The following is a 72,089-nucleotide window of genomic DNA, read 5'->3' as shown; positions in this document are numbered from 1 at the left end:
ACTAGACTGGCATCAGCAAACTTGCTCTGTCAAGTGCTGGGTAGTAAATATTTTAGGCTTTGCAGGCTGTATGGTCTCTGTTGCAGCTGCTCAACTCTGCCATTTTAACACAAAAGCAGCCATAGATAATACATAAACGAATAAGCAAGGCTGTGTTCCAATAAAACTTTATTTACAAAAACAGGCTGTGGGCTGGATTTGGCCAGCAGGCCATAGTTTACTGACCCCTACGCAAAAATTGCAGTTCTTTTTCATGCTCAACTCATCACCACTCATGCCAGTGGGAATCCCTTCAAGCTGGCTATGTGTTTTTGAAAAGATCTACTAGTTTGTTAATGAATCATTGCTTTCCGGTCCAAGCTTTCACGTGCTCACCTTGTAATTCCCCTGCACCTTTCCTGTAAGCAGTCATTTCTTTAAGGTCTTAGTTCATTTTGTGTGGAATGGTATTAAAGGCCAAAACCTGGACACTATGGAGACTCCTTGAGCTTTTGGTGATGTTGCTTCTAAACCAATTCAGTTCACAATGCTAAAATAGATTTTGTTTTTTTTAGATTTTTATTTATTTATTTTTTTCCCCCAAAGCCCCAGTAGATAGTTGTATGTCATAGTTGCACATCCTTCTAGTTGTGTGTATGTGGGACGCGGCCTCAGCGTGGCCGAAGCGGTGTGTTGATGCCCGCCGGGATCCGAACCTGGGCGAACAGCAGCAGAGCCTGCGCACTTAACTGGTAAGCCGCGGGCCGGCCCTAAAATAGATTTTAACTGAATTTATTTATTTTACATATATATAGTGTCCATTTAAAAGTGATGATTATGCTTGTTTTTGGCCTTGTAATTTTTTCGTTTCTCTTGGGCTCATAATCTTGATTCTCAGTTAACAAAGTTACTTGTCTACTTGTTGCTAAATATAAATAAAATCCTTTCAAAACAACAACAACAAGAAATCAGAATGTTTTCTGGGCTGATGAAATTTTCTGTAACGATCTAGGTGATGGTTACATTTGTCAAAATTCATTGGGCTGTGCACATAAGATTTGTACATTTTACTCTGAATTATACTTCAATAATATACTATATAGTAGCATAAAAATTGGGTGGGGGAGGCGGAGGATGGCATTGAGTTTATGTTTTATTATATTTATTAGATTTTATATTATTTAGATTTTAGTGTAAAATACCATGTTGAATGCAAACTCGTAAAAAGCTCGTTGTCACAGCGTCTAAAAACGCCCCACTGACATTTAAAATATCTCAACCAAAAAAAATGGTTACCACCACACGGTTACATTAGTGGAAGCTACAGGCACCGCACTTGACCTTTTGGGATAGTTCTGCGCGTGCTCAGATATGGGGCACGTCGGAGCTTTCTAAAGACCAGCCCTCATATTTGTGTCCGCTGAGTTTTCCTCCCCTCCTTCTGACCCCAAGGTGCTGAGAGCCAAGGTAAGCCCGGCTCTCAGGCCTCAGATAAGGGGTGCAACCGGTGAGGGGATTAAAAGAGATACTAAAACATACACCAAATCTTGTCGAGAAAGATGCCAGAAGCTGCCATGACTCGAACCGAGGTTACTGCGGCCACAACAGAGAGTACTAACCGCTATACAATCCCGGTGTGCCATACATCAGCCAGCAACTGGCGCGCGTCCTTTAATATTTTTGATGTGAAAACATCCACAATATTTTCCTGCTTTGTTCTTGAACAACTACAGGTTCTTGCGCTTTTCTCTGTTTCAGATCCTCTTCCATTTCTCCCTTCCCGTTCTGATACGTAATAAAACCAATTCTCACCACTCAGGATCCGGCTTGTGCCTCTGCACAAGCTTCCTGGGAGGTCTTGCTGTCCTCGACCCGACCACTCCTCGAGGCCCTGCTTCTTTCTCTCCGCTTGCAAGTTTCCTTTTGGCCCTGACCCTGTCCCTGCTTCCGCTCACTGACCCTGTGGACCCCACTGAAGAGGCAGCGCATTTGAGCTGAGCGCGTGGTGCTCAAGTGGCACAGATGGTGCACTGTAGGCCCCTCCGTTGCCCAGCCCATGTGATTTTGCAGGCTTTGAAATCAATTGACCAAAACAAAGCTTTCTTAAAAAGAACTTTCCCCTTTGAAAAACTTTCCTTCTATTTCCGCTTTTCAGAGTTCTTCAAAGGCCTAAAAGCTTAAAGGTGACAATGTATGGAAAAAACGAAGACCAACCAAGTGAGAAAAGCAAAGCCTCTTTATTCAGAGCTTGCCATAGCGAGGGAGTCAGCCATCGTCCCTTGCGTTTTAGCAGAGACAGAGGCAGGCGGAGGAGTGGGAAAGCCTCAGAGAGGAAAAAGGGAAGGGTTCAGGGTGTGCCCTGATTGGAGGCTGTTGGCATGGGGAAGCTGGAGGCGGGCTAACTAGAAGCCCGGCATCCTGTATGACTGGTCGGGGGTGCATGTTTGGCTTTCTCTGGTTGGTCCTAAGTTGCAATGGGGACAAAAATTAGGGAAGCTGTCAGTTATTAATCGAGTCCTGGCCATTTTGAACCAATTGTTCCAGAAGTTATTGTTTAGCTTCCTGGATTGTTACTGGAGATAACAGCGTGACTTCCTACAAAATGACATATAGCAGGATGGTTTCCTGGGTGGTTAATTGTAGCTAAAGAGTTGATCTCCTGAGCAGGTGGCTGCAGGTTGTGAATCAGAGTTCTATTTTTCTATACGATCTAGCCTTTTGTCCTTTTGTATGTTCAGACTCTCAAATGCATTAATTCAACAAGTCCTAACTGAGTGCTCTGGGCATTCAGCTTCCCTTGGGCCCCTTCGGCTCATGCCGGAGGAGGGGCGTGGGGGGGCGTCGCCGATCCGGGGGTCTCCGGCGGCGCTGGCTTCCGAAGCTGGTTAGAGGCAAGGCGAGGCTAGGCCTTTCCGACGCCCTAGTTTCGGAATTACCCAGCGCACTGGTTTCAAATGTGACGAACAACTTGTTTTGTCTCTTTATTTGTTTTGTTTTCTGAGGCTTTGGAGCCTGCCTAGTCATTTAACAGAAGGAGGCTGGTATCTACTCGGGTTTAGTGACACATCACTCAATATTACAATGAAAATGGGAGACCCGCGAGGTGTCTCTGTGGCGCAATCGGTTAGCGCGTTCGGCTGTTAACCGAAAGGTTGGTGGTTCGAGCCCACCCAGGGACGGGGTGGACGTTTTACGTGTAATAGCTAGTTTTTGTGCTCTCACATGCTTGCAGAAGAAATATTGGGGGACACGGAAGTTCCTAGGAACAAGGAACAAGAGAGAACTAACATAATCTGGGCTCAAGTGCATGGGTTCCGGAATGAAACCTTGTTTCTCTTCTTTGGGCTAATAGTAAATTGTACGTACTTCAATTTTTTTCCAACTGTATAACAGTACCCACCAGCAGGATATGCCTGGATTTAGTAATTGCTCAATCAATAATGTTATCAATAGAGTCATAATCATCATTATCATTATCCTCTGCATTATTTTTGATAAAGGCATTTCTTCCTTTTTGTACCATTGTTTAACCCTTTACATGTTTGTTTGTTTTTTAAAGTAACTTGGTTCTATGATTTTATGGTTACAAATAATGCTGAAGTCATCATCCTTGTACGTATATCTTTTGCTGCTTGTGCAAGTATTTCTATAGGATAGAGTCCTGGAAGTGCAATTGCTCCATCATAGTGGTTACAGTATATGTTTTTTAATTTGAATAATAAACCCTGTGAATTTGACTTCCATGGGAGGGATACCAATTTATAGTTCAATTTATTTTTCTAACTCAGACAATCCTTTTCCTCATACCCTTGCTAGCACAGCAAACTTTCTATACATCTATGATATTCTAATAAAGAGTGTTGTCCCCCCCCCCCCCCCGACTTAACTAAGGGGGCGGGGTACAATGGATGACATGGTGGGCATTAAGCAGTAGTAGATCTCTGTATCTGCTCCTCAGCTAAACTTCCAAAATGTTTTGTATAACTGTAACTGATTTCTGTGGCGACCTAGTCAACCAGGTCCCAAGAAGACTGGCCAGAGTAGCCTCTTTAATAGCTTTGTGCCAGCAGCTTACTCAGAGGGAGAAAAAACTCAGTGGTCCCAGACATTTGTTCCTCTTCCCCTTTCTCTATAAATGCCAAGGGTGAATTTGTATGTTGTCTATATTAGTCAGGGTTCTCCAGAGAAACAGAACCAATATAGAACTAATATAGACAACATACAAATTCACCCTTGGCATTTATAGATAGATAGATAGAGTGAGAAAGAGAGATATTTATTTTAAGGAATTGGCTCACAAGGTTGTGGAGACTTTACCTTTGCAGGGTAGGATGGCAAGCTGGAGACCCACGAAAGAGGTACAGTATGAGGCCAAAGGTGGTCTGCTGACAAATTTTCCTCTTCTTTCAGAAGGTCAATTGGCCTTCAACGGATTGGATGAAGCCCATATACCTTATGGAGGGCAATCTGCTTTACTCAAAGTCCATTGATTTAAATGTTAATCTCATCTAAACATATCTTCATGGAAACATCTAGAATAATATTTGACCAAATGTCTGGGTACTGTGGCCTAGCCAAGTCGACACATAAAATTAACCATCACACCGACTCTATATTATTCCTTGACAGTGTTTTTGGGCTATTTCCACAAAAATTCACATACCTGAGACACATCATTGTAGCCAGTAGAATCCTGCACCTGACAGGCACCTTGTACAGACCTGGACTGTTAGAGATATTGGCTCACATCCCCTCAGTTCTTCTACTGAATCTCAGGAGCAGAAATTGAGCTCTTTGGCTTTTACACACTAAGTGTAATTCGTGGACAAGTCTTTTTTCTCTCGCCTTTGTGCATTGTCAATTATTTTCTCCCATCAGTGGTATCAATGTAGAATTCTGGTTTTGATTTTATGAAATGAACATCTGGATATGGTCTCTGTTGGGTCGTGGTTCACAGGAATCCATTCTCTGTTAGATGGTAGATGACAGCTAATCTAGTCTGTGAGTCTTTTTTGATTGGCTATTTTTTTGTCCCAAGGTTTTTGGTATTTCCTGGTATTTGAGTCTGCAGTGTTGAGAAGTTGTTCACATCTTATCTAATACTAGAGAAAATCCTATGGGCCCAATAAGTGTCAATATCTGCAAAAGTGGACTATCTGTAACAAGAATAATCTCAATACACGATGATTCTCCCTTAAAAACACTTGACTTGAATAAATTGCTCTACATAAAGGGGATATCAGAACAGAAAGAAAACTGAATTTCTGGTATTCAATAATCTGCTTTCTTAGTATACTGAAGTTCCTAAATGATAGAATAACTTCACAACTGTTTGATTCAGGGTAAAGAAAGGAGGGAAAAGATATTTATCTCATCACAATAAGGCAATTAAGTCAGTAAAAGAAGGGCTTCTGACAATTATATAAACCAAGATTTAATCATTTCCAGAACTGTAAGCTAATTCATCCTTTTATTTAAAAAAGACAAAAATCCTTTTAAAAGGAATTTAAAAAAAATGAATAAAATTCAGTGACCATAGTGCAAAGGAAATTCCTGAGAAAGTCCTGCTGAGCTGAAAAGGGTATCACAGAATTACTCAGATTTTCAGCAACGAGTCTTCTCCAAACACCTAATGGTGCTTAATTATTTCCTTTTATTTTCCTCGCTGATAAGCATTTTAATAAATGCCATTGCCTCTTTTCCATTTTAAATGATGTTACTTTCCACAATTAGGGGAAATTTTTAATTAATTTAATTAATTTTAGGAAATTTTTCCATTGTATAAATATAAATTGTCTTCTGGAGGATATAGACAAGTTAGGTCTCTAAAAATTCAAAGGAGGTACTGCCCAGATTGGTGTATGCATACTAATAATCACTTATATGAATTGAAAATAAGAGAAATTAAGTATTTCTAGAATGAAAAGAGAAATTTTACTATTTTTGCTTAAAATGTTCAGAGAGTATTTGGCTCCTTTCTGTTTTCATAGATAATTATTCTGTGCCTTTCCTATGTGTATCCCTGAAATAATTCTTTTTGAGTAGTCAAATGACTTTCCCGTGATCACCAAATCAAAATGCTACCTGGACCCTGTTCATCTGGCCATTCTAACTACCAAAAAAAAAAAAAAAAAAAAAAGGCAGTGACTCATATATTATTAAGAACCTAACATGTTAAGGATCTGATCCAAGATTATGAATTTCACCAGTTTGAAATGTATGAGAATATCTACTCTGGTTCATTGTTCTTAAACTAGAACATGTGATCCATAACTTATCACTGACTTTGGTTCAAATAAATAAAAGAGCTCAAGCTTTACAGATCCACAGATTAGCATTCATGTGTTACCTAGAATAGTCCAGGAAAGTGAAATTGCCCTTTACTATTTACCGACCATCTATACAAAAGCTATTTTACCTTTTTGAAGTAAAGACTTAAAAAATTGATCAATCAGTCAATCAAAAATTTCACCTTGTTAGCTAACGTTGATCAAACTGATTTTGAGCCCTATTCTCCTCTTTAGACCTAGGCTGACTGGAAAATTGGGTATAAAGTGGATTCCAAATTTCTTATTAAATAGGAAAAACATCAGCTTTCCACCTGTGTAGGGAAAACCCAGTTCTTCCCTACTGTGTATTTCTTCTCTGTGAGTCTCCTTTCTACTCACACAGAACACTTCACTTGTGACACTTCTAGTCACCAAATGTGTGGAAGTTTTTCCTTGCACCAAGCAATTCCCTGTGACACCAGTTGGGTGTCCAAGAATTCAACTCAATTCTGACCCTATTTACCTGGAGATGGCACAGATTCTGTAGGTTAAGGATTCAGTCCTATGAGACTCCGCCCTCGCCCCCAAACCTTGCTTAAAAAACAAGTGCTGATCCTATTTCCAGACATTTGAAGTGAGTAGAAAACTGAATGTAATTAATTAAACAAAACCAATCTGGCTCAAGACATTTGATTAACTCAGCCCTCCACACTAGAGGCCTGATAGAAAAATGGGTATGTCCATACCTGGGAGTAAATATATTCTGACTTTACTGTTCTGTCATACACACTGTATATATTACAGTTATATATATATTATATAAATATATATATAAAGTTATATACATATTATATAAATATATATAAAGTTATATACATATATAAATATACATATAAAGTTATATACATATTATATAAATATATATATAAAGTTATATATATATTATATAAGTCTGGTATATATTAAAAAGTTACAAAAGGCACAACGAAGCAAAAAAAGTGACATAATCGAGAGAAAAATTAATCAATAGAGACAATCGCCAGGTGGCCTAGATGCTGGACGATTAGACAAGGACTTGAAAATAAATATAAGAAATATGTTAAATGATCTAGCAAACAAAACGTAGACAATACATGTGATCAGGTAGAAGATTTCAACAGAGAAATGAAAAACCATAAAAAGTAACAAAATGGAAATATAAATAAAACAAATAATATCAGAAATCAGGAATATATTTAATGGCATTAACAAAAGACTACGCACAACAAAATATAGAAAGGTGAACTTAAAGATGAGCTGATAGCAATTGTCCAACAGAAACAGAACAATAAAGGGGAATAAAAAGAAAGCATAACAGAATATCTGAAATATATGAAACAATAGAAAATGATCTGATAAATGTGTAATTGGAATTCCAGAATGAGAGAGAAAATAGAATAAGGCAGAAGAAATATTTGAACAGATAACAGCCAAAAATTTTTCAAAGTAGATGAAAAATATCAATCAATAGATCCAAAAAACTCAGAGAACCCCAAGCAGGATAAAAATAAAGAAAACTATACTTACATATATCATAATGAAACTGCTAAAAATCAGTGATAAAGAGAAAAATCTTAAAAGCAGCCAAAGAAAGGATCTATTACCTACAGAGGACAAAGATAAGAATGATGGCTGAAGTCTTACTGGAAATGAATGAACCTAAATGAATGTCATTCATACATAGCTGAAAGAGAGAAAACTACTAATTTAGAATTCTATATCTGGCATTAATAATTTCCAAAAATAGGCACAAGCGGTTAGGTGTGCAAGCTCCACTGCAGTGGCCCGGGGTTCGCTGGATCAGATCCCAGGCGCACCGACGCACTGCTTGGCAAGCCATGCTGTGGAGGCGTCCCATATAAAGTGGAGGAAGATGGACATGGATGTTAGCCCAGGGCCAGCCTTCCTCAGCAAAAAAAACAGGAGAATTGGCAGAGAAGGGCTGATCTTCCTCACACACACAAAAAAAAGTATTAATAATTTCCAAAAATAAAGATGAAATAAAGATATTTTCAGGCAGAAAAAGCTGAGAGAATTTATTTCCAGCAGGTCTGTACTACTTGAAATGCTAAAAGTTCTTTAGGTTGAAAGAAAACGACACGATATGTAAGCCTGGATCTAGAGAATGAAATGAAGAGAACTGGTTAAGTATAAATATGTGGGTAAATACAAATAACTTTTCTATTATGCATGCCTGTAAGGAAAGAACTGTTTAAAGTAAAAAAAAAAAAAGTATATATAACTTAATAATATTATGCTGTATCATATAATAACAATGTATTTGGTGTATAACATATAAAAAATTAAAATATATGACAATAAGAGCACCAAGTGAGGAAAGGGCTAAAAAAATTTATACTGTTTTAAGCTTCTTACATTGTAATTAAATACTAAAACATTTTTGAAACCAGACTGTGACAAATTAAGATGCATATTTTAATCTTTAGAAAAACTACTAAAAAGCCAATAGAAGAGATAAAGTAGGATACTACAAACTACTTGATTCACCCCAAAAAAGGCAGGAAATGAGGATCAGAAAAACAAGGAACAGAGGGCAAAATATAAATCAAATATAAATGTGCTATGCTTAGACCCAAACATCTCAACAATTACATTAAATGTACATGGAGGGCCTGCCCTGTGGCTTAGCCGTTAAGTGCGCGAGCTCCCCTGCTGGCGGCCTGGGTTCAGATCCCGGGCGCGCACCGATGCACTGCTTCTCCGGCCATGCTGAGGCCACGTCTCACATACAGCAACTAGAAGGATGTGCAGCTATGACATACAACTATCTACTGGGACTTTGGGGCGAAAAAATAAAATGAAATAATAAAAAAAAAATAGAACATCTATTAAAAAAATGTACATGGACTAAACAGCACATGTAGAAGGCAGAGATGTTCAAACTAGGTTAAAAAAAAAAAAGCAACTCAACTGCATGCTTTTCATAAGAAACACATTATAAAGCAGAGATTCCCATACTTTCTTGCTTCATGGCACTGTTAGTATATCAGAAATTTTTCACAGTGCCCCTAGGCCAAAACAAATACCTGGCAGTTCCGGTTATTAAGTAGTTACTTTTAAACAACTTAATAAGTATTTATGTTCCAACAACTTAAGTAGCCATTTGAAAAAATAACACACATAAATTGAAAGAAAAGCAATATTTTATTTCATAAATGGCCCCAATTACTTACTAATGGGATGAATGTACCTGTTGGACACTGTACAATTTCTCAAACTGCCATCCTTAATTCCTGTTCCACATTGGTTTTCATGGGATACTTGCTTTTTACCCAGCAACCACCAAAACTCAGCTTTGCAGAGATAGGATGTCATTGAAGGAAACGTAGCATGATCTAATGTTGGTGAATTTTACTCTATGTAAATCATATTTCAATAACCTGACCAAAAAAACAAAACAAAAAACCAAATGACGCTTCCAAAGGTTGGCAGAATGTGGAACATTGGGAACTCCTGTTGACTTCTGGTGGGAGTGTAGTTTGGTTCAACAACTTTGGAAAATTATTTGGCAGTCTCTACTAAAGGTGACTATAGATATAAATATAGAGACATAATCATATATGTTTATATATATATATATGTGCTGTCACCCAACAAGTCCAATTTTAGCTAAATACCCTAGAACCATGCTGTCTAACATGATAGTCACTAGCCACATATGGCTATTGAGCACTTGAAATGTGGCTAGTGTCACGTGTTGAAATGGTAATATTTTGGATATATCAAGCTAAATAAAATATATTATTAAAATTATTTTACTTGTTTCTTTCCACTTTTTTGATGTGGCTACTAGAAAATGTAAAATTACATTTGTGGCCAGCATTATATTTCTATTGAAGAACACTGCCCTAGAGAAATGTGTGCATATGTTTACCAAAAGTCATGTGAAAATATTCATAATAGTTTTATTCAAAATGACTCTAATCTGGAAAGAACTCAAATGTCCAACACAGCAGAATAAATATATTGTGATATATTCATATGATGGAATACACACAACAATAAAGAACTATATGAAAAAACATGGATGAATCTCATAGTATAGTTTTGACCAAAAAAAGTCAGATTATTCCCCCCTCCCCAAAAAGCCCCAGAGTATATACTTTCTGATTCCATTTATGTGAAAGCAAAGAACAAGCAAAACTAATATATGGTGATAGAAGTTTATAAAAGGCTAACTCTGTGGAGTGTTGCCTGACAAGAAGCATGCAGAAATTTTCTGTAGTCCAGAAATGTACTACACTTTAGTCTGCGTGGTGATTTACATTACTAAAGTCTTTTAACTGGACACAGTGTACTGTATATTTGTTATAAGTGAAGAAAAGTAATTAAAAGGATACTTGATTAGCTAAGGTTTGCCAAACTGATAAAGAAATTTATCGTCCTGGTTAAGCCTATGCTAGGATGCAAAGTAGGTTCACCTTAGGAAACTACAAAAAGAAGAGCAAATTAAATCCTAGGTAAGTAGAATAAAAGAAATAATAAAAATCAGAGCAGAAATCAATGAAATTGAAAACAGGAAAACAGTAGAGAAGAGCAACAAAGCCAAAAGCTGGCTCTTTGAGAAGATAAAATTGATAAACCTCTAAACAGGCTAACTAATAAAAAAAAGAGAGAGAGAAGGCACAAATTACTAATATAAGAAATGAAAGAGCCCATCACTTCTGATTCCACGGACATTAAAAGGGGAATAAAGGAATATTATGAAAAACTCTATGCCCACAAAGTTGATAACTTAGGTGAAATGGACCACTTCCTTAAAAGACACAATCTACGAAAACTCACACAAGGAGAAATAGATAATCCTAATAGATATATAACTAATAAAGAATTGAATCAATAATTAATAACCTCCCAAAACACAAAGTAGGTTCAAATATTTATTGTGATATTTTTGATGTCCTCATACTTTTGTCTTTCTACTTATTTGACAACATTCTAACAACTGTCTCTCTTTTTTATGGGTAAACTTGTGTGAGATAACTCATTCAAAGACCCTTATTTACTACTAATATTTAAATATAATTTTCATATTAACCTCTGTATATACATCATAGCCAGATTGAAAATATATTCTGGGTTTGACATACTTCCATGGAAAATTTAGTCCTTCAACCATTGGAAGACAGGTATGTCTTAGGCTTTAAATAAAGCCAGTTCCCAGTGAGTGTATGATTAACAAACCCGTTGTAATTCTCTCTGTGTTTAAACCTCTTTGCTTCTGCATTCTGCTCCTTGTGGCCTCACCCCCTGCTTCTGAGGGGTCTTGGAGACCCGCGTGCTTTTGCTTTGTCCCAGAACACTCTTTTGCTCTCAGGAGGCACTTGGGGAATGAAAGGGAAGTGGCAGGTAGAATTGAAGCCCCTGAGGTGCCAGAGCTTCCCTGGGCTTAGCCATTTGGCTCCTGTTGAAGGTTGAGGCCTCTCCACCACCATTCATGTCCTACCGGTAAACTTTTTCCTTCTGTGTCCTCTAAGGACATCGTTTCTGTGACTTCCTTATACTGCAGCCTTGTCTGTGCAATAGAGAAATTAGCTTTCCAAAATTCAGTAAAACACCCTTTTTGGGAATCAAATCCAAGGTCCTGGATATGGGACAAAAATTGTACCACTGGCTGGCGATTGCTGCCATGACCATCTTACTCCTAGATCACCTAATCCACACAAAGATTGCATAGCTCTTTGTGGTCTGCCAACAACCAGAGCCTGGAATCACTGACTTGCTCTGGTGCCTTCAAAAACATAGCAGCTCCTCAGTGCACAACATTTGGGCCAACACCGTGCTACAGCGATATCAGTCAAACTTGGGAGGGAAGACGTGAAGCCACCACTTGAGTAGAGCTCTGTGACCAGCCACAATAGCCGAGACCCCATCTGTGAGAGAGCAGGACTGGCTGAGGTTCCCAATCCCTTGGTGGAGGTGTGGGGATCCAATGAGGAGGCAAAGGCAGCAGGAGAGACGGCCCCCGGGGCTGAACTGCCATTCACCTGTATGTAAGCAGGTGGAGAAAGCCATTTGGAATTGTTATTAAGTGTGAGATCTTACGAAATGTGTTTATTGCTACAAGGAAATAAAGCAGATGATTTTATGGTATAATGGTTATTCTTTAACCTGTGCTGTCCCGTACTGTAGCCACTAGCCACATGTGGCTATTTAAATTAGTTAAAATTAAATAAGATTAAAAATTCAGTATCTCAATCGCACTAGCCACATTCTAAATGCTCAGTTACCACATGTTTCTAGTGACCACCATACTGGAAAATGCAGATCTAGCTCATTCCTCTAGTTTAGTTAGTTGCACGTAAGATTTTTGATTTCAAAGTTCTGACTTCTCACTCACCATGAAATTCATTTTAGTCTATTTAGTTCATCTTTAGTGCCAGCAGCTCCTGGGTCTATACTGATCTATAGGGGTCCCTGGGTCGTGGCTAAGAGGAGGACATTAGTATTTTCCTTTGGCCAGTAAAGAAGAACCCTTCCATGCGCTGGCTACTGCAGGGCAGCGGTAAACTGGGCATAACCAGAGTTCTCTTACGTTGATCACTACAACCCCAGAGTTGCTCTAGCTTACTCTAAAGGCTGCCACTGCCCAGGCCTCAAGGAAACGCTTGTGCAGGCTCATGAGCTCTGCTTCATTGCTACCCACTCTGCCTCCTCAGCAAAGACCCCTGACCAGAGACTGATGGAAAATGTTTTCTCATCTTCCTCTCCAACTGTGAAAGCTCATTACAATATTGTCAGAACACTGTAATTCAACATCTATTTTAAATCTTACAGGACATTAATTATGGGGCTTTGGCATCTGATAGACTTTGGTTAGACCTTGGTTCTTCCACATATAAGCTCTGGCATATCAGTCAAGTTTTGAATTTCTTGCATTTCAGCTTTCTCCTCTGTAACAATGGAGATAATATATACTTTGAATTGCTGTTATGAGAATTAAATTGCCTATTATACTTTATGTCAACTCATTATATTATAACTTGTATTTTAAAATATTTTAATATTATTTTACTATAATAACGCTTCTGTTTCCTTTGTCTTTATTTTTTTTTCAGTTACATCCTGCTTATGATAATTTATTTACTCTGGTATTTCAGTCATGGTAGTAATATTTTTTTCTAAGTAAAAAGTGAATTAATATAAAGAAAACATTCAGTATCAATGGTAAAGGTACATAGATATGGCCAAATATGAAAGTGCTATGCTATTTCATGAAGTTTGGAAAACATGATTTTGTCTCATTTTTACGGGATATCCTCCCTCCCCCTTGTCACTCCAGGAGTGATCGATCCCTCTTGCTCTAAGTCAAGAAAGTGGGAGTGTTCAGCTGTCTCCTCTACACTTTGAACACAAAAGGCACTGTCACCTTTTTCTGTGAACCCCTCTAGGGAGCTCCCTTGTTCAGAACTTTAAAAAGAATCAAGGCCCGTATACACTTCTTGTTGGGAGATGCGATTGCATCATCCCTGGAGCCTGGAGTCTGTTTCTGGGGAAGACTAAATGGTTTTGTTTGCTCTTTCTCCTCTCCTTCTCTATTTCACTAATTAGTCCTGAGTGTTTTGTAGGCTTTACTTTTAATCTTTTTCTCTTCAAAATCTTGGAGGTTGAGCCAGAAGAAGGGGATGCCAATCTCAGTGAAGTCTTCCCAGTTACCACTGTGCATGATGGCCAAGAACAAGGGCTCTGGAGGCACACTGCCCAGGTCTGAGTGCTGGCTCTCACGCTCACAGGGCTGGGACCCTTGGGAAATTAGCTCAGCCTGTCAGTGCCTCAGTGTTCTCCTTTGCAACAAGGGATCTTAATAAACTACACTATCTCAGGGTTGTTATGTGAACTAAATAAATTATTACACAGTAAAGCACTGAGGAACCATGCTGGTCACACAGTAGAGCTCTGAGGAAGCTGTTATTATTAAGACTTTTGTTTCCAGTGCTAAGTGCACCACTGCTGATTTTCAACATTCACTATAATAAATCAAGAATTTTAAATGATTTGGTTGGCCTCTTCTCCCCCATATTAATGACCAGCATCTGGAAAACTGGTTACTTGAAAGGTATGATAGTGATCTAAATGAAGCACAGACAGTGCAGCAGGGGACTGGATCCAACTCCATCAAACCTTTGGACCTTGGACAGGCATGATTGTTTAGCTTATGGTAGACAATCTTTTGCACAAGATTCTAGTAAGAGCTTTTAATATCCAATCAGACTTATCCAAGTAATATAAGAAAAGTCCAAGTATGTACCAGTGACCCCTTCTTTTTTGTTGTTCTTAAGAAATCATAGTAGAAAAATTTAATTTACCTGGAATTTGTAGATTTCCCCTTTCAGTTATTATGGAGTATCTGTAGCAAGCTAGCAAATACCCTGAAGATAAGTAGATAAAATCTGGTTTAAAGGAATTCTGTTTGAAGTCTTTGGAAAGCTACCAATGCAGCTAGGACACACAGAACCAGTTCCAGAGAGAAGCTCATTGGAATGAAACTAAGTCTCTGCCTTTTCCCTTCAGGGCGTTTGCCAATTCTTGGTAAGGGACAAGAGGCTGAGAAGCTGGGGAGAGAGCAGCTGTTAAGAGTCAGAGAAGACAACACGTACCTAACAGTACGTTAAGTAATCTCATGGGGGGCTGGCTAGGGGTGGAAGAGTAGGGGGTGGAGAGAGGGTGGGGAAGGTTTGTGGAGCTGTACAGGTATTCAGAGGTGAGGAGTCAAGATCCTACAGTGCATTGGGAAGTGAGCTGAACACTTGATAAAAGTTTTCCCCTTGTCGGCGCAAATAATCCATAATCAATCTATAAATCAAAATTGGGGTGAGTTTATTATAAGCCAAATTTGAGAACATAGCCCGAGGCCTTCCTTCCCAAGGAAGGAAGAGCACCAAAGAAGTGGGCTGTACAGAGAGGTTATATACCGTCAAAGAGCATGTATCACATATGATTTCAATGTCCCTTTTACAATAGTCACGAGGTTGCCCTGTCAGATTGCCCTGTCAGCATAACGATTGACGGACACAGCAGGGAGCAGGTCTGCTGTCTCAGTGGGCATGGTGGGTAGCAGGTCTGTTGTCTCGAGTTGGGTGGTCACAGGATGAGCACAGCAATGAAATCCTAGCTTAGGGAGAAATGCTTATCCTTAAGGAAATGACAACGTGGGGGAAGTTGCATCCTTATCTTAAGGGCATTTGTTCTTGTCTTTGGGACATGGTAAAGCAGATATACAATGCATGTTCAAAGGTGACAGGCCCTTTTGGAAAAACAAGCTCAGGCCAAATTATTTTTACACCAAATGGCTTCCTCATATGCTCAACTATATCCTATTGCTTGCCATTTATTTATCACCCTCAAGGCATTTGCAAATTCAGCGAAATGCTGGTGAGAGGCTATGAAGGCAAGCAGAATACAGCTGAAAGAAGAGCAGTTCTCAGGGATACTATGTTGCAAAAGAGATAGATATAACTTGAAGTTAGGACCCTCCGAAGAGAAAGTGCTTCTCAGATGGTAGCCCTATGGATCTACAGCCTAGGAATGTGGGCAAACCAGATATGGATGGAGACTTCCCATGAATGCAAACAAACTGCAAATCAGTTTAGTCATGGAATGGATTGAGCCCCTCTATAATTGCCCCCAAAAGGGAACATTATCCAAAACCTCCATAGTTTTTCACACATCAGGTCCATCATTCAATCACATTTTCCAGGCATACAAAGAAACAAGAGCAAGAGAAACAAACCAAACAATAGAAACTGACTCACGACATAATTGAGCTGTTGGAGTTACCAGATAGGAACACTAAAATATACGTGTTTTAGGTTTTCAAGGACACAGATAACAAGATGGAAACTTACACCAGGGATTAGGAATCTATTAAAAAATCAAATGGAAATTCTAGAACTGAAATATATAACTAATTTTAAAAAGCAATGTATGGTTTTAATAGCAGTTTGGACCCAGTTGAGGGGGAATTAATAATTGAAAAATTAATAAGTATACAACATCTAGTTGAAGTGTAGAGAGCTAAAAGGAAAGAAACTTCAGAAAGGAGAGTAAAAAAATAGTGTAGGTCATGTTATAATGGGCTAATGTATGTGTACTTGAAGTCTCACATTGTAGAAGATGCAAATTGGATTGAAAGCAATTTTGCAAAATGTAATGGCCAATTAAAAAATAACCAATGAGGGGCCGGCCCGGTGGCGCAAGCGGTTGGGTGCGCGCGCTCCGCTGCGGCGGCCCGGGGTTCGCTGGTTCGGATCCCGGGCGCGCACCAACGCACTGCTTGGTAAGCCATGCTGTGGCGGCGTCCCATATAAAGTGGAGGAAGATAGGCACCGATGTTAGCCCAGGGCCGTCTTCCTCAGCAAAAAAAAGAGGAGGATTGGCGGATGTTAGCTCAGGGCTGATCTCCTCACAAAAAAAAAAAAAAAAAAAAAAAAAAAAAATAACCAATGGGCTATCAAGCCAAATGTACAAGAAATTCTATCAACTCCAAACAGGATAAAAATTAGAGAACCGTATCTAAACACATGATTATAAAACTGCTGAAAATCAAAGGCAAACAGAAAAGTCATAGAAACATCCAGAAGAAAACAATTCACATTATATTCATTACTAAAGGGCTAAAATACTATAATTTTCAATTTGCAATTTAATCCCTGACAAGATATCTTTCAAAGTGAAGGTGAAATAAAGGCCTTTCCAGATAAGCAGGATACATTCACTAAAGGAGATGCCGAAGGTAGTTCTTCAGGCAGAAGTTAAATGATCCCAAGAGAAACAGCAATGAAGGAAGGAATGAAAAGCAATGGATAAGTTAAATATGTGACTAAATCAAATAAATATTACTGTCCAAAGCAACAATAATAATGTCTGTGTGATACAAATATATTTTGAAATAAAATGAATGGCAATAACTCAAAAGGCAGGAGGAGGGTAAATGGAATTAATAAGTCCTACATTGTTTAGCAAGTATGAAAGTTCTAATTTATATTAGAATCTTTTGTTTAGATTTTACACAATACATAAAAGTAAAAATATGTATCAGGATGAAATCAAAAGCTAAACAATTATTTTTTGTGTAATGTCAGCAATTTAAAAAATATAATTGACCTTGTTTTTATGCTAACGGTATGTTATTGTGATATAATTTACTCACAGTACAGTGCATATATATAAAGTGTACAGTTTGATGAATCTCGACAAATGTATACACCTTTGTAACCATCAGCCAGACCAAGCTCTATAGAACAACTCAGGAAGTTTCCTTCACATAAGTTTCCAGTTAAAATACCAAGTTATTGTGAGTATATGTCATTTGGTATTTTGTATGCTGAGTAGTAATTCATAGTATATAAAAGCTTATCAATTCACCTGTTGATAGGCATTTGGTTGTTTCCAGTTTCTGCCTAGTATGAATAACACTGCTATAATCATTTTGTAGAAATTTTTTTGGCCATATACATTCATTTCTCTTGGGAAATAAATAAGAGTAAGATTGCTGGGTCATAGGATAGGTGTATGTTTAACTTTATGAAGAACTCCCAAAAAGTTTTCCAAAGTGGTTGTGCTAGTTTACAGTCCAACCAGCATCACACAGGATGTGTGATGATATTGTGATGAAGTCGACAAGGAGTTGGGGGAGGGTTAGGCAGCAAAGACACCTACCTTTCTTCATCTTCTTCCAGATCCTCAGAAGGATGTGCAGAGATGGCTATGGTCACACCAACAAGTGGCTCCACCAGCCTATCGAAGCCTGACAGCAGAGCCATAGAAACAGTTAACCAGGGAATCTCACCCAAGTTTTAGGCTCACAAACCCTAGGTGGGAATCAATCAGTGGTATGCCAGAGCCAGCTAGTACCAGCACTCAAAGCTGGTTTTTATTTTTATTTTTTGTGAGGAAGATCAGCCCTGAGCTAACATCCATGCTAATCCTCCTCTTTTTTTTTTTTTTTTTTTTTTGCTGAGGAAGACCGGCTCTGAGCTAACATCTATTGCCAATCCTCCTCCTTTTTTTTTCCCCCAAAGCCCCAGTGGATAGTTGTATGTCATAGTTGCACATCATTCTAGTTGCTGTATGTGGGACGTGGCCTCAGCATGGCCAGAAAAGCGGTGCGTCGGTGCACGCCCGGGATCTGAACCCAGGCCGCCAGTAGCGGGGCGCACACACTTAACCGCTAAGCCACGGGGCCGGCCCCCTGAAAGCTGGTTTTTAAATTCATATGAATCAGCCATTGTTAAAAATTAAAAGGGCTGGCCCCATGGCCTAGTGGTTAAGTTTGGCATGTTCTGCTTCAGTGGCCTGGGTTCGATTCCCAGTTGCGGACACACACCACTCGTCAGCAGCCATGCTGTGGTGGCGACACACATACAAAATAGAGGATAATTGGCACAGGTGTTATCTCAGGGCAAATCTTCCTCAAGCAAAAAGAGGAAGATTGGCAACAGATGGTAGCTCAGGCCCAATCTTCCTCAGCAAAAAAAAAAAAAAGTATATTAACTTAGAATTAAGTAAATTATATAAAAATAAGGTAATAAATACTCAAAACCCATCACTTCATAATTATAACATTTTACTACTCTCTATGCTCTTGAGGTTATGTATTGTATTTTTTAAAATTGTGGTTAAATATGCATAACATAAAATTTACCATCTTAACCATTTTTAAGTGTACAGGTCACTGGCATTAATACATTCACATTATTATGCTACCATCACCACCATCCATCCACAAAACTCTTTTCATCTTGCAAAACTGAAATTCTGTACCTACTAAACAATAACTCCCCATTCCTCCCACCCCCAGCCTCTGGTAACTACCATTCTTATTTCTGTCTCTATTTGACTGCTCTAAATACCTCGAATAGGCAGAATCATACAGTACTTGCCCTTTTGTTACTGGCTTATTTCACTTAGCATAATGTCTTTAAAGTTCATCCATGTTGTAAAATGTGTTAGAATTTCCTTCCCTTTTTAAGGCTGAATGATATTCTATTTTATGTATATACCACATTTTGTTTATCCTTTCCTCTATTAGCAGACATTTGGGTTTCTTCCATCTTTTGGCTATAGCAAGTAATGCTACTATGAACACGGGTGTACAAATATCTCTGAGTGATGCTTTCAATTGTTTTGGGTATATACTCGGAGGTAGAATTGCTGGATCATATGGTAATTCTATTTTTAGGGTTTTTTTTTCCTATTTTTAGTTTTTTGGGGAACTGCTGTATGGTTTTCCATAGCAGCTGCACCATTTTATAGTCCCATCAACAGTGCACAAGAGTTCCAATTTCTCCACATCGTTGACAACACTTGTTATTTTCTGTTGTTGCTTTTTTCATAGTAGCCATCCTAATGGATGTGAGGTCGTATGTCTATTGTATTTATATGGTGGAAATACTTTATCATGGTGTGCTACTTAACATCTCTTCCCAACTCTGTATTCAGTGAATGTCTCATTGAGAGCTTAAATTTTGCCATGGTGAAAGTATTTACTCCATAGAGATAGGTAAATGCTACAAATCAGGATTTATTCCTCTGTATACTTGTTTGTTAAACACTTACCAGTGCACCATTGAAATGGAGGCCTAGGAAGTGGGAAGCAAGGTCAGGTGATCCCCTCCATTGCTGTTGTGCTTGTGACTCTTCACAGTCTCAGCTGCTGTGTCACTAAAAACTATTGTTTGCACTTGCCGTCTGTCCCCTCCATTCTGTGGCCTAGATTTTACTGAGCTCTTTCATGGGCCATTTTCAATGGCTTTATGGCAGCCCACGCAACTCTATCAAGACCTGAGTGAAAGAATAAACAAATCTATTAGATTTATAAATCAGCACCACATTAAGTATCCATTACTCAAAATCAAGGAGATAAACAAAATATTTTAAGGACTTTGACAACATGGAAAGTAGCTTGTGGTGTCAGAATGAAATTCAAAACAGACATTAGTGGAGCGTAATGTTTATAGAGATTTTTTAAAAAGCAATGCAAAACAATCATCTACAAGTAGCAAAGTCGGGTGAGGCTGGGACTTTGGAAGGTTAAAATTGACTTTTTGTTAACTGTAACCCCTACATGTTTTCCTATTGCAAGGGAAAGAAATACAACATTGGATTGGGATATATTAATTATTATGGGATGAAAAAGTAAGACATCATTATGCTAAACTTATTAGTCATACTTAGAACAATATACTCCAGTTTTTGGTCGCTATGCTTCAAAGAATATAGAGGGCAAAATCTGGAGAGTTCCCAAAGAGAAACAGAATCACTAGAAACTTCAGAAAATTCATTTAGAAAAAGCCACAAGAATTGTTTTCGTTGAAACTATCTTCAAGAAAATAAAAGGTGTTGATAAAATATTGTTGTTTTGATGTTTTCCGTGCAAAAGCAAGGTTGAACAAGGAGAATATGCGTAGATTTTTCTTTAGAAATTGATTGGTTGGTAGAATTAGCAAAAGAGTACACAGATATTAAAACTGGCTGGTGAGAGAGGTAGTTTCCCCTGATAGAGATGTCCATGGAGAAACAGCCAGCCTTGTGTTGAGTATGGCAGGCCAGCAGCAGGCAGGACTTCCTTGGGTTCTGTAGCTACATCCATATTTTAATTCTATGATTACAACTTGAGACCTGGCACCCTGAGTCCTTCCCATGGCACTAATGTTGATGTCCCAGTGACTTGAGATTTGAACTCTGGCATCTCAAACTTTGTTTCTGTCTTCATGACTCTCGAAACTTGTGGGTGATAAAAAGGCTTTCTGATTTCTGAAGGGACGCTCGCAGGAAACTTTATTTCAGCTGCAAGAATCAAAAATTCTTATCCCTTAGCCCAGTTTAAAGCCCATTTGTTTTAATTTGTTTACTTGTTTGCTTGTTTTTTCCTTCTAAAACACCTATGAACCCTCCTCTTCCTCCTCATAGCAGCGTCTTCCCCTGCTTGCTGAATCTTTCCTCCAACCCAACGGGTCACCAGGGTCCTCATGGCTGAGGAGGAACTCTTCAAGGGGGCACTTTGCAGGCCTCATTCTTTTCTTCCTTGTAGGTTCTGCTCTTGTTATTTTTATGCTCCTATGAGATCCTCTTTACTAATCCAACATCTTTAAACCATAATTTTGTTTTGATTCTTCTAGGTAGCTTTGGAGAAATGCCTGGCCATTTTGGAGACCCCGACACATTTCTTTTCCATCTTTCCTTTTAAAGGATGCAGAAAGAATGTTCTTCAGGAGAAAATGCTCCAACAGAAGGCTGGGATGAATCAGCCCTTAGAGAAGAAGGGACCTGCTGAGAGGAGAGTGAATGAGAAGGCTCAGCATGAGGAAGCAGGATTCTCCTCTGTGTCCCATAGTGGGTAAGAGACTCTTTGTTCAGAGTCTTCCATTGTCAGAATTACGTCATTGCTATCATAGCAGCTTTCAGGGTCTGCATCCAGGCTCTGTACCTTAATTGTAGGGCTTTCTCTTAAGACCTTCCTGGAAATTCTTTAGAGAAAAGTCTATAGTATTTTTATTATTAATTACTTTATATTATTCAGAGTAATTTGGTTTTATTCTAACTAACAACGCATGTATTCACCCCATAAATGATCTTTATGGGTGCTTGAGATTTCATGGAAATCTTCCAGTCACGTGAGTAGTGTTTCTTCTGCATTGATGTGAGCACGTAAGAATCTGCTGTTACCTCAGATTTTTCTCTAGTGAATGCTGACCTGTCCCAGTGCCTGAGGAGGTGGATTTATACAGAGGCTCTTCCATCTCTGCTCCATTCTCTACTGAAGCTCGTGTCCTTGGTTTCTGGAATGGCAATTCTGATAAGCTCAATTTTTAAAATAAGCTTATAAAATTGCCAGATAATGGCCTGTTGGCTAGATTGTCAATCTGTCTTTAATGGCTGTTTACCTAGAACTTTTTGAAGGCACTTAAATAGTTTGGGGTTAATCTGTTATGCATTTACCTGTGAGCACCAGTTACTGAAACTGTAAATAATCACTAACTTGCTTAGTGATTAGGGCACAGCTTTGGAGGTGATTAAAATTCTGCTTCATGCTCCATTGCGTCACTGTCAATATGTACCACTTAAATTTCGCTGACCCAGAGAATAATGTTAGAGCTAAAAAAACTTAGAGTTAGTTAGTTTCACTTCCTCATTTCAGAACTGAGAACACTCAGGCCCCAAAATGTAGTCACTTGATCAAAGTTGCACAATAGCCTTTGGCAGAGATAATATGAGAATCCTGGGCTCTCAGTTCACAAAGCCTACACCCACTTTGTGGGATACATTTAAAAAATTTATATTCTCATGATCATTCTTGTTTAAAAATAGACTTTATTTTCTGAGAAGCTTTAAAATCAGAGCAAAATTGAAAAGTACAATGAATTCCCATATACGCCCTGTACCCGCACATTCATAGCCTCCCCTCCCACTATCAACATCCTGCACCAGATATTCGTTGCAGTTGATAAACTTACATTGACACATCATTATCACGCAAAGTCCATAGCTTACATTAGGGTTCATTCTTGGTGTTGTACATTTTATGGGTTTTGACAAAAGTGTAATGACATGTATCTACCATTATGTATCATATAGAATGACTATTCACTGCCCTAAAAATACTCTGTGCTCTGCCTATTCATCCTTTCCTCCCTTCTAATCCCTGGCAACCACTGATCTTTTTACTATCTCCATAGTTTTACCTTTTCCAGAATGTCATATATTTGCAATCATACACTACATAGCCTTTTCAGATTGGCTTCTTTCACTTAGTAATATGCATTTAAGGTTCTTCCATGTCTTTTCATAGCTTGATGCTCATTTCTTTTTAGCATTGAATAATATTCCATTTTCTGGATGTACTGCAGTTTATATATCCATTCACCTACTGAAGGACATCTTGGTTGCTCCCAAGTTTTGGCAATTATAAGTAAAGCTGCTATAAACATTGTGTGCAGATTTTATCGGGACATAAGTTTTCAACTCATTTGGGTAAATAGTGAGGAGCATGATTGTTGGATCATATGGTAAGAGTATGTTTAGTTTTGTAAGAAATTGCAAAACTGTCTTCCAAAGTGGTTGTAGCATTTTGCATTCTCAGCAGTTCTCTCTTCCCAGCAGGGGTGAGAGTATCTTTTTTTTTTTTTAATTTTTTATTTATTGCAGTAACATTAGTTTATAACATTGTGTAAATTTCAGGTGTACATCATTATACTTCTATTTCTGCATAGATTACATCATGTTCACCACCCAAATACTAATTACAACCCATCACCACACACATGTGCCAAATTATCCCTTTTGTCCTCCCCCCTTCCCCCTTTCCCTCTGGTAACCACTAATCCAATTTCTGTCTCTATGTGTTTGTTTATTGTTGTTATTATCTACTACTAAATGAAGGAAATCATACGGTATTTGACCTTCTCCCTCTGACTTATTTCGCTTTGCATAATACCCGAAATGTCCATCCATGTTGTCACAAATGGCTAGATTTCATCGTTTCTTATGTCTGAGTAGTATTCCATTGTGTATATATACCACATCTTCTTTATCCATTCGTCCCTTGATGGGCACTTAGGTTGCTTCCAAGTCTTGGCTATTGTGAATAACGCTGCAATGAACACAGGGGTGCATGTATCTTTATGCAATGGTGTTTTCAAGTTCTTTGGATAAATACCCAGCAGTGGAATAGCTGGATCATATGGTAGTTCTATCCTTGATTTTTTGAGGAATCTCCATACTGTTTCCATAGTGGCTGCACCAGTTTGCACTCCCACCAGCAGTGTATGAGTGTTCCCTTCTCTCCACATCCTCTCCAGCATATGTTGTTTCCTGTCTTGTTAATTATAGCCATTCTGATGGGCGTGAGGTGATATCTCATTGTAGTTTTGATTTGCATGTCCCTGATAGTTAATGATTTTGAACATCTTTTCATGTGCCTGTTGGCCATCTGTATATCTTCTTTGGAGAAATGTCTATTCAGGTCTTTTGCCCATTTTTTAATTGAGTTGTTAGTTTTTCTGTTGTTGAGATGCATCAGTTCTTTATGTATTTTGGAGATTAAGCCCTTATCAGATGTATGGTTTGCAAATATCTTCTCCCAATTGTTAGGTTGTCTTTTCGTTTTGTTGATGGTTTCCTTTGCTGTGCAGAAGCTTTTTAGTTTGATGTAGTCCCATTTGTTTATTTTTTCTATTGTTTCTCGTGTCTGGTCAGACATGGTGCTTGAAAATATGTTGCTAAGACCAATGTCGAAGAGCCTACTGCCTATGTTTTCTTCTAGAAGTTTCATAGTTTCAGGTCTTACATTCAAGTCTTTAATCCATTTGGAGTTAATTTTTGTGTATGGTGTAAGGTAAGGGTCTACTTTCACTTTTTTGCATGTGGCTGTCCAGTTTTCCCCACACCATTTGTTGAAGAGACTTTCTTTTCTCCATTGTATGTTCTTGGCTCCTTTGTCAAAGATTAGCTGTCCATAGATGTGTGGGTTTATTTCTGGGCTTTCGATTCTATTCCATTGATCTATGTGTCTGTTTTTGTGCCAGTACCATGCTGTTTTGGTTACTATAGCTTTGTAGTATATTTTGAAATCAGGGAGTGTGATACCTCCAGCTTTGTTCCTTTTTCTCAGGATTCCTTTAGCTATTCGGGGTCTTTTGTTGTTCCATATAAATTTTAGGATTCTTTGTTCTATTTCTGTGAAAAATGTTGTTGGAACTTTGATAGGGATTGCATTGAATCTATAGATTGCTTTAGGAAGTATGGACATCTTAACTATGTTAATTCTTCCAATCCAAGAGCACGGAATATCTTTCCATTTCTTTGTGTCTTCTTCAATTTCTTTCAGCAATGTTTTATAGTTTTCGGTGTACAGCTCTTTCACCTCTTTGGTTAAGTTTATTCCTAAGTATTTTATTCTTTTTGTTGCAATTGTAAATAGGATGGTATTCTTAATTTCTCTTTCTGCTACTTCGTTGTTAGTGTATAGAAATGCAACTGATTTTTGTATGTTGATTTTGTCTCCTGCAACTTTACCATATTCGTTTATTACTTCTAAAAGTTTTCTGGTGGATTCTTTAGGGTTTTCTATATATAAAATCATGTTATCTGCAAATAGTGACAGTTTCACTTCTTCCTTTCCAATTTGGATCCCTTTTATTTCTTTCTCTTGCCTGATTGTTCTGGCTAGGACTTCCAGTACTATGTTAAATGGGAGTGGTGAGAGTGGGCATCCTTGTCTGGTTCCCGTTCTTAGAGGGCTAGCTTTCAGTTTTTCACTATTGAGGATGATATTAGCTGTGGGTTTCTCATATATGGCCTTTATTATATTGAGGTACTTTCCTTCTATCCCCATTTTATTCAGAGTTTTTATCATAAATGGATGCTGTATCTTGTCAAATGCTTTCTCTGCATCTATTGAGATGATCATGTGATTTTTATTCTTCATTTTATTAATGTGGTGTATCACATTGATTGATTTGCGAATGTTAAACCATCCCTGCATACCTGGAATAAATCCCACTTGATCATGGTGTTTAATCTTTTTAACGTATTGTTGTATGTGATTTGCTAGTATTTTGTTGAGGATTTTTGCATCGATGTTCATCAGTGATATTGGCCTGTAGTTTTCTTTTTTTTTTTTGTGTTGTCCTTGTCTGGTTTTGGTATCAGGGTAATGTCGGCTTCATAGAATGAGTTAGGGAGCTCCCCCCCCTCCTCAATTTTTTGGAAGAGTTTTAGAAGGATAGGTATTAAGTGTTCTTTGAATGTTTGGTAGAATTCACCAGGGAAGCCGCCTGGTCCTGGACTTTTATTTTTGGGGAGGTTTTTGATGACTGTTTCGATCTCCTTACTGGTGATTGGTCTATTCAAATTCTCTACTTCTTCTTGATCCAGTTTTGGAAGGTTGTATGATTCTAAGAATTTATCCATTTCTTCCAGATTGTCGAATTGGTTGGCATATAGCTTTTCATAGTATTCTCTTATAATCTTTTGTATTTCTGAGGTGTCTGTTGTAATTTCTGCTCTTTCATTTCTGATTTTACTTATTTATGCCTTCTCTCTTTTTTTCTTGGTGAGTCTAGCTAAAGGTTTGTCAATTTTGTTGATCTTTTCAAAGAATCAGCTCTTGGTTTTATTAATTTTTTCTATTGTTTTTTTTTTTTGGTCTCTATTTCATTTATTTCTGCTCTGATTTTTATGATTTCCATTCTTCTACTGATTTTGGGCTTTGTTTGTTCTTCTTTTTCCAGTTCCTTTAGGTGCATTGTTAGATTGTTTATTTGAGATTTTTCCTGTTTGTTGAGATAGGGCTGTATTGCTATAAACTTCCCTCTTAGAACCGCTTTTGCTGTATCCCATAAATTCTGGCATGTCGTATTTTCATTTTCATTTGTCTTCAGGTATTTTTTTATTTCTTCTTTGATTTCTTCATTGACCCAGCCATTGTTCAGTAGCATTTTGTTTAATCTCCACATATTTGTGCTTTTCTGATTTTCTTCCTATAGTTGATTTCTAGTTTCATACCATTGTGGTCAGAAAAGATACTTGGTATTATTTCAATCTTCTTAAATTTATGGAGACTTGTTTTGTGGCCCAATATGTGAACAATCCTGGAGAATGTTCCATGTGCATTTGAAAAGAACGTGTATTCTTGGGTTTTTGGATGGAATGCTCTGTATATATCTACTAGGTCCATCTGTTCTAGTGTGTCATTTAAGGCCAATGTTTCCTTATTAATCTTCTGTTTGGATGATCTATCCGTTGGTGTAAGTGGAGTGTTAAAGTCCCCTACTATTATTGTGTTACTGTCTATTTCTGTTTTTATGTCTGTTAATAATTGCTTTATATATTTAGGTTCACTTACATTGGGTGCATAGATATTTACAAGTGTTATATCCTCTTGTTGGATTGTTCCCTTGATCATTATGTAATGCCCTTCTTTGTCTCTTTTTACAGTTTTTGTTTTAAAGTCTATTTTGTCTGATATGACTACTGCTACCCCAGCTTTCTTTTCATTGCCATTTGTGTGGAGTATCTTTTTCCATCCCTTCACTTTCAGTTTGTGAGTGTCTTTAGGTCTGAAGTGTGTCTCTTGTATGCAGCATATATACGGGTCTTGTTTTTTTATCCATTCAGCCACCCTATGCCTTTTAATTGGAGCATTTAGTCCATTGACATTTAAAGTAGCTATTGATAAGTATGTACTTACTGCCATTTTTTAACTCTTTTTTTTTCTCAGTGTTTTAGTAGTCCTTCTCTATTCCTTTCTTCTTCTATACAGAATTGATGGTCTCTTTAGTTTGACCTCTGTCTGAAAGCTCTACTCTTTAACTGCCCTCCTCCCTCCTTTTATGTTTTTGATATCATATCTAACCTCTTTTTTGTGCACTTGTATCCATTACGTTCTTATCATGGATATAGATAATTTTTCCTATTTGTGGTCTTCTCTTTTTCCTTTAAATCACTCCGTTTAACGTTTCTTGTAGCACTAGTTTCTTGTTGACAATCTCCTTTAATTTTTGCTTGTCTGGGAAATTTTTGCTCTCTCCTTCCATTTTGAATGATAACCTTGCTGGGTAGAGTATTCTTGGCTGTAAGGTTTTTCCTTTTAGCACTTTAAATATATCGTGCCACTCTCTTCTAGCCTGTAAGCTTTCTGTTGAGAAGTTAGCTGATAGCCTTATGGGGTTTCCTTTGTATGTAACTTGACTTTCTCTTGCGGCTTTTAGGATTCTCTCTTTATCTTTAATTCTGGACATTTTGATTATGATGTGTCTTGGTGTGGGCCTCTTTGGGTTTATCTTGTTTGGGGCTCTCTGTCCTTCCTGTACCTGGATGTCTGTTTCCTTCCTTAGGTTAGGGAAGTTTTCATCTATTATTTCTTGAAATAGATTCTCTGCCCCTTTGTCTCGCTCTTCTCCTTCTGGGACACCTATAACATGGATGTTAGTGTGCTTGATGTTGTCCCAGAGGTCCCTTAGACTGTCCTCACTCTTTTTAATTCTTTTCTCTTTTACCTGTTCAGCTTGGGTAATTTCTTCTAGTCTTTTGTCCAGCTCACAGATCCGTTCTTTGGTATCCTCTACTCTGCGTTTGAGTCCCTCTAGTGAATTTTTCATTTCCAGTATCATATTCTTCATTTCTGATTGGTTCTTTTTTACATCTTCCATTTCTTTGTTGACATTCTCACTGAGTTCATCTGTTCTTCTCCCCACATCAGTGAGCATCCTTAACACTCTTTGTTTGAACTCTCTGTCAGGTAGCTTGCTCATTTCTGTTTCACTTAGCTCCTTTTCTGGGGTTCTGTCCTGTTCCCTTACTTGGAATGTATTCCTTTGCCTCCTCATTTTGCCTCTTTCCCTGTGCTTGTGTCTACGTATTAGGTAGGTCAGCTACATCTCCTGCTCTTGGATAGGTGACCTTATGTAAGTGATGGCTTAGGAGGCCTGCAGTGTGTTTCCCTCAGTTCTCAATGTTCCAGGGGTGACCCCTATGTGGGCTACGTGTGTCCTTCTGTTGTGGCCTGTTTGCTCTCCCTGTAGGCGCCCAGGGAGGCAGAGTTATGCTCCTGGCCAGCTGTTGTAATGCTCAGCTGCTTGTAGTTGTTGTGGGCCCTTCAGTCTCTTTATCAGGTGTGGGGAGCCCCAGCACAGTTGGCTGCAAGTTCTAATATCACATTTGTGTTGCAGTATTTCTTTTAAGTGAGTAGGCCCCCAGCATGGCAGGTTGTTAGGCTCAGGTCCTTACAATTGCTATAAGCCTCCAGCCTTTAGGTCTCTTGTCAGCTCTCTGAGGATTGCAGCTGGGTGGGGCTGGCCTCAGGCACAGGAGCACCCAATTGTTTCAGGCTTTGGAAGGTGGGGCAAACCCCCTAGGTGGGTCTTTGAGAAGCACAAGTCTTCTGCAGCTGACAAGCCCTGCCACCCACAGGTCCACACACACAGTCAACACAGTCCTGCCCCGTGTGCGTGCCCCGACCTCCCGAAGCGGACCCAGTCTCTCCACGGCGGGAGCCCCACACACTCCACCACCGCCCCACACTCTCCACCTGCTCCTTGTGCACGCCCTGCCCTGCTGAAGTCGGCTCAGTTGCCAGGCAGCAGAGAATCCAGTCACCAATCTATGCAGGCCCACAAGTTGCCTGAGGGCTTGTTGTTGGGTGGGGCCAGCCTCTAGGGTGGGATGCCTGCCCTGGCTGAGCTGGATTAAAGCGGTGCTCTAGCGGGTGGGGCAGACCCTGGGCTAACAGGCCTCAGGGAGAACTTCAATGGCGTCTGTGTCAGCACGCCCACACCAGTCCACAATGATGGCCGCCGCCAATGTCCCAGTCCCTGGAGAGGTCTCACCCTTCACCGAGATGCACTCAGGGCCTATTAGGTGAGTCTCGTTTCACCACAGCACTGTGCACCTTTCTTTCTGGTGATTTTAGGTTGCTTTCTGAAATGGTTGAGTTTGCGCGTGGGCCCTTTAAGAGCCGGTTTTAATGTCTTTGTGAACCAGCTTTTCTGGGGGTATTCCCCAATGTTTTAGTAGCAGGCAAAGTCAGATATTATGCCACTCATCTCGATTGTGCTGGGTCCACAAAATGCCCCCAGCGGGGGGCATTTAGCATCCAGCGGGAACAGTAGCCGTGTTCCCCGGCTCAGGGCCCTGTTCCTCCAGGGAGGCTGCGTACCTGTGGGCTGCTCCCCGGCGGCCGTGAGGCGCTGCGGCTTGTGAAGGCGGCGTTTTTTCTCTCCAGAAGGGAGTTTCTGCCTCTTCCACCTCAATTAGGATTGTCCTTTGTTGCAGGAGTTCCTCTTATCCAGTTTTCAGTTCTGTCTCAGGGGTAATTTTTCCACGAGTAGTTGTAAATTGGCTGTGTCTGCGGGAGGAGGTGAGTTCAGAGTCTGCCTACGCCGCCATCTTGAGTTCCTCTCCCAAGAGTATCTATTTCGTCATATCCTCACCAGTATTTGGTGTTGTCAATGTTCTGGATTTTTACCATTCTAATAGATGTGTAGTGGTATCTCGTTGTTTTAATTTGCAATTCCATAATAACATATGATGAGCATCCTTTCAATTGCTTATTTTCCATCTGTATATCTTCTTTGGTGTCTGTTCAGGTCTTTTGCCTGCTATTTAATTGGATTGTTCATTTTCTTATTGTTGAGTTTTGAGAGTTCTTTGTATATTTTTGGATAACAGTCCCTTATCAGGTATGTCTTTTGCAAATATTTTCTCCATGTCTGTGATTTGTCTTCTTATTCTCTTGACCACATCTTTTGCAGAGCAAAATTTTTTAATTTTAAGCAAGTCCAGATTATCAATTATTTCTTTTATGGGTCATGTCTTTGGTGTTGTATCTAAAGAGTCATCACCAAACTCAAAATCATCTAGATTTTCTGCTATGTTATCTTCTAGGAGTTTTATAGTTTTATGTTTTACACTTAAGTCTATGATCTATTTTGAGTTAATTTTTGTGATGTGTGTAAGGTCTGTGTCTAGATTCATTTGTTTGAGTGTGGATGTCCAGTTGTCCAGCACCGTTTGTTATAAAGACTACCTTTTCTCCATTGTATTGCTTCTACTCCTTTGCTGAAGATCAGTTGACTATATCTTTGTAGGTCTATTTCTGGGCTTTCTATTCTGTTCCATTGATTCATCTATTCTTTCACCAATACCACACTTTGGTTACTTTATATTAAGTTTTGAAGTCAGTAGTGTCAGTCCTGTGACTTTGTTCTTCTCTTTCAATGTTGTGTTGACTATTCTGGTTCTTTTGCCTCTCCATGTAAACCTTAGAATCAGTTTGTCAGTATCCACAAAATAACTTGCTGGGATTTTGATTGAGATTGCTTCGAATCTTTAGATGAAGTTGGAAAGAACTGTCATCTTGACAATATTGAGTCTTTCTATCCATGAACATGGAATATCTCCCCATTTATTTAGTTCTTTGATTTCCTTCATCAGAGTTTAGTAATTTTCCTCATATAGATCTTGTACATATTTTGTTAGTTTTATGCCTAAGTATTTCATTTTGGGGGATGCTAATGTAAATGGTACTGTTTTCAATTTCAAATTCCACTTGTTCATCGCTGGTGTATAGGAAAGCAACTGACTTTTGTATATTAACCTTGTATTCTGCAATCTTACTATAGTCACTTATTAATTCCAGGAGTTTTTTTGTTGATCCTTTCAGATTTTCTACATAGACAATTATGTCATGGGCAAAGACAGTTTTATTTCTTTCTTTCCAATCTATAAATCTTTTCTTTTCTTGTCTTGTCTTATTGCATTAGCTAGGACTTCCAATATGATGTCAAAAAGGAGTAGTGATGGGGACATCCTTACTTTGTTTCTGATCTGAGTGGAAAAGCTTCTTGTTTCTTACTACTAAGTATGATGTTAGCTGTGTGTTTTTTGAAGATAGCCTTTGTCAAGTAGAGAAAGTTTCCCTCTATACCTAGTTTGCCAAGAGTTTTTTTTAAATCGTGAATGGGTGTTGAATTTTGTCAAATAGTTTCTCTGCATCTATTGATATGATTATGTGATTTTTCTTCCTTAGCCTGTTGATATGATGAACTACGTCAATTGGTTTTCAAACGTTGAAACTAGTTTTGCTTACCTAGAATAAATATCCCTTGGTGTTTTGTATAATTCTTTTTATACATCGTTGGATTCAACTTCCTGATATTTTGCTAAGGATTTTTGCACCTATGTTTATGAGAGGTATTGGTCTGTAGATTTTTTCTTATAATGTCCTTGTCTAGTTTTGGTATTAGGGTAATATTAGCCTCATATAATGAGTAAGAAAATATCTCCTCTGCTTCTGTCTTCTGGAAGAGACTATAGAGAATTGGTATAATTTTTTCCTTAAATGTTTGGTAGAATTCACTAGTGAACCCATCTTGGCCTGGTGCTTTCTATTGTGGAAGGTTATTAATCAATGACTCAATGTCTTTGATAGATAGGCCTATTCAGATTTTCCATTTCTTCTTGTGTGAGTTTTGGCAGATTGTGTTTTTCAAGGAATTGGTCCGTTTCATTTAGATTTCAAATTTGTGGGCATAGAATTGTTAATAGTATTCCTTTATTATCCTTTTAATGTCCATGGGCTCTATAGTGCTGTCCTCTCTTTTATTTATGGTATTAGTAATTTGTGTCTTCTCTCCTTTTTTCATAGTTAGTCTGTCTGTAGGCTTATTGATTTTACTGATCTTTTCAAATAACCAGCTTTTATGCAAAAAATTTTCCTAAATATATTTTAATTGTCACTGTAATGTGTTATTTATTATTTGGAAACTGTCTGAGAATAAATAATGGACCTATAGAATCCAAAATAATAAATGTGTTCCAGGAAAGGGCCTTGTCTTAACAGTGGAATTAGCCTTATTTATCTCAGAGACCCCTGAAAGTTAGAACAAGAGGATGCGTGGTACTGATAAAGAACACTAGATTGGGAGTTTGGAGCCAAAATTTTTAATAATGGCTCTTCCACCAACCATCTATGGAAGCTCAGGTATATTTCTCCACCACCGCAACTTTATTGAGATATTATTGACATATATCAGATATATTTCTTATTTTTTGTGAGCCTCAATGTCTTAATCTGTAAAATAAGATGTTAATAAGAATATAATAATTTAATATTAATAAGAATTTAATATTAATAAGAATTTAATATTAATAAGAATATTATTAAATATATATTTTATAAAATATTTATATATTTTTATAAAATTTATATATATTTATAAAATTTTATATAAATAAAATTTAATATTAATAAGAATTAATAAACTTCCTGCACTAGTATTTTCTACATCTTGATGGACTGGGATGTTAAAGGGTCTATTATCTTAGTAACTGCAGCCAGGACCAGGCCTTTGGCCCCTGGTGCATGTCTGTGTATCCATGTGTGTGTATGTGTTTCTTGCAAGGAACATTATGCTAATATTATAGCCTGAGATCTCAGAGCTGAAAGAGCAGATGGGAAAAGGAGCATCTTCTTGGTTGGAAAAGAGAATAACAAGAAGAAGGATGGAGATGATGGGGACCTGGCTAGCCAAAGTTGATGTGAATGAGAAAATTAGAGAGAACTGAGTATCAAAAATCCAGAAATAGCAAAATTGAAACCATTTGGATCATTAAAGTAGTAATTAATAAGAGTTTATTGTGCACATAAAAACAGTTTGTGAACTGGGAGCTCTCAAACCAACAGTGGAATGAGGCTCAGAGGTATATTGTTATGAAACAGCTTATATAATGAGAATGCAGTGGCTATTTATTATTTACAATGATTGGTTACAGCATTAGAGTTTTCCTAGTGATAGAGGATTAGTTTAAAGTGGCCACCTCATGCCAACTTTGGGGAACAGTTTAAGTTTCATTTATGATTTCCAGAGGTATTTACAAGAAGTGGCCCAAGGTAATTTTCACTTGTTTTGCAGAATAAGCTAAATTAAGTTTGGCTTCAGTAATTTTCTTAATAGCATAATCAAAGGTATCTGTTGTCATTATCTGTTTTAAAATTTGTGTCATTATATATAGGAGTCCAGTCTCCAACATCTGAATCCAACCAAAGGGTATGATTACAGAGTTAGTCCCGAACACGTCCGAAGTCAATTTCAGTACCATTAAGGTTTTCTATGCATAAGGACAGATTGCCAGTAATGAAGTTTACAGTGGTTCTGGGCCATCCTTTGGCTTCCAAAACTTCCTCCCAATATCAGATTAATTGGCCATAAGTATTAGTTGAATGGCCAAAGGATGGATAGCAAACTTTTTGGTAAAGCTGTTTTCCCGCCATCCAAGCATGTATAGGGGCTGGTTCTAATATTACCTGAGAGTGTTCCTGAGCATTTAAGTGGCTACAAAGCCAACAATCATTTTGATTAGTAAAGGAGAGTATGCATTGAATAGTAGACCTTAGTGGGTAGAGAAAATCCCTAATAGGAAAAGGAACATGAACATTTTGTGTTAGTTTGTAAAGCAGTAATATCACAATAATTGTTATAAAAACAAGTCCTGGAAAAAGACGGGGGATCCAGCAGAATGTTGTTCTGTGGTCTTAGGTGTAAGCTCTACCTTGTGTTGTTGTGTGCTTCGAGGGAAGATTTTTTTCCCTGGAAATCCTTAATTTTAAGTGAGCCGTAGGTTGACAAGTCCAAGAGTCGGTGCGGGGGCTCTTTAATTGAGAGACATGGACCCAAGTTTCAATATCCTGTAAAATAACTGCTGTGAGAGAAATTAAAAGGAGGGTAGGGCCCTTTCCATCAAGGTTTAATTGCTGTTTTTCATTGTTGTCTCTTGTAGAACACCCAGTCTCCAGGTTCCAGTGAATGGAGTACAAAGTCTTCATCAGGTTGAGGGTCTCTGAAAGCCTCCTTGACGTACTGAATATAAGCTTTTCAATATTACATTAGTGCTTTACAATATTTGGTCATATTAGAATTTACAAGGGCAGGATGTGTGTGGCGTTCTATCATCGAAGGCATGAATAGCCCAGTGATGATTTCATAAGTTGTTAATTTATGTTTCCCAAAAGATATTGACTTTATTGTCAAAAGGCCTAAGGGTAACACTTTAGGCCATGGTATTCCTGTGGTTTCAGTCAATTTTGCCAATTTTAATTTTAGAATACCATTGATATGTTAAACTTTCCCTAAAGACTGAGGATGATAGGAACAATGATAGTGCCATAATGTTTTATTAACCTGGTTTAGTTGTTTTATAACCTGTCCAGTAAAGTGAGTCCCCCTATCACTTGAAATTTCATTTGAGATTTTCCACAATGGGAAAACATTTTCCAATAATTTCTTTGCTATAGTGGTGGCATCAGCTTTCCAACATGGGGAAGCTTCTACCCATCTAGAAAATAGACATACCATTACAAGTACATATTGATAACCCATAAGAGGAGACAATTGAAAAAGTCTAATTGTAAACGTCCAAATGGTTCAGATGGTGGGGGAGCTGCCCCTGGAGTTACTTTAATGGTTTTACCCAGGTGATGTGATTGACAGGTTAAACATTGATTATAAACCTGTCATGCTAATTTAGAACAATCACCTCACTAATATTTTTTCATCATTTGAGTCATTTTGTCAATTCCATGGTGGATAGTCACATGAAGTGCTTGCAAGACTGGTAGTTTGAAGGATTCAGGAAGCACCAGGTAGGCATTTGAGCCCTCCCAAAGTCCTTTTCTATGTTAAATTTGCATCCTTCTTGGTGCCACTTTTGTCTTTCAGCATCAGATACATCTTTTTGTCTATTACACGAATTGCCTTAAGTAATCCGATTTGGATCTACAGTGAATTGTAGCTTGTGGAAATTCAGGAAAACAGCTTTGCAAAAAGGTTTGGTATCCATCCCTTGACCATTTTATGGAGTTCATTTAAATTACAAAGTTTTGGTACATTAAGAATTTCTTGAGTAGTAGCCTCAGCATGAAAGTCAGTCATCACATTTCCCTGGTATACAGTGTCTGATCAGTGGATATGAGCCTGAATTTTTATGATAGCAATTTGTGAGGGTAATACTAGTGCAAAGAGGAGGTCAGCAACCTGAGGTCCATTTTTATGGGTGTACCACTTAATGTTAAAAATCTCTGTTTCTAGAGCATACCAAAGTCATGGACTACTCTTAAGTCATACCTGCTATTGGTGTAAATATTTGCAGTTTTTTCTTTTGCCAATTCACAGGTTCAAATGAGGGCAAACACTCTGCAAGTTAGGATGAATTAAACTGAGGAAGGACACCTCTTTCATGTTGAGTAGTGACAGCATATCTGGCTTGATATTTTCCTTTAGAATTTTTGGCATAGAAGCCAACAACATAGAGTACTAAACTGAATTGGCTAATAGGGTTTCTTGCAAATCTAATCTAGGAGTTAGATTTTGGGAGACCAATTCAACACAGTCATGAGTTTCTCCTTTGTCAGGTAAGGGTGGGAGGGTAACAGGGTTTAAGGAGTTGCAGTGAAGAATACTCAGATTAGCAGACAGGTGTAAAATCTCATAAGAGGTTAGCCTACTACTGAGAAATGGTATGTATGCTCAGTGTTTAGCAAACTTTCTACAGCATGAGGAACTGTAAATTTAGTTCATTTCCCTGAACAAGTTTCAAGGAGGATATTACAATTTTAGTGGCCGCAGCTGCTGCCTTTAAACAATTTGGGTATGCCCTAGCCACTAGGTCCAACTGTAAGCTGTAATAGGCTATAGGTCTATTTTTTCCTCCGTGTTCTTAAGTAAGGATTCCCAAAGCCTGATTATTACATTCCTGAACAAACAATGTAAAAGGTTTAGTATAGTCAGGGAGTCCTGATGCAGGAGGATTTTGTAAAGCCCGTTTAATTTCAGTAAAGGCTTCCTTATATTTTGTTTCCCAAAGAAGAGGTTCTTGAATGTTACTTTTAGTCAGTTCACAGAGTGGAGAAGCGAACAAGGAACAATGAGGGACCCAAGCTCAGCAATATCCTGCAAGTCTGAGGAAGCCTCTAAGTTGTCTCCTAGTCATATGTTGGGGTAATATTGGGTGGTACTTATTATTTCTGGAGACAGAAAGATTCTTTTTTGCAGATAAATCATGACACGGGTAATGTACTTTTTTCTTATCAAAACTGAAGTTTATCTTGAGAGGCCTTATGCATATTTTGAATCAACTTCTGCATTCTCTCTAGATGAGGAACAATGAAGTAAATCATCTACATATTGAATCAAAGTAGAATTTCTGGGCTATTGCAGTGTGCTTGAATCCTGATGTACCTGAAGCAGCAGTAATAATAATACTTTTCTGTACATATATTACATTTGAGAAAGGCTTTTATGCATAACATAAATATTTATTGAATGTATCATTTGCCAGATACCATGTTAGGCACCTGGAGTCAATACAATCTGGTCTTTTCCAGTGGTCTTTTCCATGGATGAACTCAAACTGGTGGGGAAGAAAAGTATACAAATAGATAGCTTCAACAGAGTGTTCCAATTGTTCTAACTTCTGGGTGTTTTGGAAGCCCAGATGAAAAGAGTGTAAGGCAAGGCTATCTCTTCCTAAGAAAGTGTCACTCATTGAGATGAATTTCTGAGGACATTCCCATTTCATAGAGCTCCCCACAAGTGAGTGCAGGGTGCTGCTTAGGGAGAAGGGTTTTCTGTGTTAATGGAGAATGCATAGGATCCCTGAGAGGACATAGGACAGGACACAGGAGAGGAAAACAGTGGGAGATGAGTGGAGGTTTACAAGTACTTTTCCATTATTGAAGAACTGTTTACTGAGAGCCTCCTCTGTGTTTGGCTGTGTACATAAGATGAATAAAACATTCCTAGCTCTGAAAGAGCTCTTAGTCAAGTAACCACTAGCTGCCTAATGACATGAGAAATGTTGGACAGAAAACTGAATAAAGTACGGGTGGTTTAAAAGGTTCATAAGGGGTTTTATGCTACCTGGGGGATAACCTGCCTGGATCCCCATTCTGGCTCCTTCCAACACCTCGACTACCTATTCCAGACCAGTGACTCTAGGCCTCAGGCAAACTTCAGCTTCTCAGAAAACAACTAGTGCCTGTGCTCCCTGCTGGCACAATACAGACAACACTCCAGGAGAAACTGGTGAAATCAGAACGCATTGCCCTGGTACACCTGCAGAAACACAGAGGATGTCAAATTGGTCTTATAAGTTCACCATTATCAAAGTAATGAATGATAATCTGTCTTCTTTTTGATAAGTAAATGCTTTACAGGCTTTGCTCTACTTATCCCAACATTTAAAATAAATTTCAATCTGACCATATTTCTAAAAAGGCAAAGTAGGTATTTTACTTTCACTTTGTAGATAAAGAAACTGAGGAACAATGTAATAAAGTGACTTCCCAAGTTTTCAGTGGGAGGGTAGAGTGCATTGAGGCTAAAATCCAGGCCGGTTGATTCCTGCTCCATTTGTCTAACTGCTTTGCCTCTGTCAGGAACAAGATGAACTAAAACCTTCTCTTTCACTCTTCTCTATAACAAATAGTAATGTGGGCCAGGATATCATGGGATTCTAAATTAGTTCAGACCATTTTTTGGAGATCATTTTTTCAGATTATTCTTTTAAGCCCCTGTTGGCAAACACTGTGCTAGTTAGTTATACTAGAGGATACAGAAGTGATAGTATACCGTGGTTAAATTAGAGGAGCTTGAAAATGTCTTGTCAGTTGAACCTTGGCTATCTATAGAAAAGACGAGGATAGGTCCATCCTGGTGAGAGAAAAATCCTGTTGCCTAGTACAAGTCATCTCTTCTCTCACATGATGATTTCCCTTTCAACTTTCCAATTAACACCTAGCTTTGTTTACTGTATTGAAATGGATTATAAGCTTAAGAGAGGGACTGGGAGCAGATTTTAAGGCAGAACTAGAGAAGAAAGCCTGGTTCTGTTTTCAGAAGTATGGGTTAGGGGGAAAGACAGTCTTAGAAGGAGTCTTCCACACAGAGGAAGGCTTTGTTTTCCTTCCTTCACTCCCTTTACCATATTCAGGTCACTAAACACGTGCTAGAATTCAGTGTGGGGGCTCTTTTGGTGAAATTCTCAAAGTACCTTCTGCTGAAACGCCGTAACCTATCAGTCACCCCTTTCCACCCTTACTGTTTCTTTCCCACTGCAGGAAATATCATTTCTTGATCCAAGATCAGGCTCAGGAGTTGACCCACCTGCGGCAGCAGATAAAGATGGGGAGAGCTGTCTCTTCCCGTCTCATCCAGCATGTCAAGAACACAGTGAAGACCTTTGAAGAGCTCCTCAGCAGCAATAAAATTGACCACTACATGGAGCAGCACTTCCGTGAGCAGCTGGCCAAGGGAAGCCAGCTGGCAGAGAGCCTCGCCAGCAAATTCAGCACAGGTAAGCTGGCCCCAGGGCTCAGGAAGGCCTTCAGTCCCTTCCAAGAACCTAGGCTCACACAAGCCCACAGCTATCCATAAGTGACTTTTTAATCTGGTGTCCCTTGTAATCACCATCTTGGGGCCATGGCAGAGTCAAGGCTGGCTGATGAGGAGCAACAAGGAGAAGCACACAGGGTTGGGGATGCCATGATGATCACCAGCTCCTCCATCTCTCATGGAATATGGCCACTAGGACAAGAGGCATTGCTGCATGTGATAGCATTTATCTGAAACTAATTGGCAGAAAGAGAGGTGGAACAGGGGCAGCTGGTTTTGTGAAAAGAACTCTGACGTAGGAATCTGAAGACCTTTACTCTAGCCTGTATGTGTTCATTACTAGCTCTGGACAGGTTCACATTTCTTTTGATTTCTGTTTCCTCACCTAAAAATTTAGGTTAAATAATACCAGCCCTGAAGGCTGCGTGATTGTTCTAAGGATCAGAAAAGCAATATTAGTCAATGTACTTCAGAAAAAATGATAAAAGTGGGGGCTGGCCCTGTGGCCTAGTAGTTAAGTTCGGTGTGCTCTCCTTCTGCGGCCTGGGTTCACGGGTTCAGTTCCTGGGTGCGGACATACTGTGGTGGTGATCCACATACCAAATAGAGGAAGATTGGCACAGATGTTACTCAGGGCGAATCTTCCTCAAGCAAAAAGAGGAAGATGATGGCAACAGATGTTAGCTCAGGGCAACTCTTCCTCAGGAAAAAAAAAAAAGATAAAAGAATCATGCTGATTTAAGCATGGTTTAGACACTATCTGTACTAGTACCTAGTGGTGGGAACATTAGTTATTTCAGGAGCCTTTTACATAGAATATTCCTTAGAGCACCCGAGGGCGCATAGTAAGCAGGCTTAAGGCCACTGCGCAGGCTCCTGATGGAAGACGAAAATGTGGGACAGGATGTCTGTCATATCTACGGAGACAGGAGTAGGTTCTTCATGAAAGCTGTGATGGGACACACAGACACAGGACTGGGAACCAGCTTTGTGGTGGGACTTGGAGGCTGTGGCTAGAGTGGTCCAGAGGCCAACTGGACAAGTGTCCCACTATCTGTGGAAAAAGAGACATTTTTAGCTTTTTTACTCTGACTCAGGGCAGAGCAAGTAGAGATGATGGTCTTCATGGTGGGCTCAGGAAAGCTTGTAGGCAAATTCTCTAAAGACTCAACCCAAGGTCTCCTGAGAAAATTCAGAGTATCCTGGACTTGAGCATCAAGTAGTCATGTCTCTGATCCTGGAGAGGACCTGATGTTTGCTTGTAATCTGGGAAATGAGACTGCTTAAATTATGACTGCTCCTTTTTTGAATTTGGTTTTCAGATGACTGTATAAGTAAGAAGAATCAATCAGCACAGACGCAGCGGACCCTCTGGTAACTCCAAATTTTCAGAAAGATATAATCTGGTGAAGGATCCAGAAGCAAGGGCCAGAAGATCAAAGGATCAGGAGCTTTCACATCCCATATAAAAACAAACAACTGATTATACCATCAAACCATTATGTGTCCCTAGTGAAAAAATGGTCTTGTTTCCTATTTTTTAAAAATGTGTTAATCTTTTGCTTCCCATTCTCATATTAATTCATGAGTTTAGTAATACAGAGCTGCTCTAACCTAACTCTTCGGTCTTAGGAGTCTCCTGTGCCCTCAGGGATCACCTTTGATTTCCTCTAGACCTTTAAAGACCAGAGTGAGATTATATCTGATTTCTTCAAGGATGACCCAAGGGGTGCTGGCAGATGTTAAATAGCTACAAATTTTCCTTGCAAAAAAAATAGTTATACTGTATGACTATACTTGGGGAAGGATGTCTAGAAACTACAAGACACCTGGGAGGCTACATTGCCTCAGGAAGCAGTTTTAAATGGGCCACTGCAAATACTGTTTAACAGATTATGTTCACAGAGTGTGTTGAATTCTTATGGGCCTCTGGGTATCTTGTGAAGGAACCATGAGTGTTATTTAAAGGGCCCGAGGGGTCTTATCTCTTCCTCAGGATGTTTGTGGCCAAGGCACTGGACGATTGTTGTTCTCCCTTGTCCCCCACAGTCTATCCCCAAACAGAAATGAATTGTTTGGCTTCTTTTCTGAAGGAATGGTTTTCTTGACTTCTGAGGCCTCTCCTGTGAGCCCATGGATCAGTATAGCTGTGGCGTTTGGGTGACCTTCATTTTTCCTTCTGTCTTTCTTACCCCACCAGTCTCTTAAGGGAGATGCATGGGATGGGTAAAGGGGCAGAAGTCCAAGAGACCAAGCAGGATGCCCAGGCTCAGACTCAGCCCCAGATCCACTCCAGCAGCCATGTCCAGACCGCCGTCCATCGCTCCCCCAGCAGCACTTCCCTTCTGCTTGGTGAGCAGGAAGTGCGCCCTGCAGTGGATGTGGCCAGTGAGTACCCAGATAGCCTCCAGTTTCTAGGTGCTTACTCCTCTGTCTAGGCCAAGAGGAGGCGTCTTTGTAGCCAGGCCCTGCAGATCCACTGTGATGTACTTGGTTGAGCAGAGGTCTGGGACTCAGTGCCAAGCAGAGGTCCCAAGGGTGTCAGTTAGATAGCTTTTCTTCATTCCTAGTCCCACACATCATCAGCCACCAGATCAGCTCTGGCACATACATGGTGTTGGACTTGAGATGAAGGGTCATGAGTTAGGAATGGGAGGGGCCAAATGCTCCCTTATCACTGCAACACAATCATGTCATCTTTCAGACCATGGACATGAACTTCACTAACACTGGGCCTCTGATCTTATAATCTTTGGGGTAAACAGCCATGGTTCCTATTTTCTATTCACCACTAAATATTCTTTATCATTTGGGGATTTATGGATTCCATCCATCATTCTATTAATTCGGCTGTAATATCCTCGAAACCATCAGTAACTGGGACATGTCTCGGTTCAGGCTGAATGCATCACCAGCATGCCCCTCCCCAGAATTCCCCAAGAAGGGCTCTTGGGTAGCCTTGATGGAGATAGCAGGAGGAGAATAAGCTTAAAATCAAACTTTCATTTTCTCTTGCTCAGCTTTCTCTTTAATTTCCCTCTTGAGAAAAGCATTTGAATTTTTAGGCAACTGTATGAGTCTAATCCTGGTGTGGACAACACCAAGAAACTTAGTCCCTGGCTATAGCTGTTATTTTTTAACGAATTGACTATTTTAGGCAATGAATGAGCAATCGGAGCAGTGTAATGTTTCCTCCAGGATTATAGTAGCCAAGGAAAGTTAGGAAATTCACATTTACTGAGCACATATTATGCTCACATTATTGGCTGCTATACATATGTTGCCTCATTTAATCAGCACAGCAATCCTCTCAAGTAGGTGGTGGTGTCCTGATTTTACAGCACACCTGAGGACACCAAGGCTCAGCAAATTCAGGGAACTTACTGAAGACAGCCCAGCTTAGGGTAATATTCTCTGCCAGCCTGCTTGGCTCTAAAGCTCAGACTGTCCACTGCACTGCAGCCTGAGCAGTCAGAGACCAAGCAGGGAGAGAGTCACCCCTTTGCACACCTCTTTTGCTAGGTTTATGGAATCAGTGTTTTCCCCATTCCACTATTTCTGCCCCTATGCCCAGCACAAAGGAGTAGCCTCTGCAAAGGAGACAAGACCCTACACACATCACACTTCCACCCAAGAATTTATAAGTGGATGAGCTGCCCTTGATATGTCTGTGACCTCTTCTAAGGGGCCAATGGGAGTTTTATGTGCATCCTTGAACTCGGTTTCCCAGAGGCAGTTGGTTCCACCTCAGCGCTGCCCTGAGAGACAGCAGCAGAAGGGCGAACACACCTTCCCCTCACCTGCAATTCCTGCCTCCACTTGTAGGAATGGCCACACTTGAGATGCGGCCTCTGGAGTGACACTCCCAGAAAGAATCAGCCTTATTTTCAGCTACCTCTATTTTTTCTGGAGGAGGCTGAAGCCCTTCTTTTTCCCATCTGAAGTCATTATCCTCTCAGAGGGGCAATGGTTTTTCACTGCTCCTTCCTTGCTTCATGGGCCAAAATTTCTGGGGCAGTTAACAAATAGTGTAGCTGGAGTGGCAGTTTCGCTGTTGGGCTAAATTCCCCGCCCAAGAGGCTGTTCTCTGTTGCTTTCCATGTGCGGTGTGGGGCGTGTTTCCTGTGTTGTGTGGCCAGGGGAGACTGGGACATGAAAATGATGATCATTGTTACTGACAGACTTGGAACCTCCTATGGCCTTCGTTGACAGTAAGCTGATTTTCTGGGATGGGGATAAAGGAGGTTTGAAAGGGGATGGAAATCACATTTTGACTGAATTCCTACTGTAAGTCAGGTGTTGTGCTAAAGGCTTACGATAGGTTATCTTTTTATTTCCTGGTTTTCCTAATTGCATCTGGTATTATGTAAACTGGGGAAGGAGAGAACTACTGGATACTGATTTAAGTGTGCAGTCCCTTAGGGGAACTTGGCTTGGTTGAAGGGAAACAAGGATCTCATTTTTACCTGCTCAGGAGAGAAACTTGTCCTCTCTATGGCCCTTAATAAGATTCCTTGAGGGCCGGCCCGGTGGCTTAGCGGCTAAGTGCGCGCGCTCCGCTATTGGTGGCCCGGGTTCGGATCCCGAGCACGCACCGACGCACCGCTTGTCCGGCCATGCTGAGGCGGTGTCCCACATACAGCAAGTAGAGGGATGTGCAACTATGACATACAACTATCTACTGGGGCTTTGGGGAAAAAAAGGAGGAGGATTGGCAATAGATGTTAGCTCAGAGCTGGTCTTCCTCAGCAAAAAAAAAAGAGGAGGATTAGCATGGATGTTAGCTCAGGGCTGATCTCCCTCAAAAATAAAATAAAATAAAATAAGACTCCTTGAAAGGGAGCAGACTCTTAAACTTTTCTTTGAATTATGGCCCTACCACTCAGTGGGATTTTTCTCTCAAAGGGAGACAGCAAAGGACATGGCCATATCCTCACAGCATCACTGAGCTGTAAGATGTCATATATTTTTTGATTCTATAACTCCACATGCAGAAATACCCCAGTCATTCTTTGGACTGTAGCCAGACAATCTGAGCTATACCTATTTAAGAATTATTTTTACAGTCTCGTGAGCCATTCTGGGTTGGAGCCAAATCATATTTGCCTTCCCCAGAGACTTCCTCAGCCTCAGTAGGCATCCAGAGTCAGCTGAGGCAGAGGGAGTGGGAGCTACCAGGAATGAGCCACCCTGTGTAGGTTCTCTGCACATTGGCCATAAGTGGAGGCCATTTTCTCTTCCTCTTCCAACAACCCCAAAGTAGAACAATCTCATGAAGCATTAGCTGCTGTGGTCCTGACAAGAACATAGACTGTTAAGCCTTTAGCACAATATCTGACTTAAAGCAGGAACTCAATCAAAATGTGATTCCCATCTCCTTGTAAACCTTCTTTATCCCCGCCCTGGAAAATCAGCTTACTCTCAACCAAGGCCATGGGAAGTTCTAAGTCCATCAGTAATAGTGATAATCAACAGGTGAGTAGATCACCTGTTCACATACCAGCAAAATTCTTCACCTCCTTACTCTCCTGACTTCTAAGATTGGCAATGAGTCCTGCTATTGGAGGAGACATTTCTTAAGTACTTCCCTGGGATCATTCCAGCATTGGGAATCATAGAGGGGGCCAGGAGAGGCCCCCTGTACTTTTCCTGTGTGTGCACCGTGACCCTCAGATAAGGCATCTAACCACTACTTCTTAATGTCATAGGCCAGGAAATGCCAGTAAATTTGGGTTGAAATTTATAGTCCTTAGGAAATGAGTTTTTATATAAATGATATTCAACAATAGGCTTGGGGTCACTGACAGCTGCCTTAGTCTTTATTCCATGGATTACTTTATTAGTTTTCTAAGGCTTCTATAACAAAGTATCACAAACTGGGTGTTTTAAAACAACAGAAATTTGTTCTCTCACAGTTCTGGTGGCTAGAAGTCTGAAATCAAGGTATCAGCAGGGCCATGCTCCTTTTTCTTTGCCTCTTCTTAGCTTCTGGTGGTTGCTGGGACTATTCCTTGGCTTGTAGATGCATCACTCCGATCTCTGCCTCCTTTGTCACATGGTCTTCTCCCCTGTAGGTCTCATTATCTCTATGTCTCCTCTCCAACATCAGTCATGTTGGATTTAGGCCTACCCTAATCCAGTATCATCTCATCTTAACTAATTACATCTGCAAAGACCTTATTTTCAAATAAGGTCACATTCTGAGGTTCCAGAGGAGGACACTATTTAGCCCAGTGTAATTATCTTTAAAACACTTCATTTCTGACTTCCTTGATTGTTTCTCACTCATGTTCCTTTCTGGACAGATGTCACCCCAGCCAATCCTGCTGATTCAGCTTCATTGCCCAGCAACCATTCAGAAGCCAGATGTGCCCAGACCTTCTATCCTCTGAGTGGCACCACACAGCTGAGCAGGACACCAGACCGTGGGCACCATGGCAGCAGTGGCTCATGGGACGAGATGAGGCCTCAGAAAATGAATGCATCAGGGAACCTATCCTCCTTCTCTTCTTTGTACCGGCCCAACTCCAAGCCCTCTGGTAAAACACAAAGGAGTGGTTGGTGAAATAGCGCCCACTGACAGGAGTGACACATTCCTTTCCTGGCCAGAGGATTTTTTATTCCTCTGTTAGATCCTGGCTCACAGAAGTGGGTGAGGAGATGAAGTGGCAGTATCCCATAGGTCAGCCACAGAAGGAGATTCCAGCTCAGTGCTGGTCCTTCCTAAGTGTCTCTCCCATCCCCCTACCTAGGGATTCACTCTGGGCAGGAGAATCAAGGAAGTCAGGGGCATTTGGAAGCACCCTACAGGGAACATAAGTTGCCTCACATTCACGTGTTCCCTTTTCTCTGTGCTACAACCTTCTTATGCATAGATTTAGACTGTTCTAGAATTTCAAGCTCAGACTTCATGGGAAGGTCTTCCTTAGATCAAGAGCTATTGCAGAATAGGTGACTATTCTTACAGACACACACACAGACACACACACACACACACACAAACCCTTTGTATACAACTCTAAGCCAATCCTGCCTCTCAAACTTTGCTAGTAGGTTTGGAGCCAGGCATCCTGGCATCCAGTGGCTAGAGGTGCAGCCATGTAGAGGAATGGCTTGAAGCACCTCAATTTCTGGGACCCAGATAGTGTAACAATAAGGCATTTGAAATTCTCAGAGGAAAACCTATCAAGATGTCCTGGTGGATGAAGTCTATTCTTGGTCCCTTTCCCCTTCCTTTTGTGCATCTTTTTTTTTTTCCTTGGAGATGTTCTCCTCTCTCGTATTCTTCCTTCAGATCCTGACACCTCCCCAGAGTCTTCCTTGTCACTCTTCACCAAAAGTAGTTAAAGAAAAACATTCAATTTCACTTATTATTCACAGCCTGATGTAATGTCATATGCATTTATCTTGGTCTTTCTATTAGTGGAGGGATGTTAAAGGTTGTTCAGTCCTGGATCATCAGGTAGGAGAGGTGTGAGGTAGACAGAGAGCCCCTCTTGATTGCTACTAAAGGAGAGAGACAAGCTTTCTCTGTTACTCCAGTCCTGCCTAGAGGCCTTTAGCAGTTTCTCACTGTTGCTCTTCAGCGCAGTGTCCATCTCCCTGAGAGGTACTCAGCCTCTATCTGGGAGGAAGCCCTGTGGAGTTCCCTTATGGAAGGCCATCTTGTAATTGAAATCCCAGGAGCTCCTTAAACAAAGTTGCCTGGTGCTTCCTGGGTACCCAGGTGAGAGGAGGAAGTTGTCAGAAGTATAGAGATGGGCAGGGATCTTACAGAGAAGCCCTTGGCAGTCCCCACACCTGCCTATGAGTGATCAGCCTTCCCTGTCACCTACCTCTCCTATGTCTTGGTGGTATGCAATAGGGGCTGACCTGCTGGAAAAGAATCTTGTTGAGATCCACAGCCTGCGCCAGCGCCTGGAGGAGTCTGTCTGCATCAATGACCGCCTGCGGGAGAGGCTGGAACACGTGCTCAGCAATGCTGACCAAGGAAAAAGTAGGAAAGGCCGAAACCTCCTGGTTCTGTCCACATCTAGACAGTATCAAAAGGGCATATGGGTTCGCAGTTACAAAGCACATTGATGTGCACGACTCCACTCTTCTTCACAATCAGCCCAGAGCGGGAAACAGGGCAGGTGCTAATTTCCCCACTTTGTAAATGAAGACACTGAGTGACTTGCTCCAGACAGGGCTAAGTCTCATTCTCAGGGCTGTCTGACATGATGCCCATTCTTGTAACTCCCTATACTACCTGGTGCTGCCCCTGGGATTGTGACCTGACTGGCAAGTGGTAGAACCAAGGCTTCCATGGTGCCCGTTTCAGCAGAGGGAGGACCACATCCCACTTTCATGCCACTACCACATGCCCTGGATACCACCTGCTATGTTCCCTATGTGAATGGCCCATGTTCCCACACTTTCTACCCGGATGCTCTCACTTGGAGACCAGCACTTCCACATCCCTTCATCCTTGTCAAGCTCAGAAAAATGGCAACCAGGGCCCCTCAAAATCACAGCAGCAGCCAATTAATGGGAAAGACCCGGCTCCACATGGCACATGAGCGTGTGGCCCATCATGGTGTGACTCAGTTACGGCACACTGTTGTCCCTGTGCAGGAGGCCCCCAGGTTTTCTGCTTGGCTGGGGCTGAAGCTTTGGTGGATGCAGGAAAGTATATCGTTGAAAGCATCTGTTACTCAAATGTGTGACTTATCTGGGTTATTTTTATTCCCTGTGACAGTATCCACTTCTAGCTTCTATGGGTAGAATTCAGAGTCCATGCCTTAGCCCTGTAACAAGAAAAGGGCCTTCAGGGAAGCAAATTGGAGTTTTAGGCTTACAGAGGGAAAAACCCAAACTTGGTCACTTCCATATCCCTCCTTTCCACAGCAATACCCAGTTGCAGAAGCAAAGAGAAGAGGGTGAAGGGTACAAAAATTGCCTAGACCCCCGTGGCCCAAAATTATAGTGGTTATTCTCAATCTAAATAAGGCTGTTTCTTATGAGGTTCCACCTACACGTCCCTAGACTCTTAAGAGTAAATAGCTCTAAGCTCTGGAGTAAATAGCTCTGGCAAATTCACATTTTGTCTATAAGTCACTTGCCCCGTTTTTACAGATAATCAGAAAGTCACTGGCTGTAACTGAATACCAGCTTGGTGTCTCTCTTTCTGCCTTTCCAACTTCCAGCTGAGTGTGAATAAGGAAAGGAGGGAATGTCAGTTTCTATTTGGAGCAATTAGTGAAGAAAGTTCTCTCAGACCCTTCCGACTTCACTGCATCTCTGTCTTTCCCTCTCTAGGCACTGCACAGTCAGCTCTAGACGTCTCCCTCGCAACTCCTCATTCATGCGCTCAGAGTCACTCTTCTGGTTTTGGTCAGAACATCTTGTGACATGATGCCTGGAGGGTCTAGAGAAATGTTCTCCAGAACTCTTCCAGCCCTATTCAACAGCATTCTTGGGTATATACTTGGAGGCATCAGACATTACCTTTAATTGAATGGATCGATTTAATAAATTATTATTTAAAAATTATTGTTTACACATATTTATTGAATGCCTATAAAGAGTAAAATTTGTGCAGGAAAGAATAAAACCCAGAATGGCCTGAAATTCATAGAAAAGGTTAAAGGAAAAATGAGTTTTCTCTATTAGCTATCTCTGTTTCAGAAGACTAGACTAGAAAGGCCACCACTGGGGGAAGGTTAGAGCTATTGAGAGTGAGGCAGTGGGAATCCTTGACCCCCATTACATGCTTAGAAAGAACAGAAAAACTATCACGTGTGAAAAGATAGTAGGAAAAAATCGGAATGTTTTAAATGAAGACCATTTGCCAGATCCAAGTGAACTCCATTCAAGACAATGACAGAACCTGCTTCTCAAATTCGTGAAGATCAGAGTTGCCTCAAGCCTAGAAAACAGCAACTGTCAACTTTTGAAAATGATGAAAGTAATATATTTTTTTATCTATAGAAGAGTAAACTTTATGTTGATCTTTTGCTAACTAAGAATGGATTGATATTAGGTGGTATGTGAGCACATAGAAGAGATGGGCACTGATAACCAGAATGGGTTCACCAAGAGCAAGTTAAGCCACATTAATAAATTAGCAGGTCAGGGCTGGCCCCGTGGCTTAGTGGTTAAGTGCGCGTGCTCCGCTACTGGCGGCCCGGGTTCAGATCCCGGGGGCGCACTGATGCACCGCTTCTCCGGCCATGCTGAGGCCGCGTCCCACATACAGCAACTAGAAGGATGTGCAACTATGACATACAACTATCTACTGGGGCTTTGGGGGGGGAAAAAAAAGGAGGAGGATTGGCAATAGATGTTAGCTCAGAGCAGGTCTTCCTCAGCAAAAAGAGGAGGATTAGCATGGATGTTAGCTCATGGCTGATCTTCCTCACAAAAAAAAAAAAAAAATTAGCAGGTCAGAGGAATTGCCAAGAGAGCTGAGCCAAGGATAAAAATTAGACCCATGTGCTCTGCATTGGTCATGGCATAACTTGGTTTTAAGAGAACTTCTGGATGCCAACGTTTTTTCTAAGAGACATAGTTATACTAGAGTTTACAGAGGATAAAGAAGGAATATTTTATGAAAAAAAGGTACCTGAGAAGACTATATATTAATACAGTATCATCAAATATTGGGATGGCTGCCATGCAGAATTGTCTATGGAGTTAGAGAGCAGAATGAACACCAATGGGTTAAAGTGACATGAAGGCCTAGGTGGACTTGATGAAGAGAGTGATCTTTACCAACTGGAACTGTCCAATGACAGGAGTAGGATGCATCATTATGGAAAGGGCTCTCTGTCCTTGGAAGTGTTCAAGACCAGAGCAACTGTTTCCTCACGAGGAATGTCTTAGAAGGAATCCCTGAAATGAGAGCTTGCTGAACTAGGTACCTTAGGCACAATCTAACTGTACGGTTCTATGACTCTCTAATTGATATTCACAGCTTAGTCTTTTAAGTAGTTTTATTGTACAGTTTTTACGTGCTTGTCTTCACTGGATGCTACCTTTATCAGTAGGTTATCACAAAGGTGCCCACACCACCTCGACAGCTCCCTACAACCCCTGCCAACCTCCAACAAATATACCTGGCACATCCCCTGATGCCTGGTGACTAAGCTCAGTTCCCTGCGATTCATGTACCACTCTTATTTTACTGAACCCAGATAAGTGCAGGTCACCCCAGGGGCCATTATATGGCCCTAGTGGGCTCAGATACCAATAGTAATCATTATCATTGTGGGTGTGACTGGGCTCACCTTCCAGCTGACAGCTCTGCAGTTGAGAACCCAAATTGCCCCCTCCTTTATCCCCTTCCCAACCTGGGCTCATCAGAGCACTCCAAGGAAATGGAATTCCTGAAGAGGTTCTGCTATTGTCTTAATCCCAACTTCAAGAGCTTAAACTGAAGGTAGAGTAAAAGAAGGTGGAATGACAATAGCTTTCATCGAACTGGAAGAAGAAGCAACAGGAGAACTTGTATTTCCAGAAGGAATGTCTGTCCTTCCAGATAAAGACTCCAAATGAAGTGGCCCCCATTTCATGAGCTGGAAGTGACTAGGGCAAGACAAGTGGTGCCTACATTTATAGACTCCAATACATCTGATTATGAGATACCATCCCAGTCCTCACTGGATGGGTTATGTAAATAAACGCTGTGCTCTATATTACTTTCCTAAAAGAATAACAAATTCTGACATCTTAAAAACATCTGGCCCCAAAGATTCAAATAAGGTGTCATGGGTATTTAGTGTATTACTTACAGCTGTTTGTCCCCACTATCTGCAGTAGGTTCTGGTTTGCCACTGGTTTGTTTTTTGCTTTAGGCAAACAATGTAGGTTCTCAGGTATTTAAGCCAGTGTCAAATTCCTCATCTCTAACACCCTAGTAATAAAATCTACCTCATATGGTTGTTGAAAGCAATGAGATAGTTTACAAAGTGCCAAGCAACATAAAAATCACCCAATTAATAATGGCAGTGCATGTTTATTATATTTAAGATCTAGCTCTTGTGTTTTGGGATGCTTTAAAGTGTACAAAGTGTTTTCACATGATTATTCCATGTGATGTGCATCAGTTTTTTGCATTCTCCAATCCCTCTGGACTCAATCTGCCTTGTTTTCTAGGGAGGGCAGTTCTCTCTGTTACTCTCTCAGTGTTATCTCAATCTCATCTCTCCTGTCTTCAAAAGGAATGCGGATACTGCCCTCAACAACCCAATCTCCTTTTATATTTACCTTTTATTTTTTTTAGTGTAGTAGTGTTTGGTTATGTCTTCCCTCTATCCAGTCTTTCTGCTTTCTTTGCCTTCCACAACATGAGCCAGCCCCCTGTCTCAATCACTGTTGTGCATGCTCACCATGTACACTTGAGCAAGAAACAATGTCATGCTTATCAGAAAAAGGATAGTTTTAATCAAGATGCTGTTGACAAGATGGCTTCTCTCATGAGATCAGACCAGGGTACAGAAGTAATCACATCTGTGGCTCTTGGGTCCATTTAATCTTCATTGCCACTTACAGATCAAACTGAAGGTACAATTAAAGAAGGTAGAGTGACAGTAAGTTTCATAGAACTGGAAGGAGAAGCAACTGTTCTACCATTGTTCTTTTTCTATTCCCCATATACTAATACTTTTGTGTGGTCTTACATCTATTATAGGTTTGGCTGCTGTGGTGGCCGTGAGAATTTGCCTTGCAGACCTTCCTGTACATGAAGCTTAATTGACTTAGAGCCCCAGCTGCTATGCTTTAAATTCCATCTTTGAGGCCACACCTCCCATGGGCTGCTCCCTGCCAGTAGCTGAGTACAGTGGGGATGCTAAGGCAGACCCATTCCTAGAAGATACAGGACTCTTTGTTAGCTGACTTCTGCTCACTGACTCCACGATGGCTTTGATGAATTTAGACTTCATGGCAGGCAGGCTTGGACACCACCACGAACCTTCTCTCCCTCTCTTCTCTACTCGAGGTCAGATTGCTTCATGGCCTGAAGGCTCTTCCATCCTTCCTAAGTAACTTTCTATTTCCTTTCACACAGGTATTTCCCCTAATAACGTCCTTGTGCATTTAATCCTACTCAGCATTTGCTTCTTGGAGAATCCAGAATAACATAGCTGTCTTCCTGCCAGCACCTTCCATCTCCATGTGCTGTGTGCACTTTGACCTCTGCTTTGTTCCAGATATAACTATCCTGACATATCGCCTCACTCCTCACCTTGCCTCACAGCCACAGGGGAGTCTGTGCACTGTTATCATTAGTAGCACATTTATTAAGCCCATAAACATACAATGCGCTGTGCTGATCGCCCTTTATTTGCTTATAGTCACCTTGCACACATCCATGAGCATAGGACATTCAAAGAGAAGAACAAAACATTAAATCAGAAAGAAATGAAGGTATTTCATCCTTATGAATCACACATATGGGAATGTTTAGAGGTTTGGCAGCCATGAGATTTCTAAACCTAGCAGGGATAAGGAAGGCAGTCATCAATGCTCTGAACAATCTTAAAAGACTTCAGGGATGACTGACATCAGGCCCTGAGTGCTGGACTGGGTGAGCTACTGAAGTTTCATGGATGAGTAAGGTGTGGCCTCTGGCTTCAAGGAGTTCTCACAGCAGTGGAAACACATGAATTCAAAAAAACAAGAAAGTACTACAGGCATAGTGATAAAAATTGTCTAAAGTTAGGGCACAAAGGCAGATGTGGTCATTTCTTCTTAGGAAAAATTGGAAATATTTCAGAAAGCAAGGGCTGAGTTTAAAAGCTGCAGGGTTCTTTAGGTGGGCAAATTCATTCCATGTTGGCACTACAATTTATTCAGCATAGTTGAAGCACAAGATGCAATTCGTTGAAGGACAAAGGGGAAGCCCTTGCAAAATATAAGGACCTTGGACTTGAGAACTCTGTGCAGTCAATGGAAAGCTTAAAAGAGCAGGATGGGAGGAAGTGAGAGATAGTCCCCTGGCATGAGACTGCGGCAACTCTGAGGCACAACAAATTCCAGAGTATCACACCAACTTTCTTGGTTTCTTCCCCTTCACTCTCCTGCTTCCCTCACTCTATTCCAGTTTCCTCATGGGAGTACTGTCTTAATAAATCACTTGCATGTAAATCTTTGTCTCAGGGTCTACTTCTAGTAAACCTGACCTGGGACAACCCCAATCCCCAACATGTACATCTGATTCAAAAGTGTTATAACAGAAAGCAAGAGCTCCCATATCTAGGCCTAAATGAGAACTATTGGTCAGAGTTAAGAATGTCAGTCCTGACCTGGAGTTAGGTTTCTTCTCAGCATCAGGTTTATAGACCTGTGCTAATCATCATGGGTCTTCCAGGGGCTCAGTAGCTGCACCTGATGGCCTCATCGGAAGCTGTTTTTACCTGGAGGACTTTACAGCATGCACCAAAGGGAGGTCAGTCCAGAAATAGATGCAGAGGGCAGGGTTTTAAGACATAGGGCATCTGGTGCCTTAGGTCTCCTTACCCCTGATAGAGAGCCTGACCCTCTTCTCCAGGTAGAGTTAACAAAGACCTTAACTCTAGGGCTTCAGGGAAAAGTATAGACACAGGAGAGTCCCCTCAAAGAACAATGGACAACTGAAGACCGGCATTAAAGAGGAGAGCCTTGAGAGATTCATTATCAACCAACAAGAGTGCCAAGAGAATGGAAAAGGGAAGAAGTGGGCTTCCAGCACTCCACTTGCGCTACTAGAGGTTCAGTGACCTTGAGGTCAGAGGCTGCAATGGCAGGAGAATCCTATCTCAGGTGTGCCTGAACTGCCTGTGAAATGGGTAATTGTGGATGCAGGGAGAGGAGAGAAACAGAGGCAACAAGAAACAACAGAAGAATGAATGAGAAAAAATTGCTTTGGAAAAGACATACCGTGTCAAATTTGGGAACAGATTGCAATTCTAGTTAGTTTTACCATTATAGTGACCAGGTCACATGATATTTTGAAAAAGGCAAAGATTAAGGCCAGTCCACCAGCCAGAGTTACAGAGCCTACTCCATACCCACCATGTATATATACATGGAGCCATAAAGTTATTTCCTGCTTTGTGTCTGGCTTCTTTAGCTCATCATAACAATTTTGAGATTCATCCATGTTGTTGCATGTATCAGTCATTAGTTGCTTTTTATTGTTGAGTACTGTTTCATTATACGAACATACCGCAATTCACTCATACTCCTGTTTATGTCCTTCCACTTTCCATCTCTACCCCCATCAGTCTCCGTCATTCTCTCCTCACTGCTCTGCTTATCCTCCCATTGTCATCTTTTTTACTTTTCCATTGTTATGTCAAGTTTGGAATATGGAAAAATGCAACTCACTTGAACTTGAGGGCATGAAAGATAGGGGAATTAGCTGTGATTTAGCTTTGGATAAAGGGAGTCTATGGGCCAGTTTTATAAAAATGTACAGAGATGCAGGAAAGTAAAACAGTAATTATTAAGACAGCCATGGCCCTGAGGGAAAAAGTGATTTGCATTCAGAAGGCAGAGCGTCATCTTTGTGCTGTAGTGAGAAAGACAGAGGGCGAAGCCAACGTAAGGGTGAGATTAGGGAATTTAGAACAGTGATTCTCAATTTTGGCGGCACCTTACATTCACCTGAGGAGCTTTAAAAATAGATACCAAAACTTATCATTAGAAATTCTGACTTATTTTATCTGGGATGAGGCTTGGCATAGATAGTTTAAAATTCTCCACAGGTGGTTCTAATAAACAGCCAGGAATGAGATTTGCCTAGCATTGCAGATAAACCAGCTACAAACTGCCCCCAAATCAGGCCATTGACGCAATTTGCATTCTCTTCTCAGTAGTGTTGTTTATAGAGCCTGGAACAAGGATCAGTGGAAAAGCAGCAGATGGAAGGATCACGTCAATTGTATCTCCCACACAGATAACCTCCCTCTAGAGCCACGTTGCTTAAACTTTCTTGACCACAACTCCCAATAAGAAACACATATTACATTGTGCCGCAGTTCATACATACATGTATGCAGTTAAAAGTTTCACAAAATTATACTTACCCTTACTGTATGCAATGCACTTTCATAATTTCCATACTAAATCGATTTTCTAATCCGCCAACGAATTGAGGACGTAGCTTGAAAAACATGCATTTAAAATGTTTTCTTTAGGCATATTTTAAAAGAGAAGTATTAGGCCTTACTGGCCTCAACAATTCTTTAAATAGGAATTGAAACATATAAGAACATTTTTATCTGTTTGTAGGCTGTCCTTTATCCTGCCATAAGAAACTAAGAGGAAAATCATCCACTGATGAGTAATTCAAAGGATGATAGATGAGAGAAGGCTTAAAATACAAGAGCTGAAGCTTTTCACAATATTCTTAGAATGTTCCTACAGTGCAATGAGAGATAAAGTCCCTTTAGAGATATTGGTCTCAGAGTGAAAATTGGTAGAGTTATGCAGCTTATTCTTTTGCCAATTCTCTCTTGCTCTCTCTGATGATTCCTTTCTCTCTTGACACTCTTCAGAAGAATGCAAGACTTCTGTGAAGGCTTATTCCTTGTCCTCACAAAGGTGATTCATCAGCCTCTGATGACTTTTGGCTCCTTCCTAATTGGATCCTTTCTTCTTTCTTCCACCAAATTCTCCTTTCTCACTAAATGGTTGCTTGTCTTTGGATATTCACTCAGCCTCCTAGAATCACTGTCCTCTAATCTGTGAAAGATGGGCCTGGAGTTATTTGATCTCTGAAGGGCCACTAGTTTTACATTCTAGATCTCTTCTTTGACCCCTCTCCCTTCTCTTTAAATGGAAAAGAAAATCTAGTTAAGAGCTGTGTTTCCTGTAAAATGTATCAGGCTGTTTGTGTATGCACATATTCAAGGTTAAGCACCTCTCTTCCTCCTGAAAAAGGGAGGTGGCCATCATTTTGTTTAGAACAGAAGGGTCTAGAGAGTAAATTGGCAGCTGAGGAAGGGGTAGTAGGGATTTGGTGGTCCTGTATGTAGATACTGTGAGCAGGGATATCACCAGCTCCCGATGGTGGGCACTGAGTTCTGCATCATGGGAGGAAGCTTATCCTCTAATCCACTGGTAGTACTTTTTTTTTCCAGACTGCTGCTCACCATTTAGCCTTTATTCTCACAGACTCTCACTCCTAGTCTTTAGGACAGCACAGTTCTCACTGTAGCCATCAGTTGGACCCACTAAATGACTATCATTTAGGTTTCTTTCATTTTCTGTCTGTAGATCAAACCTGAGTGGATGCTGCCATACACTCTAGTCCTGTGTATTCTCACTTCCAGAAGCCAGACAAGAAACAAACCCGAGCTTACTCTCTAAAGCATCAGGAAGTATGAGTCTGACACTTCTTCAACTTTTAGAGCTACTTATCTCAAGAGAAGAAACTGGGATCCATCTCTGCAAACCAGAAAAAAGCAATCACAGCTATGTTCTGTTGGGGTAGGTGGAAAGGTAGGGAGCAATTTTCCACTTCTGGGTTATCGTTAGCCAATGCTAAGCAAAACATAGTCTGCAGACATAACTTTTTAATCCTACTTTTCAATGAGGCTCAGGTGAACTTGGACTCACTATAGCACAAACTTTTTACTTCAGCTCCTGTCCTCAAATGATCAACTCAGGGTAAAGAAAATCCTGTCCCTTATGAATGAACAGGTGGTCTCCAACTGGTCTACTGCCTTGCTACTTGGATCCTTTCAGGGATTAGTATAAGCACACTACCGTGTCGTGTTGGTCTGCTGAATGAATGGTGGGAACTGGCACAGGGTCAATGAGCACTGCTCTTAGCCCTCACCTGACCCTGGGGCTGTTCAGTTAGATCATTGTCAAGATGAGCTTTGTCCTATATTGCAGCCAAGGAAAACTTCAAAGAATGGTGAGGACTTATCCAAATACCACAGAAGGCAGCTAGAAGGGGCTTCCAATGGAAAATCATACATGTCTTTATCAGATGACATTTACTAGAATACTTATAGAGGCACAATGTGTTAAGGTCAAAAATTAGAATCTACATGATAGCCTATCAATAGTAGAAGGATAAATAAATTGTAGTATATTCCAACAGCAGATATTATACAGCAATGACAAATGGATGACTTATGCTTGTCATTTGGAACAGAGTGCTGAGGGGGATGCATCCGAATGACTATAACCAACCTTGAATTTGCCTTGAGATTAAACACCACTTGGGAGAGCAGTGCGAGAAGTCCTTCCACAAGAAAGCTCCAGGTAAATTGGCATTGAATAAGGCATTGCAGAAGATGGAGGAGGGAAGGTCAGAGGAGGAAATGAGGAAAATCTTGGGCCACTCTGTGCTTGAGTCTTGATTACACCTGAGCTTCTCTGGAACACAGGGAGTCCAGAGGAGGAGGGCTGGAGAGTGGTCATCAATCCATTGCAAGTCTGATTCCCAAGAGTGAACAAGGTGAGGGAGACAGTCTAATGGTCTCTGGTCTAATCTCAGAGAATAGTTCCTTTATTTTGTCACTGTAAATCCAAGATTAAGTCAGGGACACTTTTAGCACTCGGCGTTGGGAAATAGGGGAGTCATGTATGGCCCCACTTTACAGCAGAGGAAGATGACAATACAATAGATGAAAGTGGCACAGCTGAGAATAATTCAGGCCTTCTGAACTCGGTTGAGATGATTCACAATCCCTGACGGACAGCTCCATGGGTACAGCGAGAAGGCCAGCTTGAGACTCAGGCTGCAGGATAGCGAGATTGTGTCAGGAAAACAGGGAGGGTCTGTCTTCCCTGTTGTCCTTGTAGACTGAGGGAGTATATGTGGGGAGAGGAAGAAACCAGAGTTGGACAGCAAAAGGGTTGTATGTCTAGGTGCTGCCTGGAAACAATCCTGAAGGGAGTCACTTTGCTCCTCTGCGTTTACTTCCAGAAGCAGCTGCAGGCAAAGACCAAGAGGATGAGAGAACACAGCTGAATAATAGTATCTAGCAAGAGGCCACACACAACAGGTACAAGCAAGAAAGTTAGTGCCAGACCCAGATCCTGGGGTTCCCAGTCGGGGGACGAATATTCCTTTTTAGGTTCCAATGGTCTTGTGTGGGCCTTGATAGCAGAAAATGCCGTTTGGACCTGGAAAGAGATGAAATTCTCTCTCTTAAAGGCTTCCCAGCCCTGGCTCCAACCCCCTTCCTCTCTAAATTTCTTCTCTAACTCATCTTCTGCTCTCACAATTCTGTTCTTTGCCCTCTTTTGCCCACATTTACCTTTATACCCTTTGTAGCTACAGTTTTAGGAGCATTTGCACACTCGACAAGAAAATGGCAACTTCTTCTCCCTGTCTCTTAAATGAAACACAGAAAGGAAGATGGAATCCTTGGTAGGTTGGTTTGAGAACTAGTAGTGTCTGTGACCTACTTGGTGAGAAGTGCTTGCTAAGCAACTCTGAGGGAACCTGTGTGCCACCACAATAGGGGTATTTCGGTATGGAAGCTAGTCGGTCAGCTTCCATACCGAAGCTTCCATACCTAAGCTGCTGTGTAAAGGGATGGAGTTGAGGGGGAACAGGAATCTGATCAACCACTGCCCCAAACCCAGGATGTGAGCACTTGCAGACCAGAAGATGGAGCACTAAGAACAAGCCCTTGTCAAATCTCAGAATTTGGCAGCCTAGTTGGAAACACAGCTCTCACCCACCACCAAAGAGGTGCCGCTGGCTTATCCTTCCACCTTATAGTCCATGTCCTGGCCTTCAGAGCTCAAGTCAAGGACAGTAATCCTAGAGTACACACTGGAGCACACAAACCCAGGTAGGTATACAGGCATCTCCACTTGCCCAGTTGTTTAATAGTTATTCTAGACTGACCACACATGTAGCACTCTGAATTGTTGAAAGTAGAATGTGGATCATTAGTCTGTTCTCCTGCAGAAACAGGTTTTTTTCCCCTCATTGATAGCTATCTTGGAAAATCTTGGAGTGAATGAGGTTTCCTGGAGGATGCCTCTTCTTCTCCTGCGTAAGAAAAGTAGGAGACAGCTAAACAGTCCAATGGGAAGAGTTCAAGTTATCGGTTCTCAAGTTGCACAGCTTTTGGCCCAGACATTGGCTGTCGAGGAGATGAGGAGTTGTCTGGAAACAGAAACAGATACACAACAAATAATTTAGTATGTGGAATTGATTAAACAGTTATGGGAGGCTCAACATGCAAAAAGAAAACAGCAAGTTAACATAGATAAAAAGAGCAGGAAGCAGCTATCATACCCAGGGCTGAAAAATCAAAGGAAATATGCTGGAATTGTTAGAGTCTGGACCCTTCGAAGAGAGGTCCTGTGGAGCTAGAACCCAGAGCTCTGAGGTGAAGATACTGTCTACCTACTGCTATTACCACAGGTAATCAAAGGAGGCCCCCAGAACTAGGACCCAAACCTTTGGGTGGAGGGTCAGTACCTGGCTAGTGCTGGTTCTTCAGGTGTTAGAAGGAGGGACCCTGCAAAGCTGGCACCCAGGCCTCTGAGGAGAGGGGGAAGTCCACCTTTGCTAGTGCCTCAGGAGCGTGAACAAGGCCCCTCACAAAGCTGGGATCCAGACATCCAAGGAGGGGGTACAGCCAAACTGGTGCTGGTGCTGGTGCCTCAGGAGCTCTGAAGAGGGCCCCTTTGCTGTTGTGACTCAGAACAGGAGGCACAGGGCGACTGATATTAATATCTCTGACGGCGCACAATGAGAATCATTCTAGGAATAGGGAAAAAAGTCTAGAATCTGGGGCCAACTGTAACTGCCAGAAACAACTGCCAAGGTGAAGAACTGTTGCTGAAGTGATGCAGAAAAGGAAGAGTGAGCCAACAGAAGGTAGCAAATCCCTCTCATTTTCCTGCCTTCTAGTGCCCCCATTAGCAGAATCTCATGGAGAGCCAGCTGGCACAGGACAAATGTGGTTTGCAAATACCCAGGAAATCAGAGTAAGGAAGTTTGTTTTTGAAGCTGAGAGACAATAGCTTAAACAGCTTAAACACAGTCTCTTTACTTTCTACCCAGAGACAGAAATGGCTATCTTGGTAAAAACCATAGCTGGTACTTGCTCCTCCCTTAAGTTTCTGCATGAACATCACTTCCTGTGTTTGAAAAGCTTCTTTTGAGTTCTCCTAACTGAAGTTTGTTGCCTTAAATAGGCCTACTTCTGCCCCTGTGAACAGGTCTCTCTGTTTCTTCCTCTCTGATTTAAATAATAATCTTGAGTGAGAGAAGAACCTGAAAGATGAGCAGATGCCCATTCTAACAGAGAGCCATCTGGGGATGTGGCCTGGTCACTAATGGCTCTTGCTAATATGGGACAGGAGTAACTGCAGCATAAGTGAGCAAGAGACAAAGTATTAGGGGGCCATGTTCTAAAGATCTTGGTCTAAATACCCTGGTAGTGTGAGCACATCTCACTGGCTCTCTACCCTAGCAAACTAATTCATAAAGTCACTTCATCATCAGAGGGATCAACCCAGTTAACAGCCCATCTCCATTTGTTTGTAATGGAAAAAATAATCAAAGATCGCAATTCAAAACAAAATGAAAAGAAGAGTCCAGAAAATAATTTGAATTCTCTTGGTAAGGCTAATTTTAAATGGCATTAAGGGCATGAGTAGGAAGGGCAAAATGAGAGAACAGTTTGTAAAGCCACTCTGTCCAAGAACTGACTTACATTGTGAGAGTCCTGCAGACACAGGAAAACTGTATCCAGACAAGAGAGGACAACATCTCACTGACCTCAGTAAAGGAATAGGACCCGCACATGCAAAGTAAATTGGTACATAACGTGAAAGAAACTGCACAAGTGAAAGGGTAAGTTGGAGGGGATAACCTAGAAGAGGATGCAGTTACCTAAGGGGTACACCACCACCATCACCCATTCAGAAAGCATAGGAATTTAGGAGTGACATCAGCATCATGGCAGAGAGAGCTTCCCCTATTGAACCCTCCCCCTCTAAGACACAACAAAAAGGACATCATATTCCAACATGTACAACACAAGGGATGTCTGAGGCACCCACACAGTCATACACCTGAGGGCAGAGGTGCTGGAACCCCCAGAAGAAGTGCAAGGAGGTAAGAGGAGCTCCCTTCCTTCCCTAAGGACTGCGACCCTGAGACTGAGACCACACTGGCTCTCAGAAAGAGGCAGGGAGCAGTGGCCCTCCACATGAAAACCGTTGCTCTCCAAGATCCCTCACAGCCTGTGGGGAAGCCCCGTACAGAGGCAGCAGAACTGTTGTGAGGGTACCTTTGACAAACTCGCACTTCAAGAGAGCAGAGAGCTACAGTGAAGCGAGAAACCCCTGGGATCAGGGAGGCGAAAGTAAACACCCCTCCCCACCTGCCAACCCGGCACTTCAGCACAGTGGCCCTGCAGCTTCGGCTCAGTGGCATTTCAGCTCGTCTCCATCCCTAGCACCAGTGGCAGTGGCGCAAGTGCCCAGGACCCAGCAGCGGTGGCCCCCTGGTGCCCCTGCCACAGCAGCTCCAGCTTGACTGCACCTCAGCCCCAGCTGCATTGGCTTGACTGCACCCTGCCCCCAGCTCCTTCTGCTAGACCATGCCCCAGCTCTAGCTGCTTCAGCTTGACCATGCTCAGGCTCCAGCTGCTTTGGCGACAGCTACTTCAGCCCAGCTGTGCTCCAGTTCCAGCTTCTTCGGCCCAGCCGCTCTTCCACTACAGCTCCTTCAACCCAACCGCACTCCAGCTCCAGCTGCATCAACCCAGCTGTGCTCCAGCTCCAGCTGTTCCCATACTCCAGCTCCAACTGCTTCCACTCAGCCACGCTGAAGCTTGGCTGCGCTCCAGCTCCTTCAGCCCACCTGCACCCGAGTTCCAGCTGCTTTGGCCTAGCTGCACTCTAATCCCAGCTGTTCCCATGCTCCAGCTCCAGCAGCCTCTGCTCAGCCAAAGGCTGAGGTTGGTAAGGAAAACACCAAAAATAAATATAACATCATCACTTTAAACACAAACTCACAACACAAGATGGAATAAGTTGTGACAACAATAACTTAGAAGGGGAAGAGAAAAGGGATCAAATCGACTTAGTCTAAGGGAATAAGAGGCCATCAGAAAAAGGACTATCACATCCATGAGATTTTTTATTCAAACCTCATGGTAACCACTAACCAAATAATCAGAACAGAGTCACACACGATTAATGAAGAGAAAACTAAGAGAATCACCATACGGAACTACCAAACTGAATTGGTAGTCCAAAACACACAGGACAAGAAACAAAAGAAATGCAAGAGAACGGGAAGATGAACAATAAAATAGCAACATTAAGCCCTCATATATCAATAATTACCCTAAATTTAAATGGACTGAACTCTCCAATCAAAAGACACAGAGTGGTGGGATGGATTAAAAAACAAGACCCAACAGTATACTGCCTCCAGGAAACACGTCTCTGCTCTAAAGACAAACACAGGCTCGGAATAAAAGGATGGAAGACAATACTCCAAGCTAATGACAAACAAAAGAAAGCAGATGTTGCCATACTTATTTCAGACAAAGTTGACTTCAAGATAAAACAGGTAGTGAGAGAAAAGGGGGCAATATATAATGATAAAAGGAACACTCCACCAAGAAGACATATCACTTATAAATATATATGCACCCAACACAGGAGCACCAAAGTACATAAAGCAACTATTAACAAACCTAAAAGGAGATATTAACAAGAACACAATAATAGTAGGGGATCTTAACGCCCCACTTACGTCAATGGATAGATCATCCAGGCAGAAAGTCAATAAGGAAATAATGGGCTTAAATGAAAAACTCGACAAGATGGACTTAATAGATATATGTAGAGCGCTCCATCCAAATACAGCAGATTACACATTCTTCTCAAGCACGCATGAAACATTCTCAAGAATAGACCATACGTTTGGAAACAAGGCATGCCTCTATAAATTTAAGAAGATTGAAATCATAACAAGCATCTTTTCTGACCATAATGCCATGAAGATAGAAATCAGCTACAAGAAAAAAACTGGGAAAGTGACAAAGGTGTGGAGACTAAACAACATGTACTGAACAACCAATGGATCATTGATGAAATTAAAGGAGAAATCAAATCATATCTAGAGACAAATGAAAACAAAAATACACCACACTAACTCATATGGGATGTAGCAAAAGCGGTCCTGAGAGGGAAACTCACAGCAATACAGGCCCACCTTAACAAACAAGAAAAAGCCCAAATAACCTCAAACTACGCCTAACAGAATTAGAAAAAGAAGAACAAACAAAGCCCAAAGTCAGCAGGAGGAGGGAAATAGTAAAAATCAGAGCAGAAATAAATAAAATTGAAACCAAAAAAAACAATAGAAAGGATCAATGAAACAAAGAGCTGGTTCTTTGAGAAGATAAACAAAATTGACAAACCCTTAACCAGATTCACCAAGAAAAAAAGAGACAGGCTCAAATAAATAAAATTAGAAATGAAAAAGGAGAAATTACAAAAGATACCACAGAAATACAAAGGATTATAAGAGAATACTATGAAAAACTATATGCCAACAAATTGGACAATCTAGAAGAAATAGATAAATTCTTAGACTCATACAACCTCCCAAAACTGAATCAAGAAGAAATAGAGAACCTGAATAGACCAATCACAAGTAAAGAGATTCAAATAGAATCAAAAACCTCTCAAAAAATAAAAGTCCAAGACCAGATGGCTTCTCTGGAGAATTTTACCAAACATTCAAAGAAGATTTAATACCTATCCTTCTCAAACTTTTCCAAAAAATAGAGGAAGATGGAACCCTTCCCAACACATTCTAGAAGGCCAACATCACCCTGATACCAAAGCCAGACAAGGACAATACTAAGAAGGAAAACTACAGACCAATATCCCTAATGAACATAGATGCAAAAATCCTCAACAAAATATTGGCAAACCAAATACAGCAATACATTAAAAAGATCATACACCATGATCAAGCAGGATTTATACAGGGACACAAGGATGGTTCAACAACTGCAAATCAATCAATGTGATACACCACATTAACAAAACAAGGAATAAAAACCGTATGATCATCTCAATAGACGCAGAGAAGACATTTGACGAGATCCAACATCCATTTATGATAAAAACTCTCAAAAAAATGGGTATAGAAGGAAAGTACCTTAACAAAATAAAGGCCATATATGACAAACCCATAGCCAACATCATACTCAACAGGGAAAAACTGAAAGCCATCCCTCTGAGAACAGGAACAAGACAAGGGTGCCCACTCTCGCCACTCTCATTCAACATAGTACTGGAGGTTTTGGCCAGAGCAATTAGGCAAGAAAAAGCAATAAAAGGAATACAAATAGGCAACAAAGAAGTGAAACTCTCACTGTTTGCAGATGACATGATCTTATGTACAGAAAACTCTAAAGAATCCATTGGAAAACTATCAGAAATAATCAACAACTACAGCGAAGTTGCAGGGTACAAAATTAAATTTACAGAAATCAGTTGCATTTCTATATGCCAACAACAAACTAACAGAAAGAGAACTCAAGAATACAATCCCATTTACAACTGCAACAAAAAGAATAAAATATCTAGGAATAAATTTAACCAAGGAACTGAAAGACCCATATAATGAAAACTGTAAGACATTATTGAATGAAATCAAAGATGACATAAAAATATTCCATGCACATGGATTGGAAGAATAAACATAGTTAAAATGTCCATACTACCTAAAGCAATCTACAGATTCAATGCAATCCTAATCAGAATCCCAAGGACATTCTTCACGGAAATAGAACAAAGAATCCTAAAATTCATATGGGGCAAGAAAAGACCCCGAATAGCTAAAGCAATCCTGAGAAAAAAGAACAAAGCTGGAGGCATCACATGTCCTGAGTTCAAAACATACTACAAAGCAATAGTAATCAAAACAGCTTGGTAGTGGTACAAAAACAGACACACAGATCAATGGAACAGAATTGAAAGCCTGGAAATAAAACCTCACATCTATGGGCAGCTAATCTTTGACAAAGGAGCTAAGAACATACAATGGAGAAAGGAAAGTCTCTTCAATAAACGGTGCTGGGAAAACTGGGCAGCCACTTGCAAAAGAATGAAAGTAGACCATCTTCTTTTGCCATAGACAAAAATTAATGCAAAATGGATCAAAGACCTGAAAGTGAGACCTGAAACAATGAAACTCCTGGAAGAAAATATAAGCAGTATACTATTTGTCATCGGTCATAAAGAGATCTTTACGAATTCCATGTTTACTCGGAGAAGGGAAACAAAATAAAAAATAAACAAGTGACTTCATCAGATTAAAGAGCTTCTACAAGGCAAATGAAACCAGGATCAAAACGAATAGGCAACCCACCAGTTGGGAAAAAATATTTGCAAACCATATATCTGACAAGGGATTAATCTCCATAATATATAAAGTACTCACACAACTGAACTACAAAAAACCATACAACCCAATAAAAAAATGGGCAGAGGAAATGAACAGACACTTCTCCGAAGAAGATATACAGATGGCCAATAGGCACATGAAAAGATGTTCAGCATCACTTATCATCAGGGAAATGCAATTCAAAACTACACTAAGATATCATCTTACACCCGTTAGAATGGCTATAATCACCAAGACAAAAAATAATAAATGCTGGAGAGGCTGTGGAGAAAAAGAACCGTAATTCACTGCTGGTGGGAATGCAAACTGGCGCAGCCTCTATGGATAACAGTATGGATATTCCCCCAAAAATTAAAAATAGAGATACATTATGATCCAGCTATCCCACTACTGGATATCTACCCAACGAACACAAAATCAACAATCCAAAGAGGCTTATGCACCCCTATGTTCCTTGCAGCATTGTTTACTATAGCCAAGACATGGAAGCAACCCAAGTGTCCCTCGATTGATGAGTGGATAAAGAAGATGTGGTATATATATACAATGGAATACTACTCAGCCATAAAAACAAGACAAAATTTTCCCATTTGCAACCACATGGATGGACCTGGAGGGTATTATGTGAAGGGAAATAAGCCAGAAAGAGAAAGACAAACACCACATGATTTCACTCATAAGTGGAAGATAAACCAACACACAGATAGAGGGAACTGTTTGGTGGTTACCAGGGATGAGGGGAGAGTGGGCACAAGGGGTGAAGGGATGCATTTATATGGTGATTGAAAAACAATAATGTACAATAACAATTTCACAATAAAGAAAAAAAAAACCCAAAACTGAAGCAGTTGCATTCACCATGGGGCTGAGGAGAAGCAGAATGGTAGAGGAAAATTTCTTATTCCTCAATAGTACCCAAGCCTTCCTGAATACAGTGCTTCCTGCTATGTCCAAATTTAAGGCACATGATGTGCAAAATTCAACTGCATTGTATGCTAGGAGCAATATCTTCCGAAAGAATTAAGATAGTCCTTCATCCAAATGAGAGCTCAGCACTCCATAGGCCCCAGCTTACGGGCTACATTATGTTCCTCTGGAAGCAAGGGTCCAGGATTTTCACATTCTGGATTCAGAATCCCACATCTCAGCCAGACTCCTGATTCTAGAACGAAGCACCAATTGAAAGTTTTCATCCCTTGGACCTTAGAGCTCCTGGAAGCTGCAGGAACTGGGAGACTTGCACAGATCTGAGGCATGGGAGGGATCCTTGCAAGCCAAGAGCAGTGAGACTCCCCCTCTCCCCTGCCTTTCTCTTCCCCTTCATTATATTGCTCTGCCAGATCATTCCTCTCAAACTTCAATGCCTCTTTCTTGCCTTTCCCTCAGAAATAGGGGATCCCTCTGGCTCCTGTCATTTTCCTTTGTTTTATTTGATCAAATGTCAAGTCTAATATTTTAATCAGGCCTTCACGTTTTAAACAGTTCCATAGCCAACGCTGAAGGTCTCAGGAAATTTGGCTGTTTTAAAATGGTGAACATTCGACCCAAGTCAGTCCTTGATTACATGCTTGAATTGGACAGAAGACCAGCTATGAGGCTGAGTGTTAACTACTCAAATCACAGGGCAACCACCTAGTGCAGGGCCAAGGTCCAGGAAACACAGACTGCCATGTTGGCTCTACTTTCTCTTCTTTTGACTTTAGATTATTTGTTTTGATGTAGATAACGACATGTTGTAAGGGAGCAGTTGTGTTTCTACCTTTCCAATACCTACATCATGTATTTCCTTGACTTTTACTTATTTATGTATGTACGTATGTGTAGGGGATGAAAACTTTTCCCTTCTTCCATTCTAGGTTCTTTGGCTGGTCTAATAACTAATTGACATAAGACAAATTAATAAGAGAAAAACAACAGAAGTTTAATAACATGTATATCTCCTGTATACATGGGAGAAACCCAGGAAAACTGAGTAACTCCCCAAAACGGCAGAAGCCCTCACCTTAAATACCATCTTCAGCTAAAGACAAAAGAAGATGTTGGGGGTGGGGAGTCAGTTATGGGAGGTTACCAGGAAAAGCACAGTCAACAAGGGTAAGATTGTTATGCAGATTTAAGTTCTAGCCTTCTCCATTGATAAGAGTTTCTAGAGATAAGGTCATCCTCCTCTTCCTGGTACAGCAAGGGAGACACTCTTACAAATGGAGAGTTCCACTATACACGTAAATGTCTCTTACGAAAGCGTAAATTTCACTCAGTTTGCAGAGCTTCTCCTATGTCTGTAGTCTCTTAATAACCAGTTTAAAACAATTCTTATGCCAAAGAGACATATTTTGGGGTGGCAAAATCCTGCTCCCCTACATATGTATGTATTTATTTATGCTGACCTAGAGGTCATCAAGTGAGACATTTTACTCAGGATTAAGGAAAGTATAAAAGACAGAGAAGTATCCTTAAGTCAACTGAATTTTGTTCCCTTGGTTGGCTCTTCCTACAGGAAAGCATCCCAGATGTGAGGAAGGAAGAAATTTTCCTCTACCCTTCTAGGTTTTTCTGGCTGGTCTAAGAATTAAATTGATATGAGACAGATTAATAGGAGGAAATCAAATTTAATTGCATACATACTAGAACCCTGCATACATGAGAAGTTCAGCCAAAGAAAGGTAAAATGAGGTGTATATGCCATCTTGAGTTAAGGAATAGGATATGGCCCTGAGGCTTCAGAGGGGAGGATGGTAATTCACGGGATGACAAGAAGAGCAGATGTTCGGTAATTAGATGTCATAAAAAGTTATTTCTGGTAATAACTCATTATGAGCAAGAACCTCAATTTAAATTCTTTAAGGGAGAGGTAACATTTCTCTTGAGCTCACAGGGTCTCCATTGTCTTTAGCTCAAAATATTCTACATGCCAAAGTGGCACATCTTGGCAAGGCCTGTTTTGAATCCCTTCGATCCTGCGTTTGAAACTTTATATGAAGTTTCACATTCCAGAAGTTGAGTTGGTAGATTGCTCCATCTCATTGAACCAGTCTCTCAGTTTAGGGAAGAGATCAATCCAATTAAACAGTCGTGTTCAATTTCAGGAGGCAGTGATGCAGGTAGGCTCCCAAAGTTAGGCCTATGGTGCAAGCAATTAGGTATTTAATAAGAGGCATTTCTATGGTAACAAAAGAAAGACAATGGTTAATGATTGGAGCAGACTATAATCCCAGTTTCTGAGTTCTGCAGGCAGTCAGTTGAGGAGATTTCTAGATATCTGGCTTGAAGCATTTTCAGATGGAGTGAGAGCAGGTAGTGGCAATATGACAGATTTTCCTAGTTTGCAGTTTGAATGTCTCTGATAATCTTCTTGAGTGGCCCATACAGCAACAGGTATAAAGATTATCCATACATAAGCGATTGTAGTGATTTCACTGAAATTTATATCCAGTTGTTTGGCTTCAGTCAGTTTGCAGGGCTTCAGGAAAAAGGGTAGTTTCAGTTCTCAATGATTCTAAGTCAAAAGGTGGGAAAAAATTGGATACATTAGTTTGGAGGGTTGTAGCCAGGTATTGGAGGAAACTAGAAGAATTCAGGATCCAGTCCAGTTTGCAGGTGGAAAACAAAACCTCAAAGACAATTAACAGAACTAGAATCTAATCTGCAAAGTGTATTATAGTTCCTGTTGAAACATAATTTTTCTTTCTAAAATTGCTCCCATTTCTATCAAAGCTAATCACAATAAAACTAATTTATTTGTAAAATAAGTCTAGTCTTAAGAAACTTGGCCTGTTATTTTCATAAGTGCAACAAGACTAGTGATTGATCATATAGGCTCATTTAAATCTGCTTGGCTGGAACCTTTCATAAGGAATCTCCAGATTGAACTTTTAAAGGTCTCTCAAGGCCAGGAAACCAAGCTAAGAACTTGCCATCAGATTCACCTGCAATAACATATAGATTTGGGTGAATTTCTCTCTTCTCAAGGTTTCCAAGATAGCCTGAGGTTCCTGCACCTGCCGAAGGGAGCTTCCTTACTCATCTGGTAAGGCTGCTGGGAACTCTATAAGCAAGATATTAGACTGATATTTCCAAGGGGCTTTATTGGCTCCATAAAGTCAATCTTGGTTCCTTAAAGCTGTCTGGTCATATCTGAGTCTATACACATTCTCTTTCAAATATGACTTTCCAGTCAAAGCCTTGGTAATAGAACTAGTTTCCAATTTTGTCCTGCTACAAGGAGAACAAATTCTTATTGAACTTATGCAAATAACTATATTGTCATGAAAATAAGAATACTCACTAGATTTCTGAATTCTGGAGGGGTCAGGTAGGGAGAAAAAGACAAATGTTTCAATTCTGCTTACAAAGGTATAATTTACTAATTGTTGTAGTCATAGTTAGCTTAGGAGAAAAAATTTCCTTATATCTGGAAAACAAAGGATTAAAAAATCATTAGTATTTCAGACAAAAAGTCATAAAAATTATAATCATATTTATTTTTTCATTCGGTCCTATGTAATTAATTCTTGTTGATCTTAATGTTTTGTTAGCAGTTTTATGAAGCCATCAGTTTTTCCATTAGAGTCCTATAATTTCTTACTCAGTTCAGTGGTATGATCTGAAAGTTATAAGAAACCTATACTTGTCAAAAAAGCCCTTTCTTGAAGAAGAAGTATTTCTGCAAAAGCATCAGAGTAAGACAATAACTGTCTACAAATAACGAAAAACTTAACATTATAATGCAATTGACAAAGAAACTTTGTTATTTCTGTGACATATATTTTAAGATGATAACTAGAATTATACCAGGACATATCAGATTTTTAGGAAGTTCACATAATTTATAGAATACTTATATTAATAATATTCACCCATACATTATAACCTAAGAAGTTTTATCATCATTTATTGGACAATTTTTCTCATGAAATTTAACATACCAAATAATTAGTTTATTTGGTATGTTAGTTTAACATCTAATTAGTTTAACATCTCCCTTTTTATAAGGAGAGAAAACAAATCTTTTGAGGTGTTCCAAGGGACCTCTGGAAAAGCTCAAATTTATTTCCAGGTCAAAAAGACTTCATTTAGAATCTGATTTTGGAAATTTTGTCAGAAATATCAAAAAAGTTTTAAAACACTTGGTCTAATAGGATCATAGGTCACTGTGAAATAATACCCAGTTATTCATTTAACCATGAGGACAAAGACTTTCAGGTAAATACAGAAATTTAAATAGTTGTAAGAACAAACTTACCTCTCATAATTAAAGACTTGATAAAAACAATACAGGAAATTATTTTGATAAAACATAAAATCTCTGCCTTATAGGTAGATTACTCAAAGATTAAAAAAAAAACCTTTAATAACTCTTTATCAAGAACAGGCTAGGGGCCGGCCCGGTGGCTCAAGCGGTTAAGTGCACACGCTCTGCTTTGGCTGCCCGGGGTTTGCAGGTTTGGATCCCGGGCATGCACAGACACACCGCTTGGTAAGCCATCCTGTGGCGGTGTCCCATATAAAGTAGAGGAGGATAGGCACATATGTTAGCTCAGGGCCGCTCTTCCTCAAGTAAAAAGGGGAGGATTGGCATCAGATGTTAGCTCAGGGCTAGTCCTCCTCACACACACACAAAAAAAGAACAGAATAAAAGCCCAAGAAAACCTTGTTCTTTTAATAGAGAGAAAAACAAATTCTAATTTTGTACCAGCTTACTTTTGATATTAAAACTCATTTACTTAATTACATTCATTCCAATCATGGCCAGCTTTATTATGCATAAAACTCTTTTCTCAGGATTCCTTTTCCATAAACCTTTGGTAACTTACTTATTTTACATTCAGATTTTGTCCTATGCTTTCCTTCTCTCTATTTTTTTACTAAAAACACACATTTTGCACTAAGATATTTCCCTTATTATTTTAGTAGTTTTAATTACATATATTAATTAGAATTTTTAACCCTCAGAAAACTTAATTTCCAGTAAAAACTAAGAAGTAAGCAATGGTGAACTGTTTGCCATACCAGCATTCTTTAGACTGGCAAATTTATGAATTCATTTCATAATTTCTAGAAACACATGCTTCTTTATAGTACAATTTTTCAATAAATCACAAGACATGTTTACTAACAGGCACAAATTTACCTTTCAGTTTCTCTGTAATAAGAGGTCATAAGTAGGTAAACTTAGACTTGTTTAGCAATTAATGTTTTGGTATTTTATCTTATTTGGAAACGTGCTAGACATTCAATGAATTCCCATCATTTAACTTAAATTAGCAAAACTCTAAGGTTTCAAGTTACCAAAAAGATTTTGGAAGCTAATTTTTAAGTACACATACCATAAAATATAATAATTGTACCTAAAAATTCTTATTTAATTAACATCTATATAATTCATTTGTTCTTAACAATCATACTTAGATTATTCATGAAAATTTTATGAGACATTAAAGCAGTTAGCTATCATCTTAAGTTATTATTATTATTTGCTGACAAATTTTGCAACAGAGA

At 40.2% G+C, this 72,089-nt stretch overlaps 1 protein-coding gene and 1 non-coding gene across 2 annotated transcripts; both read left to right on the top strand.

Annotated features, from left to right (window-relative positions):
- The first annotated feature begins 3,084 nt into the window (after nucleotides 1-3,084).
- TRNAN-GUU (transfer RNA asparagine (anticodon GUU)) lies at nucleotides 3,085-3,158 on the top strand. The gene has a single exon. It is a non-coding gene; the product is annotated as a tRNA-Asn (tRNA).
- Nucleotides 3,159-29,544: 26,386 nt separating this feature from the next.
- LOC131404391 (myomegalin-like) lies at nucleotides 29,545-48,696 on the top strand. The gene is made up of 7 exons (XM_058538999.1): nucleotides 29,545-29,666; nucleotides 38,923-39,158; nucleotides 40,519-40,570; nucleotides 41,397-41,584; nucleotides 45,502-45,735; nucleotides 47,061-47,192; nucleotides 48,497-48,696. Exons 1-7 carry the CDS (start codon nucleotides 29,557-29,559, stop codon nucleotides 48,586-48,588), a joined length of 1,044 nt encoding a protein of 347 aa, XP_058394982.1. The 5' UTR covers nucleotides 29,545-29,556; the 3' UTR covers nucleotides 48,589-48,696.
- The last annotated feature ends 23,393 nt before the right edge of the window (nucleotides 48,697-72,089 follow it).

Source organism: Diceros bicornis, chromosome 4 (assembly GCF_020826845.1).
Source record: "Diceros bicornis minor isolate mBicDic1 chromosome 4, mDicBic1.mat.cur, whole genome shotgun sequence".
Taxonomy (NCBI): domain Eukaryota; kingdom Metazoa; phylum Chordata; class Mammalia; order Perissodactyla; family Rhinocerotidae; genus Diceros; species Diceros bicornis.
Note: the sequence above shows the minus strand (reverse complement) of the source record. Positions and strands in the feature narration are given on the sequence as shown.

Excerpts from the sequence above, each read along its gene's own strand:
- LOC131404391 (XM_058538999.1), top strand. The coding sequence starts at position 29,557 with ATGGCGTCTGTGTCAGCACGCCCACACCAGTCCACAATGATGGCCGCC. Across the intron at positions 45,736-47,060 it reads GCCCAACTCCAAGCCCTCTG|GGGCTGACCTGCTGGAAAAG; the intron begins GTAAAACACAAA and ends GGTATGCAATAG. Across the intron at positions 47,193-48,496 it reads CAATGCTGACCAAGGAAAAA|GCACTGCACAGTCAGCTCTA; the intron begins GTAGGAAAGGCC and ends TTCCCTCTCTAG.